Source organism: Vanellus vanellus, assembly GCF_965231255.1.
Source record: "Vanellus vanellus genome assembly, chromosome: 1".
NCBI classification, from domain to species: Eukaryota; Metazoa; Chordata; class Aves; order Charadriiformes; family Charadriidae; genus Vanellus; species Vanellus vanellus.
The window spans coordinates 190,281,349-190,353,437 of NC_138905.1; the positions used below are offsets into that span (position 1 = coordinate 190,281,349).

Here is a 72,089-nt window from a genome sequence, read left to right on the forward strand (position 1 = left end):
GGGAGGGGGGGGGAGAGGGAGGGAACTGAGACTGTGTCAACGGGATTGCATTAAGGCAAAATTCCCTCCTTCTGCATTTCACCACAGTAAAATCCATGTAAAGGCCAAAACAGTAAATGACTCAAGCCAAGGAAGAGATTCAGTGCAAATATATCCCACTGACTACCCGCAGACAGGGCTCGGTCCTCGACTGAGGCGAATTGACAGTTAGCCGCAAAGCTATGCTGATTTAGCTCTGTTGAGGATCCCAGCCTGGGCTCAGGGGAGCATTTTGGTATGTGTTTCATATGCAAGCACACATTCAAATACTCTCCTGAATCAGGGCCACAGCCCTTTGAGTGCAAGTCTGTGAAGTTAACAGTTTAGTTTTTCTTCACTACATAAATATGTCATTCTGCGTCCCTTTGGTTCACTTCTTATCTTATTGCTACTGAGTGAATCCCCTCAGTTTCTGTAACATGGTTTTCGTTTCTATCATGCTTTGCAATCTGCTTATGTTTTAGGTGTATTATGGCATAAAAATGAATTATCCTTTGGAAAGCATTTCTTGCAAAGGTTCCAGAGTTTGGGTGTTCTTGGAGGACCAGGTTACGGTATGTTTTTTTCAGTGAGTAGTAATGTACTCTGTGAGTAATGCCACTGATGGCAGAGCCATAACTTGCAGGGGAAAGTACCGCTCAGTTCATATACCAGCAACACATAGCAGACTCCGAACGCTTCTCTCTTTCCACAAGAATTTCCTAAGAGGATCCTACCGTTTCAAAAATATAGTCACTAACACTTGCATTGGCTTGGGGAAACCCCTTTTGTTATCCCAGGTGCAAACTGAAGGAAAGTAAGGCAGAAATGCTACCAGAAGCATGAAGACATTTTCAGGCAGAAGCAGTATATAACATTTCATAATCCTGTCTGTACCTCCCAAGACAAAGACCTCCAGGTGACATCTGACAGAAAATTATTATCCATTAATAAAAGGATATGTGTAGGCCTCGTTACGGAAAACTTACTCGGGAATATGAAATGGTTATATCTAGCAAATTGGAAAATAAAGCAAAGAAATCAAGCACATATTACTGTTCAAAACAAAACATTTCCTGGATACATGTGGATACACAACTTTTGTATGATCTGGAACCGTGTATAACATTCATGCCTTAAAAGCATGAGCACCTTGCATATTTCCTTGATACGGAGAAAAGCATCCAGTTTGAGGGAATCAGAAGGGTGAATACCAGGCATCAATACAAGTCTTTTGTGCTTTAAACTTTCTTCATGCCTTTTCCCATAAGGCAAGCAAACACTGTCATGACCATTTTGGGTTTTACCTCAACCAGGTCTTCCGGAAGGGCATAGACTCTTGCTCCAATTTTTCTCGCCATAGAGATGGCATATCTGCATTGCAAAGGTGGGAAAACAAAAACAAAAACAAAAACAAAAACAAAAACAAAACAAAGGAATAAATTAGTGCAGTAGCATTCATTTTCTCCCTGTTAAGAAGTTTTTTACATGATCAGTACCAGAGTGGGTTGGGAACTTTCTTACTGATTTGACAAAATTAAACTTTTCTATAGAAATGTATGACACAGGTTCATAAAGAACTAATTTCTAGTAAAAGGTAGAGTGTATTCCCTGATGGTTAGAGCATTCATTACCTGCAGCATGGGAGACTGCAGGTCAAAGTCTGGTATGAAACATTTAGTCTCCCATCCCCTGAAAGATTACCCTAACAAGCAACCATTCTGGTCTTGCCCCCCCTCAATCTCTGCTGCTCAGTTTTCGCACATAAACAAATTAATGAGGATGGAAAGCAGAAGGCTGATGTTGGTGGAGATCAGTGTTGTTGGAAAATCAACATTCAGGGACTTCTAGTCTGCTTGATTTGTACCCAGAATCTACAAGCTGACCTACCCATCTCCCTCCTCAGAGTGCGCTGTTGGATGGCTACTGGCTGTTCTCCAGTGGATATGTCTCTTCTCTATTTTTTCATGAAAAAAGCTAGAAAATCCCACATTCTTCCCACTGCATATCACATACATTTGTGAAATTCTCCCCCAAAGGCAGAGCAATGTGTTGGGGGGGGAGGGGGAAAGAAAGGGAGGGGGAAAGAGGAAAACATCAGCAGAGGGATAAGGAAATTAAGTATGGAGAGAAGCACACGTAGGATTGCAAGGAAGGAAAGAGAACAGATGGTAGGAAACAGAAGGGAAAAAGAACAGTGGGAAAAGTCTTTATAAAAACGATGGCAGCTCTGACTGTCTTACAGTCATTCTTTTCTCTTTTGTAGTTGCCACACAGCAAAGGAGAAACTGAACTGCTGTTTTGACTGGGAGGTGATTTGTATAACTGAAAGGAAAGGGAAATGCCCCCAGGATTTGGCTCTCTGCTAGGAAATGGTTTCATGCAGGAAAAAAAATAATCAATATCCACATCCATAAAACCATTTTTTTTAGGCATGAATCCTGTCCTCCCCCTTTTCTCTTAAATATGCCCTTGTTCCACCTGTATGTGACTAAAGAGGTATCATGACCTCTAATCACTGGCTTCCATGGCTCAGTATTGCTGGCGTTGTTCCCTGATCTCGGAAAGATTTTTAAATTTAATAGGAGAAAATAGGAGCTTGTGAAGCCAAGTGATTTTGCTACCTTTAAGGGAATTTTAAAGCAGAAATTGTAACATTACACACTTCATTTCCATTGATAGTCTTTTTTACTGCCTAACTCCTAGCCTTCATGCTTCTAACTCTGGAGGTATTGCTCAGCTGAGGTTACGCCAGATGAGAATAATAGCAGAGCAGTTTTCAAAGACAGAGTCAGGCAAGCTTGAGCAGGTAACTCGTGTTCAGTGTCAGTTGGCACAAACGTACTTAGCATTATTTAGTTTCTCCTCATCATTCAGGTCCTCTGTTTTCAAGAGGTCATATTTGATTGATCCTGGTTGAATGGCATCAATGAGATCCAGCACTGGCATGCTGGTGCTGATTTTGCTATCCTGCATAGATGAAAAATACAATTAGATGCGAGAACAGGGTGACAGATCTCCCACAAAGCCAGAGTCTAGGCTCAAGAGTAATGGACAGCTCACTCAAATACCATTTAGATCTTCACAAAGGGCTGCTTAGCATCATTTTTCACCTAAGGCAGACTAAGAACCCTTTCAAGTTTCGTGGGTTTGTTTGTTTTTTTTTCCCCCAATGGGTGAAACATCATTAAATCAAAAGATGGAGTGCTGGACTAGTGAATTTGCTTGCTGTGGGGAGATGACATTGATACAGGTCTACTGATGGGAGGTGTGAGGGGGACCAGCTGGGTGACTTCTGAGCTCATTACATGCAGTCTGATGGATCTGTCCTCGCCTGGTGCAAACTGCTGATTTACATCCACGTAATGTTCCCCAGCTTGGAAAGCATCTCAGATGTGTTAGCAAAATTGGAAGCTCTCTGGAACTGGACTGTCTCTGTGTTTATAAGGTGCATTGCAAAATTAGGCAGCACCCCTGTATGGTACTATCATATTATAAAAGTATTGCTATTGTTCTTTTTAATACTGTAATTTGTAATTGCTGTCATTTAATAATCAACAGCACAGCAGTTCTTGCTTAACTGCAGTTATCATTCCTGGCTCCATACTTTGATTTCCTATGTCAAACTGGCATTCAAGCTGTTTCCTGTTATGTTCTTATCATGTTTCTGTTACCTATTCATAATAAAGCCCCTTGAATAAAATCTCTGTATCTGAACATGCCTTTAAAAAGGAATGAAAAATAATAAAACTATATAGTTAATTATATCATAAAATATTGTGTGCTCATGTGTGTGCATATATATCTATATACAGGCAATGTATATAACTTTAACAAAAAAACACTGAATAAGAGATTCCTAAGCAGAGACTTCCAACAAAAAACTGTACCTTGAAACTGGAGATGGTTGAATCCTTCCCCGCTGCAGTCAGTGTTTCATTGACCCAGCTGACAATGATTTCATCATTGACCTTCTCTCCACCACCAATGTCTTCAAGGATATTCAGGGTGTACCTTAAGAGGGAAGCCAGGATACCTGCATTTGCTCAAAGTCTACCGTAACCTCAGAACCATCCTGTACGTGTGCAGCTTGACTGGGACCACTCCAACAGTCCTCTTAGACCCGATATTGCCCTGTGTCCCACACACTCACAGTATATATAAGTTATACAACATGCTAATTCATCTATTGGGTCTAATTCACCCCCAGTTCCCTAATCGCTATTTTGGGAGTGTCAAAAGTTGTTCATACTTAAAATTCCTACAAGTCATTCTTAGTGGATCTCAGTGTAAATGACTCATTTACACAGTGCTTGAAAATAATCACTGACTTCAAGGCCAGAAGGGAAATCTGGCTCATCTAAGACTGACCTTCTGCATAAACACAAGGCTGTAATATTCCGCTTATATGTCAGCGCACACCTTGGAAAGACATCCCAAATTGATGGCGAGTAATTACCACATCCCTAGATTAATTGCCTGCCTGATAAACCTATACCTTGCTTATAGACTGAATTTAGTCTGTATTCAGTTCCTAACCACTGGGTCTCCTTACACCCAATTATGGAGGTCTTAAACCCACACACAAACACACACACACACACAGAGAGAATTACATTAGAGTGGGGAGAGCTACTGAGTTGCATCCACTTCAGGTAGCAGATGACAAAACTTCCGCGTTTCCAGGACATTCTCCCCATTCCCCGATACAGACACCTTTCAACTTCTTTTTCTCTCTTCCATGCGATGAACATTTATTCACGCTATACAGATAGTGTCAATAATAATCTTCTGCATGAGCTGATGGCAATGGCCTTGCCCACAAGATAATGTGCTTCCTGATCACATCTCTAACTAGGAGTGAGCAAAAGGTTACTCTATCTTTGCAAGTAAGTGCAAACAGATCAGTGAGACAGCTGTAGCCTGTAGAGCCTTCCAGTGGTAGCATCAGGAAACTATTACAATGCAAACCGAGTATACGAAAACACTCTGAAGTTTGTGTCTGTCTGCCATACCTTCTCATCAACTGCCAGATTAAGGCCAATGTGAGCGTACGGTTTCCTTCATTCAGATCTTGGCCAGCGATGCCAACAAGCGAAAATTTGGCTTGATTCTTTCCCAGTTCCACTGCATAGTTGCAGTTTTCAAGCTGTTAATGACAGGGTCAATTAGTGTGGTTCAAAAATAGGGAAAAAAAGATGACAAGACACTGTTACTTTAACTTCTTTGGATTGCTTAGCCCAATTCCTCCTGGGCAAATGGGAGCTTTGGGGCTCTGTGTTAATACAGCTGTTTGACTACCAGTAGCCAGTTCCATCCCAAAAATACCATGGTAAACAGTTAACATAGAAGGAAATGTTATACTTCATCATCAGGGCCCGAAAAACAGATTACCCTGGAATATATGAATCGATGGCTCATGGGTACCTCCAGTGTCATGGCATTGCTCTGAGACAAAGGATTATTGTTCCAGTCAATATTTTAGGTCAGTTAATCACTCTGGCCTAACTGGATGGAATTACTCATCCAGATAGCTGGGAGAAAGCTTTGTATTTAGCAGCAACTCTGTGATCGGTTCTTGAAGCATCTGGTCAAGAATGCTTATCATCACTGTCTTCATTTGATGTGGAGGGCAGTGATCCAGACAGCTGCAATTAAGTTGGTGCCATATGACTCATGGTAAAGTTGCATTATAATTGGTGACTAAGACAGTAGCAATAGTCTGCAAATACAGTTTTAAAATATTGACACAAAAGTTGTCAAGTTTTTTGCTTTACAAATATTGTTCACCTGTCAACAGAGCCAGCGAGTTAAATATATGTTTCTTTTTCAGGATGAAAAATCATTCACTGACTAGACAAAAAATCATTTAATGTGCTGTACTTGGGACTCGAGAGCAACATGAGTGCCCACATTGCTGTTTGAAATGATATAAACATCCTTTGAGGATAAGGCATTGCTACTGGAGCTATTCCAGCTTTTTGTACCTTCTTCATGTTGCCACCCAGTTTAGGATATGGTGGTTTGTTCACCCTGTTCCAGTCTACTGGCACTTTAATCTTTTCATAGAGCTGGAAGATAACCAAGGCATCTGACAGGTCACTGAAAACAATAGAAAAGATATATCATTGTCCAAAGAACAGAGGAAAGGAACCCAACTAAACTATTAGTAGAGGTAAACTTAGTTTCCTCAAAAAAAAAAATAAAATAAAAATCATAGCTTCTTATAGGGTCCAAAAGTTTTTATGTTTTTGTAAACAATTTGCTGGCTGTATTTATCATCCAAAGGAAGTGTAATATCTCCTCTTACCTATATAAGTGATTTACACGTGGATTAACACCCAGGGAGTTCATCCAGTTCCTGAATGTCCTCTCTTCCCTTGTCTCACCTAAAACAACAGATACATCAATCAACAGGCCTGCAAAACACAGCACTCCAGTAAAATAAATGTCTTGTGATGAAGCCGTAACTCAGAATTTACAGTGCACTGAACCATAAACAGAAGGAGACACTGGTTGACATGCAAAATAAGAGAGCACGCTGCAGCATGTAATATTTCTCCATGCCCTATATATTATAGTATTTAGGCAGATTGGCCTTGAAATGCCTTCAAGAATTCAAGAACAGCCTGTGCCCTGGAATGAGGAGTTTCACTATGAGGCTGAGAAAGAAGAACCCGAAGATCAGCAAATGATCCATACAACGGTGGTACTGACCCCAATGCAGAGCAAGCACACAGCAGGTTTATGCAAGATCTGATTTTTAAATTATATTTTTAATTAAGGGAATGCCAAATCAACTCTAATTTCAACTAGCAAGCACGCTTAATAGTCTGTACTGGTTCAGACATCCCACAAACATTTTTGTCTTTTAACATGTGCTATCCACAGAACAGACCCCCGAAATACCAGAAGCTACATGCAGGTAAAGAAGGGCCTCCCTTTCTCAAGGCTGCCCGCGCTAACGGTGCAGTGAAAATATGTCTGAAGGACATAAGGTTATGTTAACGTATCATCAACTCAGAGCTGGGGATACTGTGCCACAGATGGCCATAAACATCCTTTATTTGCATTTTCCTTACCTTCAATAGAGCTCCAGTCGATGTCCTGGTTCTCTGGCTTATGCAGGGCAGGGTATTTGTTGAACAAGTTGGCGATGAAGGCCAAGTTTAGCTTTGGGTTCCCTCGGACGACGTCGGTGGCCGTGACGAACTGCCGGCAGCCCAGCCGCTCCGCCTGCTGCAGCATGCACTCCGCTCGCTGGACATCGTCCTTCTCCTGCGCCGGCAAAAAATGGGGCCATCAGCCTCACCCCACCGCCTGGCGCTGCATGCAAGACCCACTCGGGGTCTCCATGTGTGGAGGTAGGTGTGGGGCTGCTGAAGCAGGTCCTTGTCGGATTTATAGCTATTTCCTTTCCCACTTTTGCTAACGGCAGGTCTGTGTTTTCAAATGGACTTTACCTACAATCCAGCCATCTCACCATATTGCTTTTACAGTTATATTCCATATAAAAGGGAATGGTTTGGTGAAATTCCCAAATAAATGTGTTTGAATGGACTTGTTACACGTTAGTAGTTTATCAGTGTGGTTCAATGGTTGTTAAAGTTTCAGCCATAATATCTAACGAAAGGCAAAACCATATCATTTAATTCTTTGAAAGCTTTGATTTCTGAAATACAAGATCGTGTTGCAATGCTAAAAAGCATTGTTCTGGCATCCTGGTACCACTTTTTGTTGGCCAACAATGCAAGTAACAGACAGAAAATATCGGCATTTACTCTAAACTTAGCTCATCTTACCCTTAATCCTGACATGTCAATAGTAATAGCCGGAATGCCTTCTTCGTCTCCCTTGGGGGCTACTTGGTTCAGCAAATGGTAATAAGCTCTTGAGTCCTGTGACAGACAAAGAAATTAAAGGGAGGAAAAATTACATCTAAAGCTCAAGTTTTGCATGCCAGTGCTCCCTGAACAATGTGCCTGCACGCTTCATTTTTATTACATCAATCATTGGGCTGCATAATTAAATTAATTAAGCTGGAAGCACTTAGCAATTCCTACTTTATGCTGTATTTGCCAGATCTATTTCTTCCCTAAGCCTGTATATGTATGCTGCAGAACGCTCAACGCACAAGACAAAAATGCTACGTGTTGCACTTACAAAAAGGACAGCAACAACAAAGAGATATCAGAATTGACTTAATCTGAACATTAAATTAGAGATAAGAGAATTCATACCTTTATAATGCTGTAGAAGTCAGGCTGCTGAGCATTTAATAAAAGAAAATGCAGAAGGAGAAAGCAGATGTTTAAAGCGGATTTCAAAGCAACGCTGGAACAGTTATGGAAGAGAAAGCATAGTTTTCAAGGACAAAAGTTAAAACTGACAACAGTATCAGCATTTTTCAGGCAAAAGGGCAGCAACAAGACAAGGATTTAACAAGTTGTGTCTTTAATCACTTGTGAAATGTAAAGTTGCTTCCAGGTGTGGAAAATACTAATCTTACTTCAGAAATAACTCAAAGAACTGAAAATAAAGCTACATATTAGTGTCTAGGGACTTGATTAACTAACCCAACTAATACTCTTCAAAATATAAAGCAAAATACCTGAATTATTTTAAATCTTATACATCTGTATTACTACCCACCATACCTAGAAAGCAGTTATTTATAACAGAAGTGAGGTGGGGAGACACACTTAATTAGAGAATGGCTGTAAGGGCTGAAGTCTTGGTCTCTGAAAGGTAAATGTGCATCTTATTTTCTAGCTGTAAATACAGTAAGTGTGATTTATCTTTCAATTTCAGACAGGATTTAATCAGTTGCATTGTAATTCTCTCAGCCAGCCTTTCTACGGAAAGATGGGAAAGACTCCATTCCCTCCCTTTTCCATGGATATTCTCCAGTCACCTCCACCCAGTGGAACAAAAATCTGTTACAATAAAAATTGTGTTGTCAAATGTGACTCTCAGACTCTCCTGTTGCCTTCCCGGGTGTTTTTCTCTGTATGCCAAGTCATGGTAAATGACTCCTCATGCTTCAGTCCCTGGTGAAGCTTACAGCCAGGCATCTCTGGCACAGGGCTTTTCTCATGCTATGCTGGGAGTGGGCAGGTTGGGTCGTGGCTGGCAAGGTCGGTGTGCCGGCCAGCCCCTGGATTGCCTGGAATTAAGCTCATACACCCTCCCTGATATACCCGCTACAGCCCTGGGATGCTGGCTGGGCCTCACACTGTAGCTTTAGTGTCTGAAACCCATCAGTGTGCACCACTGAGATTCAAATACATCTGTCTAGAAAGAATGAAGGTCCTACAGAGAAAGCTCTGCTGAAATCTGCACTCACAAGCCCGTGAAGTCCCATGGACTAGAGACCCATCCTTGCAAGTGCCTCCCCATCTAGCTATATTATTTTGGATAGTCCCACTGAATTAAAACTTGCAGGTAAGTGCATGCAGGGTTATAGCAAAGTTGGGGCAGAGGAGCACATAACCCAGCTGCTGTACTGAAGGAAAGATCAAGTGGTGGAATTGGAAGAGTCCCATCCTCTTCCCCTACACCTAGTTAGATGTCTGGGTGAGGTCCAGCCTTTTCCAAACCAAAGCCAGGTCAAGAGGCATTTAAGGACATTTAGGAAGGGGGACAGCAATAGAGGCAGGGAACTGAAAATACAATGGGTAGAGTCCGTATGCCCTGTCCAGAGCCAGCAGCCATTCCTTTCCCAGGCATTTGGTGTGCTGGGGCTGGCAGTGATGACTGGGAGGTCGAGAGGAGGAGGAATACTACTGAGCGGAAAGGTAAACCTTGATTTTATGTACCCAGCTGCATGTGTTCAGCAAAGCAGTCTCAGCTGCTTGGATTGTTTCAGTGCACAGTCCCTGTTTGGAGGACAGGGACTTGGGTGCGGAGCTGCTGTTTTGCTGCTGTTGGTCAGTGTTTCTCATACCTTGATGTCAGAGCTGAAGTTGTTGACTTTGTTGCATCCTGCATTCTCCAGGTGATAGTTTGCCCACCTCAGCAGCAGTTCCTCTGGAGACAGCTTCATCAGATCCTCCAGGCTCTCTCCTTCTCTCAGAAGAGCGATCAAGGCTAAGCAGGGAAAAAAGAAAAAAAAAAAAAATGGTGTTGTGAATACTTGTAGAGGAGAATGTATAACTATTTTCTTTCTTACACTTTTTTCCACCCTAGTATCTAAAAGTGAGTGACCAAAGTGTTGTCAAAATTCAAGCTGGGTTAGCAGGACAAAGGACATAAACAGAAAAAAGGGTCTCATCAGTCAAATGAGGACAAGGCTGTTAGTTGTGGATCTAGTAGTGGATCATATAGAAATGCAAGACAATTTCAGTGCGGTCTAAGAACTACCCACTTTCCTCGCCTCAGATCTTAATGAAAAGATGATGATGTTGAGCACGGGGCCAAGATGGGAATGAAAAAATGGACACAGACTTTCTGCAGCTTAGATGAAAGAAATCTCAGTGACCTTCACAATGAAACTGGATCCCCAGAGCTATTCTGAAGAACTTGCCTGTGACCTCATGAGCTCATGGGCCAGTAGGGTTAACTCATCTGTCAATTGGAGAAGATACCCTATTTATATAGAAAAATTACCATGGTAGTTATGTTCATAAAAGGAGGAAGAGGCAGGAGGGAAGGATTGACCCTTGCAACTGTAGGATGTTCATCTGATCTCTGAAGCATGAAAGGCTTTAGAACAAGTGTTGAAAAGAACAACTAATAACATGTGAACTAATTGTTAATGTGATAAAAAGGGAGAACGTGTCACACTACTCTGATCTCCTTCCGATATCTTTTGTCATTCCTTGAAAGAAGTATGGATTTGCTGCATAAAGGAAGTAGTGGAGACCTACTATATCTGGAGTTCCATAGGTAATTTGATATAGGGTGCTATGGGGTTAAACTGAACTAGAAGGAGATAATAGAAGCATTTGAAAATAGACAGTGGATTTTATTAAAAGAACACTGTTAACACTGAGAGAAGTAGGCTGGAAGAAGGATTCTTGTGGAGTTGATCATGGATTGATTTTTGGACTAATGTTTTCATTTTTTTGGCATCAATTATCTTGGCACAAATACTAGCAATGCGCTAAAAATTTGATGATGGTATTCACTAGGTGGCATAGTCAATACAGAGGACGATCAGGAAATCAGACAGAAATAACTAGCCGACAGTAATAAAAATGGAATGTAATTTAATAGTGCTATGTTCAAAGACATTCACTAGGGAATTAATATGAATAACTGCTCTTAGCCAAAAGCTTATACGAACAGAGGATGAGAACAACTTGAGTGTATTATATGTTTTTTGAGCTACTCTGAGCCACTCTGAGCCACCATGCAATATGACCAGGAGAAAACCAAACATGAAATTAGTGCATCCCAGGTATTGCCCGTAGAGGTTGGGATGTATTACTGCCATGATACCATGTGCTCATGAGAGCTCATTGGAAATACAGTGTCCCATATTCAAGAAAGGGGGATTTCACCTGAAACAGCTGCAGAGAAGGGCTATCAGGCAAAGAGAGAACCTGAAAAGAAATCACAATGATCTTGGCTTGTCTATCCTGACAAACCGAAGTTTGAGATGAGAAGTGAAGGAGAAAATACCAGAAAGGGAAAAATAGCTATTAAGCAGGGTAAGGCTACTTACAAAAGAATGGGAATGGGGAACTCTGGAAACCACTGGCTCTGGCTATGAAAGGGATAGAAATGTGAAAGCGGTGAAGCAATGAAAGTAATACCTGCATGGTAACTGGAGGAAAGAAGTGTCACTGTTGGTGTCCTGGTTTGAGGTAAAATAGAACCAATTTTATTCAGTAACTTCGCTTCTTAGCTGGGCCCCTTCTAACTACTGAAATTAACAGCGTATTGTGCAGACAATGTTCACTCTCAGAGTGATAAGACCCATGTTTATAGCTGATGCCCAGGCATGGTATGCAGAGAGGCTCCTGCTTATACTTATTGCTATACCACCCAAGGCCAACCAACTTTGATATTTGCCCCATTGGAGGGTCGGAAGCGGGAAAGCATAGTGGGGTCCCACCTGCGGGGAGGAGCGGACAGGACAGGTGACCCAAAACTGACCAACAGGGTATTCCATCCCATCTGCCTCATGTTCAGTATAAAAGCTGAGGGATCAAAGGGTCAGCGCTCTTCCTTCAATGGCCGATGTCTGAGGAGGACTCTGTTCGTCTGCCTGTTATCCCAATCCTGACTCCAGATCCGGAATCCAGTTCCCATCCATCACTGAGTCCAGCCTGGGACTGCTCCAGTGCCAGCTGGTGTTGTGATTGTCACCTTAGCAGCTTGATACGGTTTGGTATATATTTCATTATTTCTTTTTATTTTATTATTAATACTTCATTAAAGTAGTTTAGTTTCTTCTAAACTCATAAGTCTCTTTTTCCTCCTCTGCCTCTCTCTTTGAAGAGGGGTAGAGGGGAGCATCTGTCGGTCCCATCTGGGGTCCCCCAGGTCCCCAGTAGCCGATTTGGCCTAAACCATGACAATTGGTTAAGAGGACTATCCAGAGGTTCAGGGAAAAAAATAGCAAGATGAGGTACCATGTGGTCTGCATGTACACAGACTCACGCTGAAGCTATTTCACAGAGAATTTTGGCATTGGTGAGACACACCTGGAGTGCTGTGCCCAGTTTGGGGCTTCTCAGTACAAGAGAGGCATTGACAAACTGCAGTGAGTTTGGTGGAGGGAGACCAAGATGGTTGGCTGGAGTACGTGATACATGAGAAGAGGATGAGAAAACTGGGTTTCTTTAGTCTGGAAAGAGGTCTGAGAGGGGAAAAAATATTGTGTTCAACAATTACAGAGGGGCCAGAGCTGTATTTTCCCAGTATGCACAGCAAAAAGATGAGAAGTTACAGTCTCAATGTGCAGAAAAGGAAATTTCAACTAAATATAAGAAAAAAAACTTCGCAGCAAGAGTGGTTGGGCTCTGGAACAGGCTGCCCAGAGAGTACTGGAAAAGGCCCTGAGCAACCTCATATAAGCTTGAGACTGGTATGACTGTAAATGGGTAGTCGGATAGCTGAACCAGAGGACCTCCAGAGGTTCCTTCCAGCCTAAATTATTCTGCAATTCTGTAATTCTGATTTCACAAAGAAAGAGGAGATGTTTGGTAATCAAAAGCAAGAAAAGAGTAAAGCTTCCTGAATGCAGTTTTGCATTTCCTTATCCCAGATTTAGTGCCAAAATACCTGGGTGCCATCATTCCAGAACCAAGAAGCATGAAGTTGACTTTGCACATACAAGGCTACACACAGCCTTGGACTTCGGAGTGCTGGAACTTGTGAAGAGCAAGGGAAATTAGAGCAGTCAAGAAGACAGGTAACAAATACTTAAAGAAAAAAATGAATTAAGGATTTTTTTTAAAGATCTTTATCCTAAAGATGGTTCAGTGGTAGCAGTAGAGCACCGAAATGAAGAGCCATACATACCTTCATTCCTGCTGATCTCTATGTCGGCAAAGAGTCCAATTTTGATGACTTGCCATAAAAGACCCAAAACCAGGTAAGGCTTCCCTTCTTTTAAGTCTTCAGCTCCAATGTTAACAACATGGCACCCAATGGCTGAAGCAGAGTTCAGGGCCAGGTTCAGATTTTCCTAGGGAAAGAAGAGAATGAATGATGCAGTTAACCTGGAGAGTTGAGAATACAAGAAGGGAGCACAGACAAAACTAGTGAAATCTGTGAGCAGCTTCACTGTGAATGCATTTCTGTACATGTCTGATCACAGGGAGCAGGGGAACGCAGAATATCCTGTTATTACAGGTAAGTTTTGGGTCCCAATATGAAGACGGAAAGGACCTCTTTCGCAAAGGTGAAAGACACCATGTCACGAGGCATTGGAGCTGAGAGCATATGTCTGCATTCACAGTGATGTCCTGGCTCAATCCTGGTTATCAAAGCCAGGCTTCCCCTCTAGCTAATGCACAAACCCATGTTCAAGTGCAGAATTAGCTTCAGCATGGGGCAAGCTTTCCTCCGCTCAGTCTTGCCTACGTGGAGTAACAAGGGATCTACAACCAAGTCAACCAGCAGATACTCCAGGCTCGTCTCTCCCTAAGCCTGAACTATACAAAAGCCTGAACACCTAAGATACGACTAAGTTGCTATCTGGCAATGTATAAAAAAAGCACACGGACATAGGAATCAGTATGAATGAACCTGCTGAGTTTTTAACTTTTCAGTTCGGCCAAGGTCAGAACTGGTCAAGCCTGGATATTTTCTTTTTGAACTTTGGAGTATGGAGTCCTGGTTTGGAAGTGTTCAGTGGAAGCAGAGGGATTCGGTGATTCACAGTGACAGGCAGAACAAAAGTGATGTTTCAGGAATGTTCTGTTCCTTCACCACTTCATTCCCATTTGAAACAAAGGGTAAAAGAAAATATGACCCACAGGTCTGCACTATTCAAAAACATGGCTTGATAAGCAGAAGACAAGTAAAGCAGGCAAAAAAGTCTGGAAAATACAATTTATCGCACAGATTTGCAATTTTTCACATGAATTTCATCACTGCTGGCATGGCAGATTTGATTACATACAAAATGCAGAGAGACACGTAGTGTAAATTCTCATAAGCTAGAAAAACTGGAGCATTTCAAATTAATTACCTTTTCTCACCAGACAGCTGTAAAAGGGTTAAGTTAAAGTGGAAGCTATATTGATCAAATCATGTCTACGTGTGACAGGGATTGATCTGAGATGCATTGCTAAGCTATGCTGCTGACCAAAATGATTAGAACTGAAAAATGTGGTATACAGCATAAAAATCCAATTTAATGGCTTCTGAGCTTACTTGAGCCTGGCTAATGTTCCATCAAATCAGAGTAGCTGAGGGCTAAACTGAGTTAGGTTTATATCTATTCCATATATCTATTTATATTCTGTACCCACATTCATAGATGGTGTTCATATAAAAATATCTGTCTACATACCGCTGTGTGAGAAACACTATAAACTTCAAATAGGTGAAAATTTGCTTATTTTGTCCAATTTTTAAATCATATACACGTGGACCTAATAGAAATAAAGAAGGGATTCGGTATTCAAGGTGGAAAAAGTAGAGATTGTACCAGGCAGGCAAAGGCCATGGTCCCATCTCGGGCACATTACGTATCAAGGTACTTCCTGCATCACAGTGAATACTTTGGTGAGGACGTCAGACTGAAACACAGCAGTTGTGAATGCAAGTCCATGGCCATGCCTGTGTACTTTGGAAGGGTAGTTCAGCCTTCTGAGAGCTACTGCAACTGGAATTGGTCACCATATTATCTAATTGCTCTTGCATTCATGTGGCATCTGCCACAAAGGTGTATAAAGCTTTGAACTGGTAAACGTTGTACGTTGGGTCAAGTGCAAATACAAACACTCTTTAGTCAGATTGCTCATATGTTTGGAAAGAAACAGAAATATAAGTCTTTATTTTTTTTATGATGTGGACCTGAGCATCTCACTTTGCCACAAACAACTTTGCCTGATTGTGTTGGGCAGAACCATGGTATCTCCAGCCTTTACTCTAAGTGATTATATCAAAGCATCCAAAGAGGAAAACCGAAAAATCCCATTACATTTTAGTACCTGTATTGTGAAGGGTGTGAGTTTCTTTTTGTTGATTGTTCTCTCATCAATGGTATCTGGCACTGAAAAGTTGATCATCTTACTGGAAACAAAAGAAAAAACCAAGAAATACGCTACTAGCTATGTGTGCACAAAATACGGATACAGCTTTTGTCACTACGCTGTAGGAGAAGTCAGAGAGCTGTGGAGTTACTGAACAAATATAGATAGTCAGCCTCCTTTTCTACGTGTACACACGCAGACACGCACATGCAATACTCGAGCAATTCTCTGGGGACACGTGGAGATTGTACTATAGGTCTGAGGCCAAGAATGCCACAAGGTGAAGTTATGCGAGGAGTTTATTCTGCAGAAACTCCTGTGAAAGCATTCTTCTGTACAGTCTTGCACTGCTCTGTGTGAACCCCCAAAAGTCCTTGGATAAAAATAAAACCAAGTAACTCCTCAAATTTCACTGACTTCATCTTATTGCAAGGACCCAGAGGCAAAGAAAACCTCTCATTTAACATGAAAGAAGCTTTGTATTTTTAAACAGAAAAGGAGCAAAAAATCTATTATTATTAAGGCCCTGAATCTGCAAAGATTCATGAGCTTAATGTAGAGTCAGCAGCTTCCATTTACTGCTGACTCACGGTTCTCATTTATGAGAAAAACAGGTATTATTTACCAAAGCACTATGCCATCACCGACTGCCTGGAAGAGGTCATCTGTTTCTGGATTCATTGGGACCACGTGTTTACAGTCAGGGTCCTTCTCAAGGGCTTTATTAATCCAGTTGACAAAGGCATACTTTTCTTCCTCTGTGGACACAACATCAAATCCATCAGTTTGCTGTGCAATACGTCCACCATCATTTTACTTACAAAGGCAGAACTCCTGAGGGAGAAGACTCTCCCATCAGTGTGACTGATCAACGAACCCCTACAAGGGAAGAAGGCTCTGAGGAGGCAGGCAGATGAGCTGAAGACAGCAATGGGCTTGAGCTGGTTAATAATCCTTACATAGTCCTTCCCACTGACCCATGACACTGGCCCAGTGTCATGAAGGCGGACATATTATAGAGACTGGTAATGAAGTTCACGTGATTCAACTGTAGGTTGCAGTTGCTGTGCTCTGCTGAGCGTAATGTGTACTTGCACCATAATCTGAATGCATTGGTGTATCACTCTGCTAAATCGAAATCCCACATAACCTCCAATAAGTTGAAATAACTGAATTCTCTATTGTACATTACACGCTCCACGTGTGGAATATCTAGAAGAGCCTGGCCGGGTTGTATCGGACTCTGACAAGGAGCATTCAGGGGGTAATGTACAAATGTTACCTGTAGCCCAACAGGGCTGTAATGTAGCTATCCTGTACCAGCAGCAGCTCACACCACCCCCTCAGAAGAAGGTGTCCTCTGTGCTCAGGTGGGTGGAGACCTCGGAAGCATCCTCCACTCTTGCTTCCCTGGAGACAGTTCCCCACCCCTGCCTCTGGAGATGACAGCCAAGGGTGGGACCCCCTCCCTGTGGAGCTGCTTCAGAGTGGGCTGTGCCCATGGCTGCCCCAAACCTTCAGCTTGAAGAAACCGGCTGGGAGAAGAGCATGCAGGGAACCCGTGCCTTGCCTGGCCAGTGAGCAGGGACAACAGTGGGCCCGTCTTTGTGCTGCTGCAGCCATGCTGGGAGGCTTTTCTCCAGAAAAGCTGCAATGCCTTTATGGTAAGGGAAGCTAAACTGGCTGGAGTTTCCTCCCGTAGCCACAGTTCTGTCCACCCCAGTAAACCAGCTCACGCTATTTTTGACAAAGACCCTGCTCCAGTGCTTTGTCACCTTCACAACTCTTTGCCTTGCACCAGCCTCGCCTGAATGGCCACCAAAGCTCGCCGAGGCCAGAGCGCCTGGGTTTGCACTGAGATCAGGTGCAGATAATCTCCAAGGGCACACTTGTTCCTAGTTGCTATCAGTATAGGACAGCTGTACCTACCTGAGTAAGAGTGTTGCGTGCCGGCACTGGACTGCTCTGACATCCCACCGATAGCACAAATCCCCTCTTTTTTGTTGATTTGTTTTCGGAACGACTTAGCAACGTCATCACTCTTCAGGTTTTGGAAAATCTTTCAAGCACAATAGACAATTTTAAAATTTCAGAGAATTATCCCAAGCTAAACCAGTGAGCTCTTGAGCCAGGAAACACGTCCTCTCTGCTACATGCATAAGGAAGCACAGCTTGAGTATAATTCAGTGGGTTTCTGTGTAAAATCTGTGTATTTGCTGTGGTAGAACAGGATCATACACCGCTTTTGTGTTTTCAAAGCAGTGAACGAAGATCAGCTAAGTAACAGAAATGTGTATGGTATGAAACCACGGGGCTAAAATGTGCAGGAGGAGGGCCTTTAACAGTTTTGGTTTGAAGAAAGGAGAAGTAAAAATCTGTTTGTCCATCTCAAGGGAAATTCCACTATTTTAGCATTTGCTTTTGTCCCAGTTCATACCAGAAAAAGAAGAAGCTTTTTCAATAGAAAAAATGCCCCCATAAAGTTTTCGGTTTCAATCTGCTGAAATTTTTCTTAACCGTCTAGCCAGAACATAATATTTTCACAGCTTATAGCTGAAAAAACTTCATCCTGCTGCATCAACCAAACTGAAAGATATTAAGTCTATTCAATACACACCTGCATTCACGTCCCAGTTAATTGCAGGATTACTAGTTCGGTTACCTCCTGCTCTTATCTTTTCCAGCGAGGGGACTCCTTGGATTAACTAGGTGCCTGTGAGACCCTGTGGTGTGCCTCTGCTGTGCCCTGGGGACCACCTTGAGTGTCCCACCTGGAACCTTACTAAATAAATAACATCTTACTTACTGAAATAAATTCATCAAAACTGATCCTGCCATCCCCCGTGGTTGTCAAATTCTGAATGAGTTCTCTGGCTTTATATCCTGGGAGAGGGAGATTGGCTGCCTTCAACACATCCGTTAAATCGTTGGCGTGGATAAAGCCATTTCCACTGATATCTGCAAAGATTAAAGCAAACTTTTAGATTCTACGTCAGCCTAATGAAATTTTATGCACACAAAGGCTGTTGCTTTTATTTTACCTGGGGAAGTGTACATTATATCCAAAGATTTGTTATCCTGATATCCAATATTTTCAACCACTGCAGTGTCATTCACACCAAAAAAAAAATACAATCACCATTTAACAAAAGAAAACTCACAGTGATGAATTTATATGTTTTAGACATACAGTAATATCTTAACAAAACTGGGTTTAGATGGATATAATTGACTTTCCAAGGTTTGCATATAGACAAACATGTCAGTGATTTATAGAGGGAGTATCCTGTCTACAGAACAGCTAAAGAAAATGGAGTTGACACGATATGGAGTTACACCTTACACATACATATAATCATAGATATAACTTGTGATTTTGGCCTGTTTTCTGCATCTAATATCATCAGAAGTCATGAGTTTAGAGGCCTGGAAGTGCTTATGGTCATGCTTAAAATAAAAACTTGTGTGTTGCTCTGCAATGGCGCTAACACGGATAGTCCTGCTGAGGCTGTTACAAGATCCAGGGCCAGATTTTATGAGAAGATCACCAATACAGGTTGAATAGTCCTTTCTTTTGTATCAGCTTGTGAAAATCTCCACAAACAAAAAAGGAAAATGAATCTATTGCTTGGAGAGTTTCTGTTAAAACACTATGGTTATGTACGTATTTTTATATATATATAGTTATATATGGTTATATATTTATATTTGTTTTTTATATATCTGTGTGTTTCTTGTTCTGCAGGCTCTTTTTCCCCAGCCCAGAGACCGAGGTGTTTTCAAAGAAGCCCGTGGCGATTTCCTGCGCGGTAAGTTGCAAACTGAGTCACTTATTGCATGCAACAAAAAGGCACTCGGCTCTCAGCATCGGTAGCCACGGGGTAACACACACTGCGAAGAGCCACCTAGCCATTTCTGAAGTCATTCAACAAAAGGATCTGGACTTGAGGAGGGAAATGTCTGGGAGGGGAATGAGAGCTTCCTTCCAGCATTCGCCTTGTCTGTGCGTCGGGTGCACTGGGCACACGCAGTGCTCAGATGTTCAAGATTGCCAGCCTGGACTGCTCTGTGCTCAGAAATCAGCCAACCGTCACCCGAAGCAGTAAGGACAACTGATTAACACATAACCCAGCGAGGCTGACAGACCTGCTAATAAATGTTAAGTGAGCTGTGAGAAGCACAAGGACATTTTCATAGAATTTGGGTAGACAGTGATGGGTCTGCGTGACTTTAAGGAGATAAATCAGATGAGAGCTTTGAAGGCTTGGAAAGGAAACGCACACTTTAAAAATATATGTGGCTTAAAAGGTTGTAGTAAAGGGATTACAGGTGTTGTAGTCATTTGCACATTCGTCCTCTCCAGACTCTTCCACCCCAGAGGGAGTACTCAATTTACATTAAAATAACTTCTTGCCTTCCAAAAAATTTGCCAGCAATAAACAATATTCTTAGGAAAACACTTGAGAGTATTTCCAACATAGTTTTCTATACAGCTTTTGAGGTTGTTTCACAAACCCTGCTGGTCATTGCCCTGCCGTCTCTCTCCAGTAAGAGGCCATGGCTCTGCAGCCTGCTGATGTGGTTTCATCTAGGAGGCCTTCAGTGGCAGGAAAAGGACTTTGTGTGGTTTCTGTGACCCAGCAGATCAGCGCTGGAGTAAGCTCTGTCTCCTCACGTCTGGTCGGAACATGAGAAAAGAGCTTGCTACAGCTTCACACTTCTGCAGCGCCTTTCCTGTTCGTTGTACTCACCGACTTTGCCAAAAGCCTCTCGTAGCTCTGCCATCTCCTCCTCTGAGAAGTGTGCTGTCGACGCCATTTCTTATTTCTCCGAGCGGCAGGTCTGCAAAAGGAAAGCGCTTGTTTTTATTTGGTGCCTTTGTGGGTTTGTAATCGTGATGAAAAAGAGGGGTTTTCGTTGGGGATTGACAGCACGACTCAAAGTCTCAGAGCAGTTGTCCGTCGCTGAAAACTCAGTTCCTCTCTGCATCCCGAAATCAAGTGAAGGGGTAAAATCCTGTGTACGTGAGATACAAATCCATGTCCCTCCTGCTGTTTTGCCAGGCCCTGCTCAAAATCCCAACAGTTTTACTTACCCTAACTTAACTGGAATTAAATCCTGCCTTTGCTAACTTTTGTTTCTCGTGGAGAAAGCGGACGAAATGGTGCTGGTTCTTGTTATTCCCCTTTTGGAAACACAATTCACCATGTGCTCCGTCAGCAGCGCTGGCAGAGAAACGGCAGCCCTGTCTGCTCCCGGGGCTCTGGGTTGGAGTCGGAGCACCAGGGGATATTTGCACCGCCTCCCTTTGGGTACCTAATGAGGAGGCTGGTCACGCTTACGGGGTGGATGGATGGAGAGAAGCTCCTTCACAAGGTGTTCAGAGCACCAGGTGGGGCTTCCCAGAGGGCTACTTCTCTTCCTGGCTGTGGGGAGAGTTTAGGGACTTTCCCCCCAAGGTACCTAAGTTAGTGCCTGAGGTTGGGTGGCACTTCAGGAATGAGTGGCTGAAAGGAGTTTTCCTGCCTTTCTTCTCATGAAAGCAGGAGGAAGGATTAGACTTTCCCTTAGAGTTTCCCTTTGTAGCACCTTTCTTAATAATCAGAAAGGGGAAGTTTACTTCTGTTTGTCACATCATTTAATACACTCCCAGAAGATGCACATTGCACCCCTCTGCTTTTTCATGCAACTACTGTTCCTTGCATCTATTCATGAGGAAACTGTTCAGGAGACAGACTATCTATTATTCTATATTTGCGAGAATGACTCTAGTGTCCTATGTCTCTTTAAGTATTAATTAACTGAGCAACTATTTAAATAGACTAGAATGGAAACCTGAGTTGATCCTGGAAAGTGGTTGCTGTGGCAGTGTGCGCAGTGTTCAAATGAGGAAAAAAAAATATCAGAAATACCTCATTCCTAGAACAAAACCAACATTGCATCCATGCAACATGCAACATTTGGATTCCAAACTTTATAGAGAGATAGACAGGGATAATTTTTAAAATTACAGGTTTGCTATAGCCCTCTACAAAGACACAGAGTTGTGTACAGCCAATCTGGCCTTCAGATTTAATGCTATGCTGAACTCATGCATTGATTCCTTGTATCAGTGAGAACCACTACGGACGTGGCTTTGACATAGCCCAAAGGCAATCTCATGTGGTTGGCTTTTTGTCTGCTGTCTCCCTGTAGTATCGTGCACCCTTTCTCTGCCTCATCACTGTGATTTTAGGGTGAGGATAGCTTCCAGAGAAAAATCTGTTCACTCCCTCCAACCTTTATAAGTAGAGAAATGCAGGATAATCCATAATGTGGTCGCCCTTAGGGCACAAGAATGCGAGTGCAGTTTTCAGCATAATGGAGTTGGTGATTGCTACTGAAATACTAATATAATATTAAAAGTGGTTCTAAGCACCACACTTTCAAGGATTACCTGTAAAAATTCCTGTGATTCACTAGCAATGTGGGTTACGTATGCTAGCGTAAAATTAGATCTATAGTCTTCCTCCTTCATCCTGGTATCTTTCCTGCCTCTGGTTCCTCACTACTAATCTTTTTCTGTTGTGTGCTGTGTGTTCTTTGCTACAGGTGGATTACCTAAAATGCACCCGGACACATGAAAATCTTACACTATCAGCAAGAAAATCCATATTCCACTGCAAGATTTTCCCTTCTAGTCCAGTCCCTTGATCAATTTACAATATAACTTTTAATAGCATTAAGACTGTTCTAGAGCTTAACAGATAAGGAACACCACAGGTTGTTGCCTATAACATTACAAAGAGTTTTATAACCTTGAGGAAAAGTTATCACCAACATAAAATAGACTACAACTACCTGAAAGGAGGTTGTAGCGAGGTGGGGGTCAGTCTCTTCTCCCATGTAACAAGTGATAGGACAAGAGGAATCAGCCTCAAGTTGCATCAGGGGAGGTTTAGATTAGATATTAGAAAAATTGTCTTCACTGAAAGGGTTGTTAAGTATTGGAACAGGCTGCCCAGGGAAGCGTTTGAATCCTTGGAGATATTTAAAAGACATGTAGATGTGGTGCTTAGGGACATGGTTTTGTGGTAACTTGGCAGTGTTAGGTTAGTGGTTGGACCTCATGATCTTAAAGGTCTTTTCCAACGTAAATGGTTCTATGATTCTATGAGTTTTCTTCATTACATAAGAAGTTGTGGCCTCTGATCAGGAACTAACCAATCTGTTAAATACAGAGAATCCTATTAATAGTACCTATGTTTACATGTGGGGGCATTAATACTAATAATACATAACAGAATGAAAGTTTTTGTTGTAACGAAGCCTTCTGACATATTTTTAGGTTAATATTATCCACTCTGTTGTAAAGGTGGCTACACTTAGCTGAGAAATCAGGTGAATCTCTGCACCAAGCGCGAGAACTGGTCCTCAATCACCAGAGGAGCAGCTGTACTCGGGCAATGGAAGTATCGCCACTGACCGCTCCAGCACACACCTGAATTTCTTCTGCATTTTCATCCCCTTAGTGTATCTAGATTTCAGCCTGTCAGCTCCGGCATCTAACATCACCTGGTATTGCTGGCTAAAAACCCGCTCTCTGTTTACACAGCGGTGAGCTTTGGACACGCACCCTCTATGAGCCAGCCCTATGCTGCCATCGGCACAGCTCTTTTGGCAGGTTAGTGCATCGTAACCCATCATCTCTCCGAGGGTTTGACACTGGTGCCCATCACAGTACATCTGCCACGTAAAATCCATACCAGCAAGAAAATCCCTTTATAGCCACCACCTCTACATGGTGTCAGGGTTACCTCTAGTCCCAGTTTTGGCAAGGGACTGCAATAAAGGCAAGGAAAGAGTAGAAAGTCTTTGCTGCCGGTCTTCTAGGCTCACCTTCAGCCAGAAGACCTCTGCAAAGTGCATGAAAACCCTCAAATTTACACTCACCTAATAAAACCCAGAATTTTACAATTAAAGTTTTCAGTTATTCACAATTAAAAATCGCTGTAATTTTTAAATTGTTCAAGTCATAAATACAAGACACAGGGAAATCAAGAGAGCAAAAGTTCAAAGCTTTAGCAACACATATAAAAAAGGAGCAAATCCACCTTCCAAAAGTTACTTTTCAGCATATAAACTGCTTATTTTGCTTAGAACATTAAAAGTAAATGATGTCATTTAGGCACACAGAAATGTAAAATGCTTCTGGATAGTGGTGGGGAAGGTCAGGCCCAATATTTCCCTTCTGATTTTATCTGCCAAGAACAGAGGTGGGGGCCTAACGCTTCCAGTACTTCACCATCCTCAATGCAAACTGAAAGCATCTTCGACATTCCATCAAAAAGGCATCCAACAACCCTGGGTGAATAATCCAATTACTGATAATCCACAAGGCATTGTAAGCATGCGGCGCACTGCTCTGCTCCAAACCATTTGCAAAATCAGTACGACGAGACAAACGCAAAGAAAAAAATGCAAAGGATGGTATAACAGCAAAGGAGAATATGTGGAGATGATGGGCAATATGAACAAGTTGAAACAGCTTCTTTGAAGGGAATAGCTGTTGAGGAGCTGAGGGAGGAGCAAGGGGAAAATCAATTGATGAAAATCAGGCGATGGCTTTGAGCACAAAAGTGTATGGCATGAAGCAAAGAAAAAGCTGGGCAGGGGGAGGCACAGCAAAAGGGGGGGAGTTTGAGAAGGAATGAATGCAAACAGCTTAGCTCTCAGCACAAATGAGATTTTGAAGGTCAGCAGCAGCTGAGAGGAAGGCTCTTGAACTTGGCGTGATCGAAGATCAGTGAAAGAATTGAAGTTCCTTAGAGAGAACAAGATGAAAGTCAGCACATGCTCGGATGGGGAGGCAGAACGCTGAGGAGGGGAAGACACTTCTACAGGTCAGAGCAAGAAAGACAGTGGAACTGCCAACAAGAAAGAAATGGAAGGTAATAAAAATTCAGAAGGAAAATAAAACGCTCCTTGAGACAGACTGAGCTTCAGATGGTATCAGGACATCCGGATTACACGCTGCCTGGAAGTGACACTTCGTTCTTGTTTGCCAAACAGCATAAATCCGCTATTGCAAAAGCAAAAATAAAGTTGTGCAAATACACTCCTTCCTCAGCAGAAGACTGGTGAGTTACAGCTTAATGTAAAAAAAGGGAAAATGGTCTCACCTAAGCTGCTCAGAATCATAACAAAATGATACCAAAAGAGCCTCTGTGAAGCGCTCCCTTTCCTGCCGTCATTTCCAAAACTACATTACAGCCATGCCTTAAAGCCTACTTTTATTTGACCTTATCCTCAGAAGAACCTGCTATCACGCTGATGTTTTAAGACATCTAATAACAAGCTATTTTCCGTCTGGAATATAAAAGAAGAACTAAAATAATCTCGAACCTGAACATTACTGCTAAATTGAAACACAGCGATAATGATGTTTTTTCATCTCTTTTGATTTTGAAGCCACAGTCTGAGAAGCTGCCTGGTTATGTATTGCTTGGCAAAGTGTGCACCCACCATGCAGGATAAATAATAAATGGCAAAGCCAATAAAACCTAAAGGTTGCCAAGACTCCTATTAAATGCCTACCTTTTTTCATTGTTTCCTCCACTTCTCTGGTGTTTAAGCTTTATTGCAAGCAAGGCAATGAAAACCTTCAAGATGTGAAACCCCACTTTACAGCTAGACATAAAGCTCTACCTGTCCCCAAAGCAAAAAAGCAAATTTCATGGAGCAACATAACATTTCACAAACACATATTTAAGTTGTTAGGAATGACTTAACTATGAATTTGGTGCTGAGAAAGTTGAATAAATTACTAATATTTACTCACTTTTTACCATCAGAGCTTTATTTTGTCAAAGCACTAGTACTGTGTCAATAATACGATCACCCCTCTCTCTAGTTGTTGCAGAGTGATCAGATAAAGGATTGCTTGTTTGTTGACTGTCATATATGAATTTCCCTATTTCCTTTGCTATCTTCTCTTCAAACTTGTTTATTTTTTCTGAAAGTGATGAAACGAGAGGCGCTTGCTGTTGCAAAACGTATCTGTTAGTGTTGCACGGAGCAGTGTAAGACTGTGTCCCTCTCCCCACACAAAACTCTGCCTTTTACGTTATCAGAGCTCACAGCTCCAGTTCCTTTTCTTTTCTCTTTCTTGTCTCATCCACAAATTCAATTTCCAAATGACCGCCTTTCCGTAAGGGTTGGGGAATACTCTTTTCTGCATTAGCCTTTCATTCCTAGCTGATATCAAAGAGGCGCCACCAGCAATCCTCCCCCAGCGCACAGCCCGCCCCGGACAATGCCACCAGCAGGCAGGAACAAGAAAAGCGGCCTCAGATTTGTGCAGAAACTCCTGTGATAGATCTGAAGCGTCTTACAGGCAGGAAAAAATATAAGGGAAAAGGGAGTATCTTGAGCATATTTGATCTTTGTCCCATACTTCTTGCACGTTTGGGGCCCTCCTCATTCCTGGTCACTCATCAGAATATCCCTGATAGGATATTCCTCCCCAGAAATATTTCTCTCTACCTTTCTCTCATAAGGTCCCACACGTTAAGTCCACATATCTGTATGCATTTCTTTTCAAATTGTGTGTCTCAGTCAGCTGTTTTTCTACAGTATGGAAGGGTTGAGGAGGAGACAAGAAAAGACAAGATTTATGACTTAGGCTCTGATAAATATTTTCCTTCTGGAGTGAAGTTTTTGTCATTTTTGTTCTCACTAAGGGGTGAGAAAAAGAGAAATTATTCAGAGGATCTCATGTTGAAAGAAGAATCAATGCTATAACCACAACAGTGTGGCCTAGAAGTTCCTCAATTTTAAAGTTTCAGCTTGTGCTTATCAGCAAAAAAATTAAACTAAAATGCAACGGGCAAAACCATGTTCTTGGCAGTCAGCCAAACACATTCTTTTGCATAATCCAGAATAATTTATCTCCCAATTAAAATTCATATTTTCAGCACACTTGCTATTATCATGTTTCTCTCGTGCGTATTTATCGCTATCTCTTGTTATTCTTACAGTTCTGATCAAAATAACGCGCTCTTATTCCTGCTCTACCGGGGTGATCCACAGAGCGCCCACAGTGAAGCAGGAGAGCAGCATTAACGCTAAATTTCCCCACCCTTACTGCCAGTTTGGAGCAGTGACAATTTGCAGCGATGGCTCTGGGGTATCCAGCCATCTCAGACAAGCCAACAATCCCATCCACGCCCCCTGTTCTTGTTTGGCATCACAGCTTCCAGGCAGATTACGGGCTCATTTTGTGATAGTTTCTTTTTCCTGCTGAATGATGCAAGGTAAAAACTAGAATCCATATGTCTCTTCCTTGCTGGTGAGTTACTCAGCTAGCCAGCGACTCACCCTGACTGACAGCATCGGCAAATACCATCAGGTTTTAAAACATTTGTCAATTAGATGCATCTCTTGCACAACTTTGAAAAGCATTGAAGAAGCATGAAGAATTGCAGCATCTTTGAACAGGTGAGGAGGTTCATAAAAAAAAAAGTTAATTTTTCAAGCTGTGCACTTGGAGGTATTAAATAGCTATAGATACACACATGGATAAGAGCTTTTTCTCATTTCCTCAGAGGTGCTGAGTTAAATTTTAAATCCTAAAGTAGACAGGAACATACTTGGCTCTATTAGCAACGTGAACTTGGATATTACGGTACCTTCAGTCTGGGTGGGATCTTGCTGTCTACATCGGCATACAAAATACAGAGAGGAGCCTTTCTGAAGTTAATGCAAATGGTTCCTCCCTTGTACGTGATGAAGACTCACAGTTTAGCCCGCAATAAGTGACACTGTCTACCTCAAAGGCATTTTAAAAGAGGGGTGCCTGCAACAGCAAAATCTCATGGTATGTGCAGGCACTGAAATTGTCAAGCTGTTGCACTTCACATATTTTATTTTGTATACAATTTGGAGAAACACAGAGAAAAGACATTTATTGCTGTTCAGAAAGCAACACGGTGATGCCCATGAGTTATTTTCTTAATGTTCCATTTTATAAAGGACCTTATTTGTCAATGCGTTGCCTGAGTCCTAAATCAAATACAAGTCAACGGGGCTCAGGAAGGGAAAATCCACAAAGTATGCAGAGAAATGGAGATCTCTTTCCAATATACCACTCAGTGACAGGGAGTGCTAATCCTTCAAGGAAATTAAGACATTGAAGAAGCAGACCTGTGAACCCATAAATACTTTCCTTATGTGTCTTTTGTGTGTCAGATACATCCTACCAGGGAGACAGTATATATGCGTATATTATTTTTCAATCAAAGTCTGTAGCATTTTTTTAAAAAAAGAAAAAACAGATCCAGTATACTACGTTTTTGTTGGATCACTTATGTTTTCCATCCCTTTACCGACAAAACCTAGTTAGCTTTTAAGTGAAAATATTTTCCCATAGGAAATGCTCTCAAATGCTTCCCAGTGATTTTTTTTTCTTCTTTTTTCATTTTTTTTTTTTTCTGAAGGTGGTTTTCAAATCAAGCCAAATTGACAAACATCTTTAGTCATTCAGCAGATGTCCTATTTGGCAAGGAAAGCTCTGCCCCACCCAGTTCCACCTTTGCTAAATAGCGTGGGGGAAGAGGAGAGCATCTACAGGGGCTGCCTTGGATACAGGTACGAGGAGTTACCCAACTCCCGTCCCATCATGACCGGGGTGACAGATGGGACACAAAACCCTGGGGCAGACAGATAGAAGCCTCTGTTCCTATTCCTGTGAGGTAGTCATCGTACTGCAGCCCCATGGCAGAAGGTCAGGTCACGAAGTACTGACTCAATCCCAAATGTCCTGCGGAAGCCCAATATCTGATATAGGAAAAGGAGAACATAGCCTGTGTTTCCAGCTTATTAGCAGGAAAACAGTTCCTCTGTGCATGGAAAATATTAAAAACATGTACCAGCTGTAAAAAGGAGGTGGATATATTATTTTTAGATACAAATGTGTATTTGCATTTGACTGATTCCACCTGGATTTTTTAATATGCTGCTGTTGCTCCCATGCTGTGAGCCGTATTCTGTCCTCCGTTTTGCAGGACTCCTCACCGAGTTCAGCAGGCATTCACAGGGGCTTAGCAAGCCCCTGAGTGATCAGGCCCTTCCATCCACCAAACCAGACCAGTGAATGGAGAGCACATCTCAACGTAGCCCTCCTTATGGGCTGTCCTGCTGCTTGGGACCCCCTCTTCCAGTGGTGCCACGCTGGGAGCTGTAGAGTCTGAGCGTGCAACAGGGAACCAAAGCAGGGACTGGAGCAGCAGGAGGCACATTCCTCTCATGACCCTTTCTTCTGAAGAGTAATTTGGCCTTATGGTGTGGTCCCTGAGCCCCCACTGCTGGGTATCCCCCTCCGTGGGCGCTGCCTCCATGTCTGGGACACCCCTCTCGTCTCACCCCAGGGGCGGCGATTTATTTCCCATCCTACAGCTTTCCCCTTTGATAACTGCAAAGATGCACAGAGCGACCAATGCAGAGCCCCTTACTCCCTCTTGCAGCACAGCTGGTTTCAGTATCCTAAATGCTGTTTCAGGTTTTTTTCATAAATATTTTTCATTTTGATAAATATTTTATGTCTTGTATCAGCATTTCACTGGAGTCTGCTGTTTTGCATGAAAGGGCTAAGAGTATGAAAATCAGTTACATTTCTGAATGCACTGTACTCTCCTGATCTCCCCCATCTCCTTCCTTCCCCTCTACTCAACCTCTTTCTAAAGTTCTTTCACACTTTAGAAAAGAGCGTATGGTGATGACTTTTACTGTAGGATTTCTATCAAGACAGCTCTGCTCCATGCTGCACAGCTGAGTTTTAAGCTGCTCATGACTGAAATCAGAAGGAAACAGGATCAAAAAAAGCCTTGGTAGCATAACACAGCATGATGGAGTGCACGGTATATTCTGTGAGCAGGGAGATAGAAGCAACACCACTACGCTGCTTTAAGTATAATGAGTTTCATATAAGATCCCAAACATTTTAAATCATAACAGTATTCAGTCCAAACCTTTACTTGATTTCAATTGAGGAAGCAGATTCAAAACCAGTAACAGAATAGCTTCTTTTGATGTATTGTGTGAGCACTGTCCCAGGCTTCTGAGCAGAGTAAATCCAGACCTTGTTGGTCAAGACTGAAGCAGAAATCCCCACTCTCATTACCAGCAGTCAGGCACGTAGTTCCCAGTCCCTCCTGGCTCTAGCATCCTTCCTGCATGGAGTTTCCCACCACAGAGGGGGTTTCCACATCTCCCATCCCCTCAGAAGAGTTTGTCCAGCCCCATCCCTAAGTCCCTGCAGACCCTCTGGCCCCATCTCGGGAGGGCAAACTGCTCCCGTGTGACGAGCAAGAGGGGAGGAAGGTGATACATGCTGGAGTTTCTCAACACGAGAGGTTTCAGGGCATGATCTACTGTTATCAAGACAATCAAACAGCCATCTGCTGAGCACCCATCTGCGCTTCTGATGGCACAATCTCGTCTGCCATTTGCTAGAGATCATCTTCACTTGATATCTGCAGCAGCGAGGGGTCAGCCAGACAATGCTGTCTGTGGCTTTGGCTACACTAACAAAGACCTAACAAAGGTCCCATTTGTTTGGAAAGTCAAGTTACTCACAGGCTTAAGGGTCAGTTGTACAGTGTTCAAACCAAGTGCACATGCTGAGGAAATCACTGTCTGACAAAACCAGCAATTTACTGCTCCTACAGAGCAAAAAGCTAAGCCCAAAGGCTCCTGTTCACAATACTACTGCTTAAAATGTCTGTAGACCTTTGCAAGTCATAGCTCATCTACAGCCTGAGCTGAAATCCTAAAGAAGACAAGGGACAATCCTGACCAGCTTCAACAGTCAAGATCTTAAAAGGCAAATACAATGTTAGGACCACCACATATCACCGTTTTGAAAGCAGAAGTCGCCACTACAATCAGGCTCCTTCATGAATCAGTTTGATTTATTCTCTGGAGAGTAAAATTACATTTATAAAAGCCTAGTATGAATGTCCTAACAGGCAGCAGAGTGTATTGTAAACAATACGGGCCAAAATACATCCGCTTTATGAATCAGTGTTTTTCATCACGGGAATTAGAATTACCCTCTTAACAGGGATTCACTCTGCAATCTAAATAATGGCTTCTTATTTTATCGCTCCCTGCCAAACTAATGAAATGCCAGCAAATGCAAATTCAAAGACTACCGCTCTACTCAGTCCGAGACCACCACTCTACTCAGTCCAAGACCACTCTGCCCAATTAAATCCATCAAACACTTCCCTGAAGGTCAGTAGAAGCGCCATGCACAAGACAATTGGAAAACGTTTCACGCTAATACAGAACCTGCACTGCTTTTTCATGGTGACCACAATTTCCTGTGCAGTTAAACTGCTGGTACGCGCAATGAGGGCGGCTTGCTAAAAAAAAAAAAAAAACAGCAGGTGCTGTGATCTTACCTCCCGGACTCAAGCAGTGGGTCCAAACTGCCGGAACAACTGCTCGACAGCTGCAAATCCAATAGAAAGGGAGAAGTTCTTTTTTTAAAAAAAAAAAGAATAATAAAACTTTTTGTAGGCTGGGGAGCTGTGAAGTAGTATGTCGAAACAGGCTGCTGCGTGACTATGAAAATCTTCCTTTTCTGCAGAGCAACTAGTCAAGCCCAAGACTGCAAGCCCAAGACTGAGCCCAGAGAGGGAAGTGACTGGTGACAAAACGTCATAGTGAAATAGATTTTGTCTTTATAAGGAAATCTACCCTTCTCTGGTCTCCCTTTGCACCTCGTTACTCCTACAATAGGGCCACTGGTGTGTACCACTTCCTCTCAGTTTTACCCCTCTTCGGTTCCGTTCTCTCTCACTAAGCACATGCACGCACGCACACACGCACAAAACACCTTCTCTCTTTGGCAATTAAAAGCAGCCACATTTTAGACTTGCAGAATAACACAGTCTGCAGTACTACCCCACGCTCAACGCAGGGCTGGCTGCAAAGTCCGTCTGGGGCACTCGGTGCGGTGTCTTTAGGGACAGAAACTCCTCAGCATCTCTGAGCAACCTCTGCCAACGTTTGACTGTCCTCACTGTGAAAACTTTTTTCCCTTGCGTGTGGTTGGAATTCCCCTTCATGCAACTTGTGATCTTTTTATTCTCAGTGCGCACCTCTGACAAAAGGCTGGCTCCATCTTCTCTCTAAGCTCTGATTAGGTAAGTGTAGACACCAAGAAGATCCCTCACAGCACTCTCCTCCCCAGGCTGAACAAGTCCAGCCCTCTCCGCCTCGTGTGCTCCAGCCCGCGACCATCCTGGTGGCTCTCTAGAGTTTGTCAGAGCCCTTCTTGTACAGGGGAGCCTCAAACAGGACAACGTGCTCCTCATGTGGCCTCACAACTGACACCAATTTCAAGGACATGTTTTCCAGGTACACTGAGGGTCAAGTGTAAAAGTGCTTGATGGATGCAAATTTTAGCCGTCTTTCAATCCTGATGACGCAGTGTTGCAGAAGCCTGAACAGAACTGAAAACACAGCATCAATAGATAAAAGTGATTCATCAGTCCCATGGGGATTTTAAGAAATGTCCTGCCTTAACAGCAAAATTCCCTCCACTTTCCACCGGCATAGAATCATACTTCAGCTTTTTTAACAACTTGTGTTCTTTTACCTCTGAAAACAAGCAGATGAAAAAATTACCAAACTGGATTACTTTGATGAATCATAGAATCATAGAATCAGTGAGGTTGGAAGGGACCTTTAAGATCATCAAGTCCAACCATTAACCTACCCTGATAAAAACACCACCACTCCTAAACCATGTCCCTAAGCACCTCATCTACCCTTTTCTTAAACACCTCCAGGGATGGTGAATCCACCACCTCTCTGGGCAGCTTATTCCAATGTTTAATAACCCTTTCAGTGAAAAAATGCTTCCTAATATCCAATCTAAACCTGCCCTGACATAACTTGAACCCGTTTCCTCTCGTCCTATCACTTGTCGCCAGGGAGAAGAGGTCAGCTCCCATCTCTCTAAAACCTCCTTTCAGGTAGTTGTAGAGGGTGAAAAAGCTGTCATTCACAATTAATCAGACCAGCTGGACCATCAGCTACATGCTGATGTACAGACGTTCAGGAAAACCTTCTTATGAACAAATCCCCATAGTTAAGAGCCATCCTTGAAGCACGTGTACATTCGCTGTATTCAGAGTTACATTGAAACATGTTCCAGGCATTTTTGATGACTTCCTTCTATTAGAGAAATACCGCCCCTATGATATTTTGTTATTTGATAGCCTGTGCCGCGGCTCCTCTTCTTGTTTTTCCAGGATATTTACCATCAGCCTGATGGTTTGCCCCAACTTTTTTTCTTACAGACCTTTTACCTTTTCCAAATCCTTAATTATTTCTATTGCTCTCCACGAGATATCCTTGAATGCTGCAATACCTTTTCTGAGATAGAGAAGAGGGCACCAAATGGATGCATGCCTTAAATCTAACATTTTACTTGCACAGGAAAACTAGGGGTGAGTGTTTCCTTATCAGAGATGTTTGCTAAGCACTCTTAATATCTCTCTTGAGTTATTATAGCTTACGCAGAAGGTAGGTGAAGGACTCAGATTTTCCATCCTAGCATATGATATTTTATATTCGTCTCACTTAGACTGAGCTTAATACTGTGTCCTTAAGTACTTAACTACTTAAGTAGTCTTTATACGTAACCCCAGCTGAAGTCCTGTCATGACAACGCACTATTTAACTTCTGCACTGTGCATCCTTGAAGCATCACACAAATAACAATTGTATTGGGCAGCATTGAAATACATTTAACTGCTATGGTGCAATAGTTAACTCCTGCCTGTAGCTGGTTACCTTCTACCTGTGTGATACTCGCTTGTGGTATTGCTGACAAAGTACGATTATATGACCGTGATCTCCTAATGTAATTTCTTACACGGGGCAGGATACTGCAGGCAATAATTATAGTATCAATTCCCTAGAAGTGTGTTGAATCGTAACTCTTCAATATAAATAGCTTTGTATTTTGCAATAAAGTATGCTTACAGTTAGCAACAGACTAGCTGCTGGGATGATAGGAGGTACTGTGACACTGAGTTAAATGTCCATTACTGTCTCGCATTGGAAAAATAATACACTTGACCTACAGCTTCAGTCTTAGGGCCAAAATCCCAACGCAGCTACTTTGAGTTTTACTCGCACGGAAGGCAGAAGAGTTAGAGAGGGGTGTTCCTCCACTTACAAGCAAAGACGTTAGGAAACAGCTAAGATGATTGTCTACAAATTAAGTACCATAAATTAACATGCACGGTGTCTAATCACTCACAGAGGGAGGACTATAATTACAACCAGACCATGCCCCTGAGCCACAGCTGAACAGGTCAGAAACAATCCTTTCCCCCTCTGTTGTCACCACTTCAGAAGCCTTGCCCCTTATCGTCCCTGTGCCTGAAGGACCCATCTTTCCACGCACCTTTTGCAACGCCGACACGCTCATCCTGCTGCCCGCGCAACGCAGCCACACTTCGCTGCAGGTCAGCCAGACCGTGTCACCGCAGGCTTCAAACCCGTCCTCGGCTTTTCTCCTCCTCTCCCTCAGCCTCAGCTCTCTTCTGCCTCTGCGTCAGCCCCGCAGCTCTGAGCGGCAGCGCAGGTTCACTCCCGCCTCTTCGCTTGCCGAGGGGCTCTCACCTTCCTCCCCATCACCCCCGGCTGCCTCAGGGAGACTTAGGAAGGGCAGTGACCGCCCGCTTTCTCCTGTCATCAAACTCGGATATATCTCAGCAAGGTAAGCGGTAACCCAAAAAGCCTGCAGGAAACTTTGATCCCATTTCCATCAACGAATGGGAATTATATTCGGAGGAACTGGGGCATCTGCCTAGGAAGAGGTAGAGCAGCTTCATCTTACTTGGCAGCATTGTGTTCTGGCAGCCCGGAGGGGGTGTGCAGGGGTCCCCAAACAACGAGGGAGTTGGGGTCTCCTATAGGTCACCAGCTTCCTCGCGGGGAAAGGGTACCTAGGGAAGGGTATTCCCGTGGTGGCTTTTCGGGCACAACTACCTCTTGGCTTTTGCGTTTGTAACTTCCCACTGCCATCTCCCAAGATCTTTGCCTTCCTGCAGGCTGCTTTTGCTTCAGGGAACGAGTTTCTCCAAAAGCTATTATTTTGCAAAATCACATTCCTATAATTCAATGCCTTCCTTGCCACTGCTGATACAGTCACGGGTCGTGGACATGTCCTCCACCCAAGAACATACACGAGATGGGAAGGCCGTGGTGGGGAGCAGAGCGGGGACGGCAGCACAGATCTTCCAAGCTGACAGCAGAAGCTTCCTGCGGACCTTGCAAAGTATCTCTGTTTTAATGACAGCACAATTTTAAATGAACCCTTTGAGGGGAACCTCCTGGCCCATGAAAAACTAGGGCAAAGCAAAATTAATGACAATTATTTAAAAGTGATCTCATTTAAACAAATAATATCTTGCTCTTATATAAGTACGGAGGACCCGATCTAATTCCCACTACAGTTTGATGCGATCTGAATCACAGCTGTTTTCCGTGTGACCCTGTTCTTGTTCCTATTAAAGTCAGTGACGCTTCCTGCAGCCGCTCGTGATTTAGGCACTGAAATGACTGCCTCGTTTCTGAAAATGGACCCTGAGAACTTAAATGCTGTTGAAAGGTAAATGAGTCCTTGTAAAGCAGGAGTCATTTACTCTGATGGCTTGTGCTCAGGTGGGGGGAGGTAATCTGACCCACTGCTGGGACTGTCTATGTTAGCGATGTATTCCGAAATACCACGTGTGATCTCTGCAGGAGAGAGATTAATAAAGACTGGGGGCTTTGCAGAATGCATGTGAAAATAATACCTTTCAAGCTGTAGTACTCCTGCCTTACATCTGCAAGAAAAAGCCTTGAGAATGCAAAGCAACAGTGGGTGATCCCGTTGAACCTGTCACAACCTGGATACAGGGGTCTTTTCGTGTGGAATCATGATACAACAAGATCATCTCACCCAGGGTCTCAATCTGTTCATGCAGGAAGGATTGCGGCAGACCTACCCCTGCAGGGCTTCACCTCCAGCTGGAGTCTGCCACCGTGCTCTCCCTCCCTGAGACATGGGATCTCCGACCCCCGTACAACCACCACCCTCCACACCAGGACCCACCGACCCCCCATGGACCTCTTGTGTCGGCATTCCCAGCGGTGCCCTGGGAGCCAGAGGAAGAGGGAGAAGGTAGCGTGGAGGGTGACAGCCCATGCCTACACAGGCATGAAGAAAATGAAGGGAAACCTCTGTCGCACAGTAGAGCTGGTAACCTCCAGTGCCAATCAGCAAAAAGGCATTGACACTTGGGCAGGGAGGGGACATCTAGGTTTGTATACTGGCAAGTCTAGAGACAGAGACATGTAAAAAGAAGTACTCTTATACTGAAAAGTGTGGTTTTGGTGGGGTAATTCTGAGAAGCTGTGGCTCTCCAAACCTCACCCTTTCCCCTGGAGCTGGGCACAGGAATGGCCAAGAGGATAACGTCCCGTTACACCTAAGCTGGGAGACTGGTGTATGATTTTACTTGCTTGTGCAGCTTTTGGTTTCCAAACCCTTAACTCTGAAAACCTGTCTTTGAGTCTTCTAAGGAAATCTTTATTTTGGTTCCATTGGCATGCTGTCTTATTTAGGAATCAAGATGAGCCACAAAGATCAAATAATCTATGAGTAGACTGTTTCCACAAAGCAAAGCAAAAGATCACTCCTAAGCAAGGGCTACAAACTACAACCAACCTAGAAAGATTTACACTCCCCAAAACGTATGTGCAGGGGCCTAGGACAGAACAGTGCCTGCTGGCAGAGGAGGACATGGGGCAACGGTCAGTCTCTGATCTTGGAGCAGGTTGTTGCCTCAGCAGAAGGAGCCACAAACAAAAAGCAGATAGCTCTGAGGCCGTGGATGAACTTCAGGCTGTCAGACTTGGTACCAAAGTCCCACAGTCATTTGCTTCAAAGAGTTCTCCTGCACTGAAGTGACCGAGTGTGTCTGAACGTTTTCCTGATGGCCCAGTCCCAGGCCCTCGCAGTAAGAGCTTAGCCTTACTTAAAAGGCCTACGGAACAAGATTAATTTCCTGCAAGCAGGCTGAACTTTGAAGGAGAGGCATTTAAGCAAGTGAAAAATGAAATAGCAGGGGAAAAAAAACCCCAAACAACCAACCTGTAAAATGAAAGCAATGATAAATAAATAACATGAAAGTGTACACCCCACTACAAATTTAATAGGCTACACCCAGCCGTGAATTATTGAGCAGAACCATCCATTTGCTGCAATGGGGAGTATTAGTGAAATATTAATAACGGTGCATGAGCTAACCTTAGTTTTCACTTGGGGTGGGGGAGCAAAGAAGAGGTTGGGAAAGCCTGGCCACTGTTAACTGACCAAGTGGCCATGGCCGGTAGCCTCCTCCCAGGGCCAACTGCCACAGGAGGGGGGCACATGCTCTTGGCTCTCCCAGGAAAGCCCCCAACTCCTACCTCTCAAGCAGCAGCTTTGCCAGCTGATAAACCCATTTCCAGAAGGATACAGGTCTAGAAGTGTCATTCACAGGGGCTGTTGCAACAATACTGGCTCTCACGTTTTGGGGTGGTTTTTTTCACTACTACGAAGACTGGAGTCTTGGTTAGACCCTGACTCGGCCCAAAATTTGTTTTCTAGCTGTTCTGTTTTTCTTTCAGGAAATATTTAACCTTTGTGATGGGGGGATATATATGAAAACATGACTTCCGTGGCTCTGCTGGCCAGAGGCTTACAGGAGTAAAAAGCTTGGAGAAACAGATGGGAAAAATGTTTTATTTTTAATTATAATAATTATGGCAGGGATTTTTTTATTGCAAAGCTGGGAGGAAACAAAGTCATGATTTTTGAGAATGTGGATCTGGTGAAAGCTGTCACATAGTTAACCAACCGTCTCATTTATCTGTTATGCTTACAGCCTCAATCTCACTCAATTTTTGGTGAGAAAACTGTAGGTGTCTTTGGCACGGTAGCAAAATGGGCATCCCCAGCCCCCTCCCCTGACCACTACATGGGTGCAGGGCTCCGCCATGTGCCCAGGGTGGCTGTCACACCAAAGATAAAGCACTTCTGCTGGGAAACCCGGGCACTGCCATCCCACCACCAGAATTTCAAGTACCTGCCTTCTGCTGCAAACTGGGGTGATGCCAGGAAAAAAAACAAAAACCAAAAACCAAAAAAACCCCAAACCCAAACACAATTAAAAATGAAGCTGCTCTCCTGAACAAATTCTCCACAGGGGGCTTTTTGCCAAGCAAAGAATAACTCAATTTGCTTTGCATCCAGACAGAAATCTCCGCACAGACACCTGTAGGACTGAACAAAATGTCATGTGCGTGCAGGCACGCTCGCATACGTACCTTCTTGTATACGCTATCATTATGTGCTGATTTATATGTTTTTAAATGTTGGAAATTTTAACCTTCTAGTCTGTTTGCTTTGCTTTTAGCTTACTTCCCCTCCCCCCCGCCCCAGCTTCTTTAAAAGCTGTATTCCTGCATCTCTTCCTCTCTTTTTGGCATGTCTCCCTTTATTCTCTCATTTTCCCTTGGCACATTTTTGATATTTTTTCCCTTTCTCCCTCTACTTCTTGCCATTTCCTCACTCCCCGACTCCTGCCTTAGCAGTTTCTGCTCGCTCATGCTGATGTGGTGCTCTTCCGCCGGCATTCTTCATAATATTTCAAAGGGTATTCAGCTCAGAAGCCCCACTTCTTTTTGCAGCCTTTCACCTGCATTTTCCAAGCCTGGGGGTCAACGGATTGAAATTCTGCACAGAAACTGCTGCTCAGAAACCCGTACAAGCAGTTATTAGTTCCTTGTTGGGAGGGGAAGTTTGCTTCTCCTAGGAGGAACTTGCTGTCTTTCTACAGCACATCCAAAAAAATAATTTAAAAAAAAAATCTCAGTACAGAATGTGGAGCGCAAATGCCTGAACTGAGGGGGTTTCGTTTCCAGCCTCGCTGGGGCTGTGTTTGCAGAGCCGGCTCTGCTTCTGGCTCGGCATTGGGGGACTCATCACCCTCCTGCAGATGAAGGATGAAAGCCAGCGGTAAGGCTGATGGTGTGCTGCGCTGGGTGATGGCCTTTAACTCAGAAGGAACATGTCCTGCATTGACTGAAGCTGCAGAAAGACAAAAAAAGATTGGGTGGGGTTTTCTTCGTGGAGGCATTAGTACAGATATTAAACACAGGAGGTATCTGAGGTCAGGCTTGCTGCGAAGGTCCTGAATCCAACACACTCTTACCTGGTGCATCTCTATTTTTGGAAAAGGAACATGTACAAGGCCACCCTCTTTGCTGACTAACATAGTCCCAGTAACGTTTTTACACGGTGATTAAGAAAACCTCTGAGTCAGAGCTTGTATCTTGGATGAATCCTTTCCATGACATAAGTAAACTGACAAACATGAGGGGAAAAGGCTTGGGAAGGGGGAGACATTTCTGCCCCTCTCTGCATGCTAGCAATAGTGAACACCGACTACAGCTGGTCTTAGCTGTAATTCTGCATCAGCCCAAATCCCATAAAAACCCAGTTATGATTCCTTCATGTTTCCAGTATCAGCTTTACTTGTCTCAAATAAGCACAAGCAAGCTTTGCTTTGCATGTTTTTTTCATCTTGCTGGTCAGACGCCTTCCTGTCCTAGTGGTTGGCACTGGTACCTCTTGGAAGCTCAGCTGAGATAAGGTTGAAGAGATGTGGATATTCTCTGCGAGACAATTGAAGGCTATTCATCCAAAGAGACGTTCCTATTCTGGAAGTCTATATAGAGCAGTAGCCGGACTTTGGCAGTAACAGTGGCCAAGATTGAGAGGCTTGCACATCTGCACAAAAGTTTGAGGCAGCCCGGACAAGTTTTAGAAAACAATGTATTTAGCACCTGACTAAAACATGGTCAGGAAGACCCTCTATATTGGAATAGTTAAGTTAGCAAACATACGGAAAAAAGCAAAAAAGAAAACTAGACATTAATTTTGCTGACTGATTAAAGTGAAAAACCTTTGAGGGAACACAGAGAGACGGAAGATCCACCACTAGAAAGCAAACGCCAAGAGTGAAGTGTCAGATGCATATCAGGTGGCATGAGTTTGCTCACACAGATGCTGCTTGGGTTGTTACCAGTGGGTACCGCACAGGAGCTGCCTGCACTGCTAGAAAACGGGCAGACCACATCCTCAGGCAAGCAGAGAAGCTTCTCATCTCCTCAGCCTCACTTAGCTGATCCATTTTCTGTGCTGCTGTGGCCAATGCACACTGAAAGCTAACGAGGCAAAGTCATCAGGTGCGTTTTCAAATTTCAGAAGGCTCAAAAGAGCCCCTAAACAGCTCTTCTTGAAAAGGAGCGTGAAATTTCAGCTCTTGAGTGTTATCTAAAGGACAGATAAACTTGAAACATTAATTGCTCTTTTGACACAGTATTCAAGAGGCACGGGGGAAACTGAAATGTTAAACAATTCAGTAGCAAATGAAAATTCTGCTATTGTATTGATCTTGTGCATGTGTTTGTCAGTGGTGTCAGGAATTTAGAAACGGAGGCCTTCTGCAGGGCAGAGCCAGGAGACAAGCCCTGAGCTATCCGAGTGATGCACACCAGTAACCCCAGCAAGTGCCCTCTTTGCTCTCAACAGATCATGGGAAAAGAACTCTTCCAGGCAGCTGTATCCCCCGCATAAACAGCCCAAGGAGCAATAGTGTTCAGCCATATTCAGCTCTGCATCCCACTAAGTAAACTTACAGACCACGGCATCCACGCAGGCCACCTGCACATCAACAGTGAGGTCCGTTTTCGCAGGCACCTACTGACCTGTAAGGAGCAAGAACATACAGCCTGTCCCCTAAACTGAAACCCCCTAAAGGAACAGTGTCACTACTCCTGCTCCTGGCTGGCTTTGCTGCCCAGTTTCCTTCCCTCACTGTATAGCTGAGCCAATGAGCAGGACAGCTTTGGAGATGGTCTCAAGCAGATGCCTTTAGCCCCTTCTTGGATATTTATCAGTGCCTCATACAATGAATGGCGAACTCCATCACCTCCGAGCTCAGGTGTTGCCAAGCAGCAAGGGGCATAGACCCCTGAACACATTCAAGATGAAGGAAACCTCTGCAGATGATACCACAGGCCAGCTTACGTTTTGACTGGAAGTGGGCAACCGGCCGGTATGGACAACTGAGGCATGGCCAGCAGCCCCTCCGTCACTCCCCCTGGCCAGACAGCTGAAGCTGTGCCAAGGACATGCCACAGGCGCACAGGGAGCCTGGGGCTGGGATTGCCCCGGTGAGCTGGTACCTGTCCTACAGCAGCAGGAGGGAAAGGGGAAAGCAGGTGGTCCAGGGACTGGAGGAGGATGGAGCCACAGTGGCTTCCCAAACAGCTGCAAACCATTCGTGGAAGCTTATTCTCTGCCTCAGTCTCCCCTACACCCCCCACATGGGCTAACTGAGGGTGCACAAAGGAGGGATGGGCACCAGGAATATCACCTGAGCAGTAGGATTTCTTGGTGCACCATCAGTATGAGATGATTTTGTCCCACAGCTCTAACGTCCCACGGTGCTGGCAGCATTTTGCATGCTCCGTAGGCTCAAGGACTGAGCCAAAGAGGCTGCAAAGTCAGTCCTCTGCAGATCTCCACAGGCAGCAGTATCAAAACATCCACCCTGGGGTTGCCAATCCTGTTCTCCTGGGCAGGTTCCCACTGAAGCTGGCAGCAAATAGGTGGCTGGCAAGCACTGCCATGGGCAGTTTGTACAGACTGGCCATGGAGTCCATGCCAAAACTCAGGACCAGGTACCATAAGCCATGTTACTGTCCAGGGATGAAAATGGCCTCAGTCACTGTGAATGCTGGCCAGAAACCATCTTCTTCAGCACCTCAAGTTTGCATAGAGAGATGGGTAACACAGCCAGGAAATTTTCTTCCAGAATGCCCCTGAGTGCCCAGCTATTTTTCCCTTCGCATCTTTGTGTCTTCTTTGTTCCTAGGGCTGGTTTCTACAAGAGCTTCTGGAGCCCCCAGGCACTGTGGTTCCAGGAGTGAAAAAAGACAAAGGATAAGAAAGAAAGCGTGCTCAAAGGGCTTGCACTATCCCGGGTGAGACAGAGAGAAACATATCACAGACAGACAGAAGGATGTTTTGCTCTACCACCATCATTCAGAGAGCTGCAAAGGGTCGAAGGAGAAGAAAGCAGGAGCATCTCCAGTTTTTATTTCAATCCCCTTTGCGAGCCAGGGCTGAAGGACAGGCACACAGGAGAGGTGGAATGAGACAGAGATAAAAGATTAGCACAAACCACCAAATAGCTCAAGGGAAAGAGGGTTCAGTGTTAAGAGTGGCAGGAGCAGTCCACCCGCTGGTTAAACTTGCTTTGGCTGGTTTAATGCTCCTTCAGGCAGTTCTTTGTCTTTTTCCACAGAGTGAGTTATGAGCTTCACATGAGCAGCAATGAGTTTCCTACGTGACAGTAACTCTAAATCATTTTGTAAGCATCGGTGTGGAAAGTATCTAAGTTTTAGGCATAACAAAATATGTTCTTCAGCTCTTCACAGCACTGCGTATTACCTGAGTAGCGCGTAATGAAATACCCGTTTTAGCTGTCAGAAACACTGGACAGCCAAATTATAGCAGAGCCAGGCAAAGATCTCCCACTGAAGAAAATCCCACCAGTTTGCCTGGTCCTTCTCCCTCCTCTGCACGTGAGCTGTTCCTGCAACTGCAAGAGGAAGAAAAACTGGGGGGTCCTTCTGATGGCCTGCAACCATCCCCTACAAACCAACCTACTCCTGACTCATTTCACAGAGAAGTAAGACCCACCGTGCTCCTGTGCAGCACACTGATATCGTAAGTGCATCCTCAACTGGACGCCGCAGGTTCTGACTTGCAAATCCTATTTAAACAAGAGGGTTCTCAGGTGCCTTTGCAAAGATGAGGTTTAGTTCAGCCTGTTTACATTTCCTCAGTAGTTGCAGCCGTATGTTGTAATCTCTGTTTCCTCCATGGAAACCTTGCTTTTTAAAAATATGCGTATTTCCACACCCCAGTGAGATTTCGGTACTGTGGGCTTGTTCGACTTAAAGCTCAGGGACACCTGCATTTCTGGCCAAGGCTGCGTGAATGAGGCACCGGGAGGAGAGCTGGCATGTGAACTACTACCATGCTCCAGCTACTCTATGCCCAAGGGTATGTTCCAGCAATGAATGCAAGAGGTGTCGACTCATGAATGAGAGAAAATACTGTACATTTAGTAAAATCCTGTGTACCAGCTGCTCTGCAGCCTCCTCACAAAGCTTTGTGGTCTCCGTTCCTTCCCAGCACACAGGTATCTGCAGCCACAAACCACAGCTTTTACTAAGAGCCATCTTTTCAGCAGGTCTTCCTACCTGCCCTGGCAAAATAAATGAGCATTTACAGAAAGGCTGTGTGCTTCTGTCCAAAATTTCTGCGACAAACCACCCACCTGGGCCAATGCAGGAGAGTACTCAAATCCCACCCCAAGAAAGCCTCTGAGAGGAAGGATGAGAGGATAAATACACAGCAGATACATGGCGGTCACAGCCTAAGAGGATACCTCTCTTGCAGCTGTTAGGATTTCTGGTTACCATTGGTTGCACAAACCCATTTAACTAAGGGTGTGTAGACACTGAAGGCAGAGTAGTGCAGAAATACCTGAGTTTGCTTAAAGAAGCTAGCTCAAATGTTGGTAGCAACCAAGCTGCCACTGACCAACGTATTCGACATCTCTTATTTAAAAAAAAGATGTTTTTTTAATATATATATCTGAGGGAGATCTCCCATGGTTTGAAATAGTGGTCTAACCATTGGACAGTCCTTCCTCTTCTGACTTTCTGCTTGTCTATGAGGGGCATGTAATTGTGAAAGTAGATGTTGATGAAGTCTGGACATTGGGATGCAAATGAGAACAAAGGCGAATGCATGGGCACTCCCAGCTTTGCAGCAGGGGTTATGTGAAAATCCGTGTAAAATGCCAGTCCTCACCTGAGGGCTGCTTTTGAATTGGCTTGAAAAACTGTTTTCTCACCTATGTGTGTAGCATCCGCACAAAAGTACTGGGGCTCACTGGTATATCACAGCATTAAGACTGCATTGCTTTTTTAACTGAATGAACACTCCAAATGAAAAGAAGACAGGGGAAGGGTGGTATTTCTTAAAAAAAAAAAAAAAGTTATTAATATTAACAAGTATTTTGATTTTGATTCCTTCTGATACTAGAAATCAGATGTAAAATGTGTCAGTTATCCTGTTGGTGGTGGGTCTAAAGGATCTTTCATTTTCCTTCTCTGATTGACTATTAGTCCCTTTCTCATTTTCTCGGAAGTCCGTCTCCTTTTGTATCTCTTTTTAGAGCTACCAGCAATCTCTCTGAGGCAAACAGACAACATAACAACTCTGTTTGCAATATAGAAATAAAGAAAGTGATTACTCCTTCATCCTCTACAGCATTCACCATCGTCAAAACGCAAAATGTGCAAAACGTTATTTCCTCTTTGCAAGACTTTTTGAAAATTCTTTGTCCCAAATGCTCTGTGTATATTGACAACCCCAGTACTACCTAAAGCCCAACAACTTTTGCAAATATCAGGCTTCCTACTGACGTGCATATTCAAAGGCAGTTTCTTTTTTAAGAGTTTATGGTTGGTGTCAGTTCTGAGAAACACACTCTCATGAGCATGGGAGACCTTCGGCGGCCGATGACCCCACCTCATCAGGAAAGGAGTAGCACAGTGTCACTTCCTCAGCCCCAGTGTCCCTTCGCGCCATCTCTCCATGTGATGTCTATGTTATTACTGCACCACTTCACAGACAGCAGATGCCCACAGGCTTAGCACTTGATGGCACCACAGGTCTCTCCCACCAGGTTCGGGAGAGCCTGTTCCCACACTTAGAGGTGGCTTCTTTACGGGGACAACCGCACCAGACAGCTTGGCAAGGCATTTATTTGGCTTTGGGTACCTGGTGAGGAGGATGTTTTCCTCTGATTCTTGGTCTTTTTAGCAAGGGGAGCTTGTCCAAGCTAGGAGTTACTCTGCCAAGCTTTACAGCGGAGCAGTTGGTGAGGAACCCCCTGATGAGCGGGGTCCAAGCAGATGGGAAAGCACGCTCATGGAGAAATGGCAAGGTGGATATTTTAAAACAGAGTTGTCAGAGAAACTAAGGGTGTTGTGTTTTGTTTTTTTTTTTTAAAGAACGCATAAACTACTTCATTTTAATTCACGGGCAAAACCAAATGTTCTGACATTGTTGCTCATTGTGTGTCCCTGCTCACACTTCCTGTGCTCATCACAGTTCTGATTAACTTCACTCATTAAAGCTAAGCTGATGAAGCTTACATGCAAAAGACCTCACTGTGCCTGCAAAATGTAATTCAAGCTATTTCCACTTATGTTGTCTGGTCTTTGCTGTTTTCTCTGACCCTGAGTGGAACTGGGTGACCTTTGAGATCCAGAACCTGAGGACTTCCACAAACTTCTAGTCTGCAGGTCTTTCAGAAAGCCTGGATGCATCCTCTTCCCTGGGACCTTAAGGAGTACAGTACAGCTTTCTGACGGTAGCTGCTCAGCACTTTCCAGAGACTGCTCTATTTTTTTTTCATGTCTTAAACTGGGTAATCTGGAACCTAAGTTTTATTTTGAAAACTCTGACCTGGATACACAGGTGAAAAAACTGAGGAGCAAAGTCATGACACCTGCCTGTATATCAAGACAGCAAACCTATGGGGAGGGCAAGAAGAGAAAAATAGTCTGCCAAAGCTAACTAATTGGAGCCAGTTACATTCTCAAGACTTTATAACCAATACTTCATGATGAAAATCTCACAAACTGAATTTCGTATTTCTCTTTACAGAATGTCAGGCAAGCAAGGCAAGCAAGGACTGTGTACAAAACAACAGGGCATAAACGCTAGAAAAGTTTGCTGACACTTAGGAGTACAGATGCTTTTGAATTTAAAAGCCGGGTAAAAGTTCTATAGATTGTAAAGAGACTTTTATACACAGCATAAATTGTTTATTTTCTTGTAAATGCAAAGAAGCATTTGTCTGTAAGGCACACTGAAATCTCATCTTTTGAGTTCTTCCCATAAGCAACAGAATAAAAATTATATTGACAACTTCCTAGAGTCAATCATTCAGAAGATTGTTTATATAAAAATTAGAGAATGTTCTTATGTATCTTTACATAATCATGAAACAAAGTTGTTTCTAAAGACATTATTTTTAGGTATGAGTGTGATTCAGTGATTTAGTTTGAGACTTCAGCTTAAACGCAGACACTGAAGTTTGCATTTTTCCTTGTCATTTAATATGATGACCATATAAAACTATTATCAATCAAACAAACAAACAGCTGTAACTCTGTCTTTTTTTCAGATTTTTTTTTTCCACTCAATTCCACTCTTACCCGGCACACTGGCTCCCTTTTACCAGTACACACAAGAAAATTATACTTTTTCTATATTTTTTTTTCTGCCCTGAGAGAGACAGGCAATTCAGTCCCAACATGGCAACAAGCATTTGTAAGAAGTTAACAAAACTGCTTTTATTTCAGGGTTAGGCAACATATCAGCACGGTGACAGGAACTGTAATGAGGAAAGAAATTTCACTTTGATGAGAAACGCGGCTATTTCTGCTTACAGGAACAAAAACATTTTGTAAAATACTCAGGTCTCTGAAACAAATATTTCTTTGCTGCAGTTTCACGGTGCCTTTTCTTTGGGGAAATCAGTTCCAGAAATGACAGTGACCTCCTTTTCCAAAAACTTTTGGACTCGCTGATTTAAGTGTGATGTGAAAGACATGGGCTGCCTCTCTGCTGTCCCAGATACTTCCACACTACAGTTTTAACCATGCTTTTGCATCCCAGTTTGTACCCAGTTTACATGGGCTGAGAAGAAAGGACCGTGGGTATGTTGGCTGGAAGGGACCTCCAGAGTTCATCTACCCAAATCTCATGCTCAGTGGGTTACATTAAAATGCAGTGCTGCAAGGAAGGAAACTTTTCTGATGTAAAAGCATACGTGCTTACTTAGCTCATATGTATGGGTTTCCCCAGCTAAACCGGTCCACTTTCTGCAGGATGAGGGCTTGCAAGAACAAAATGAAATGTGTTGACCTTCTTTCGAGATTTTCTTTTAAGAAGAAAACCCTACAAAACAACTTCAGTGGCTTCCTGAAACAGTAGTAGTCAAGGGCGTACCTTCACAGTCTAATAAAGGTCTATTAGCACTAAAGCATCACAACAGGAGAGTAAACATTGAAGGTTCAACAATGAAAACCAACACAGATAAATAAATTTTAAACTAGGGAAATATGTTAAATGTTGATTCAGAATAAAACTCTAAAAAAAAAAAAAAAGTATAAGGAAGATCACAATAGAAACAGATTAACTATGACTAAAGCAGATTATAAAATAAATTAGGTTTATTCAAAACGCTGATTAAATGGACTAGCTATCTTCCCATAAGAGAAAAGGAAATTGGACTAGCTGTCTTCCCCTAAGTGAAAAGGAAATGAATGCACTGTAAATATTAAAGGTCACCAGGTCACTAGGTAGGGTAGGAAGGAAAAGAGGAAGCCTACAGACTGCAGACATTTACACGGGGAGTATTCCCCTCCCCTGAGCATCCGACTCAGGCTCCTAAGCCTGCACGCAGCAGGACCAACTTCAGGGCTCCTGAGAGCCGGCTGGGTCGGGGGCTCTGCTCGAGCACTCTCCAGAGGGTCTCTGCCCACAGGCAGCACAGGGAGAGCCTGAAAAAAGCAAAATACCAAGACAAAAGAAGCAGATGTTTTCTTTGCAGAGCCCACCATCAATTTAGAAATCCATCCCTCAGGTCCACCTTGTAATGCTATTACCAATTTGTGAATTTTCCTGTTGTGAGCTCCCTATGACGCCAATACTAAAAAGGTCAGTAGGAGGACTAACAGCATGGTCCTAGCCTCTTCTTGATGAAAATCGTTCCATTTTTGGTAACCCACACTGTTACAATTGGTACGTATTTCATCCAGCCCTCAAAACTGAATTGTGGATTCTCTAATAACAAGGAAGACACTATAATTTCTAATGAATTACTGTATTTTCATGAGAAAAACCTGCAGGTTATCTGTAAAATAAATAAATACATAAATAAATAAGTCTGGTTATTTAGCAATAGTACAGGTTACATATGTACATGCAGAGGAGCAGAAGACGTTTATCTCCATCCCTGGAGGTGTTTAAGGCCAGGCTGGATGGGGCTTTGAGCAACCTGGTCTAGTGGGAGGTGTCCCTGCCCATGGCAGGGGGGTTGGAATATGATGATCTTCAAGGTCCCTTCCAACCCAAACCATTCTATGATTCTATGATCTCCAAGTTCCTCCTCATGATCTCCCAGTATGTGTTTCCAACACAATCCTGCCTATGGTTCCTCGCTGTTCCTTTCTTTGATTTTGCACGGATGATTGGAAGTACATGAGTTTTCCGAGGACTTACTTTTTTAACAAGGGCTACCTGAAGTGTGCGTTGCACATGGAAAAATTCAAGAATTGCAGGTCTGTCATAGAGATGGTGATGGGATGCGAGAGAGAAAGCATTAAGGGTGAGGAAGCACCACGTGATGTGGTGGCGTGGGAAAGGGACTTTCATCTGAGTTTCATCTTGTTTTCTAACTCAGGAACAACACGAATAGCGTATTCTGTTTCTAGACTGCCACTGTTGCTGGCCTTCTCACTCACAATTAGTATGTCTTAACAATTGTTAAAGGAATAGAGAGGGCAATTTTGCAAGCAGCTGTTGAAAGCACCATCCAACCAGTCACCCAAGACAGATCACCAACGGAGACCAGTGCCAGACACTGCTGGGGATCTGGGTCATAGTCCCTCCCATGTGTCTTGTCACACCAGACACCCGCTCAGATGGCTGTGCCACCACCCAACTGCTGTCACGGCCCCTGCCACTGCCACGGGAAGGGCCTGGAACAGAAAACGGAAAAAGGCTCTTTCCCCAAAGGCTCTTTTCCCACTAGGGAAATCTCACACAAGCCTTTCAGTGAGATGGAGTTTTAAGCACAGCTCTTGTAACCGTCTTTTATACTGAAACAAAAAAAGATAGGCCTTGACCTTGCAAACACAAAGGCCACCTTATTCCTCTCATCTGAAAGGAGGAAAAACCCCAATCCCACTGAAGCCTGGAGAAGTTTTTCCAGGAGCCCCGATGAGAGCAAAATTTCATGCCACTCACAGAATCCAGGATGCGAAACCTCCTTGGGAGAGGAAGCCTAAATCACACTCTGGTTTTCGAAAAGTAGGATTTTCAGCCTGGGGTCCACATACTACCTAGCACTGGCCCATACAGACATACAGACACCACAGCAGAGCCAGGAGACAGCCCTGCAGGAAAGGCTTCCCCTGCCACCCCCACCAGCGGGTACCTGGCAGAAGGACCTGGCCAAGCCCAAGCGCAGTACCATCACCTGCTGTACCTGGGCCAACCTGATGTCCCACCTGACAAACACTTTGGCTTCATGCATGTTGGCGAAACTACTAACCCTGTGGAAATCAGTGCTCCAGTGAAGAAAAATTTAAAATTTTGGCAAAGGTTTGTTGGATTACCCCTATTATCAGTCATAAAATTCCACATTTACCTCCAAGGGAAGACTGCAACACAGTATTTTGTTGTCAATGGCATGAACATATGCAAAATATTTCAGCAGGAGGATTTTGGTATCCTGTGGGTATCTTTCTAGCCTTCCTCAGGGTGTCATCTTCAGTGCACTTTTCTACATCTGATCAGGGAACTCGGAGTGTGTCTGGGCTCCCAGGTCTGGATGCTCACCCTGGTCACACCCTAACTCCAACACCAAAGGCAGGCATGAACACCCCAATTCTGCCTCCCACGGAAAGGGGTGCCTGGGTGGCAAGTCAGGTGTCCCACGGGCCCTGAGCACCACGCAGCAGGTGGCCGCACCACGGTAGAGGTGCAACCGTCTCTACCATGCAAGGACGGTGACACCAGAGGTCCTGCCCAAACAAGCTCACAGCCTAATGAGGGAGAGCTCACGATTTCGCATGGCGTGCATGTAATGTGTATTCCTTCCTTGTGACGTTTTACTTTGAATCTCGCACCGCTAAGCACAAAAGCCAATGATAAAATAAATCACTCGGGCACAGTATTGATTCTTGAATGACCATTACATAAAAAAATGTAAATGGTTTGGCATGTTACATAAGTAATTCCCCTCCAGCATCTATAATGCACGTTGCAGCCATACCTTTAATTACATTTACGTGGTTTCTTTTGAGGAAAGACATCCCAATTTTTCCCCTCAGCCTATTCCACTCACTTTACGCAGTGGAGTATGTGCAAAAGAAGAGCAGAAGCAGAGGCAAGAGAGGGAAATTGATTGCTGCCAGCCTGGGAGGGAAACGGTAACCTTGCAGGCAGGGGACAAACAGCAGAGTCATCTGCAACATGCAAACCAGCTTCTTCATTTCCATAGTGAGGCAAAGGAAATGCCCTTCAGAAATTCTCAAAACTATTACCGCTATAAAGAAGTTGCCTTTAGCGGGACCCTGTGGACAAAAAGGAATTTCAAAAATAAATACTACGATTAAACGTATCAGCTAAGCAGTTTTTGACACAGAAAACGGTGCTGGGTGGTCAGCGTTCACGTAGCCCAGACACAGACTCCTCATCGGTCCCTAAATGCAACCTAATGAGACCATTTTCAGCTAACGGAGATGCTAAAACTGCCTCCACGCGGGTGTCCCACCCCTCCCTGTCCTGCCCAGTCCCCCTCTCTGCCCCGTTCCACATTCCTAAATCGGCTCACAGCAGACTTCACACCCAGTCGAGATCAACCGGGCTTTGCTTGAACCGGGACTGCAGTGCCGGCTCTATTTCTGAAATTAATTCCATTTCCCAGACTAATTTGCAGCGGTTTGGCTCCGCTCGACCCAGTCTGCGTTAAGAAGCACCGGGTTTCCACCCGCCAGCCCCGTCCCGCCAGCGGCCCCGCAGCCGAGTCGGCCGGAGCGTGAAACCAAAAGCAGCCGAGCCCCGTTTCCAGCTCCCCCCCCCCCGGCCGAGGATGCACGTTTACCCGTGCACGGCCCCGCACCGGCACACACTCTCCCAGCCCGACCCCCGTGCTGAGCCCCGCCGCCGGGGCTCCCGCACCGCTCCCCGCAGCCTCACCGCCCGCTCTCCCCGGCCCCCTTTGAACTTTTTTGCACGGGGGTGGTGTGTGTGTCTGGGGGAAATAATAACGATAATGAATAATAGAGAGCAGTTACCAGCGAGGAGCGGCGCTGCAACAGGCGCTGCCGGGCGGGCGGGATGCCGCAGACCCCCCCCCTCCGCCGCCGCGCCGGACTCTGCCGCGCCGGGCGGCACCGCCTGGGCCACGCCTCCCTGTCATGTGGGCACGCCCTCTCTCCGTATGACCACGCCCCCGCCCTATGACCATCCTCGCCGTATGGTCACGCCCCCCCGCCCTATGGCCACGCCTCCTACCGTATGGTTGCGCCCCCATCCTCTGGCCACGCCCTCCGCGTGGTCACGCCCCCTTTCGCCTGGCTCCGCGCGCCGCAGTAACGGCGGGGCTGTGAGGCGTCGCTTTCAACGGCTGCCGCTGCGGCGGGAGAGCCCCAGTGCGGCCGGGGAGGGTGAGAGGGGCGCCCCTGGTTGCCCCAAACCCTCCTCGGGGCTGCGGTGGCCTTACACCAGGGCGGGGGACTCCTGGCCGCTACCCGGCAAGGCTCGGCTCCCGGCGGCCTGTGACTGAGGGGGGCCGGCGCCGCCCCCGGGGAGGGAGGATGGTGGATTTCCTGGGGGTCTTGGCCCAGAGAGCGCCTCAGCTCCCAGCCTGAAGGCCAACAGCTGGGTGCCCGCAGCAGCCTGTCAGGGATGGGCAGGAATGGATGATTCAAAGCTGGAAAGCTGCCCAGCAGAAAAGGACCTGGGGGTATTGGCCAACAGCCGGCTGAATGTGAGCCAGCAGTGTGCCCAGGTGGCCAAGAATACCAACAGCTTCCTAGCCTGTACCAGGAATAGTGTGGCCAGCAGGACTAGGGAAGTGAAGGAAGCCTGTACTCGGCGCTGGTGAGGCCCCACCTCAAACACCGTGTTCAGTTTTGGGCCCCTCACTACAAGAAAGACATTGAGGTGCTGGAGCATGTCCAGAGAAGGGCAATGAAGCTGGTGAGGGGTCTTATGAGGAGCAGCTGAGGGAACTGGAGTTGTTTAGTCTGGAGAAAAGGAGTTACACACCTTATCACTCTCTACAACTACCTGAAAGGAGGTTGTAGCGAGGTGGGTGTTGGTCTCTTCTCCCAGGTAACAAGTGAAAGGACAAGAGGAAATGGCCTCAAGTTATGCCAGGGAAGGTTTAGGATGGATATTTGGAAAAATTTCTTCACTGAAAGGGTTATCAAACATTGGAACAGGCTGCCCAGGGAAGTGGTTGAGTCACCATCCATGGAAATATTTAAAAGACTGGAAGACATGATGCTTAGGGGCGTGGTTTAGTAGGGAATTTGGCACTGTTAGGTTAATGTTTGGACTCAATGATCTTAAAGGTCACTTCCAAAGTAGACGATTCTATGATTCTATGAAAGTGAGAAGTCCTGAGATTGTGTATGGTGTTTGGAGACGTTTGCGTGGTGAGGCTGAGCTGCCGCTTCTTAGATCAGAGGCAGGAGCTAACTCTGGTCAAAGGATGGTCTGTTCTGTGTGTCGGACAGTGCTGTGCAAGGCACCTTTTAAACAAAGATGTAAAAACCAAGATAAGGAGAAAGGAGAATTTCAGCTTAAAGGTAGGAAAGATTCAAGGTGAAGAACAAAACCAAGCACAATGTTGTATCTTCTTGTGTATTGTATCTGTACAGTTACTATATTGCTCAAGAAAATACATTTTTAAAAGGGTACCTCTGTAAAGAGTTTTGCTCTAAGCTGATACACAGAACAGATGATTTTACCTGATCAATGTTAACCTGGTTTTGATACTGTGCAGCACAAAGTTCCTGGTACTTGGCCATGGTATGAGCAGAATACAACTGTATCAAGGTTTCTTTTGAAAAGAAAGTCTGCGCCACTCTCCCGCTTTATGATGTGTGCTGCAAATTGTTCCCCCCTGCTGTAAATTGTTCTTCCACCCCTGACTTTGCTCTTTTCCCATAGCAAGGTCTGCCTGGCAGATGCTTCCTTCCTTTGCTGCTGTATCCTCTGCTCTGCTTCTGCATATTCACCAGGCTGAATTTCCCTACTAATAATTTTCTTCCCTTCTTCAGCATTGATGAGTCTTCTTGGCTCAACTGTCTGGTGTTTTGAGCTAAATTACACCTACAGTAGTGACCCCAGCCAAGTTTTATGTCTCCACAGCCTTTATACTTTTTGGTTCTGCTTTCTTCTTGATTTTTACCTAGAATCTCACGAACTATAATGGTCAATTTTGTCTCACGAGAATATCATGTTCCCTCTCCCTTTGGCTTACTTTTATCCTTCCTGTCTCTAGCAGCTTGAACAACTCTATCTATCCTCCCTGCCAGAAATACGAGGGTTTCTTGTCTGTGCTGCATTTGCTCCACTGCCCCCACCCAGTCTCTTGCTCTCCTTCTTATCCACCCTGTTCATCTCCATAACTTCAGGTTTTCTCTGGCGCTTTCACCGCCTTCCCTGACTCTGCACCAATTGCATGTGCTGCGTACACTCACTGTCAGGAGTTCTTTCACTTCACTTTCATCCTAGGCCTTCATTTCTTTCCAGTCTGTTCTGCCCCTGGGTAATTTGCAGGCAGAGCTTCTCAAGGCACTTAGCCAAATCTGTGAATGTTTCTCACTATCCTTGATCTGTCAGCCAGTTTCAACACAGGTTATCTATAAATGAGAGAAAACAAGAACATTTATTGTTAGATGTGTCCCCTAACCATGTGTGCGCTCTATGTCTTTATTTTTATCAGTGTTGGAAGGAGACCCAGACGTTCCCCAGAGGGGTTGTGGGGTCTCCATCCTTGGGTAAAGCTCTAAGTAATCTGCTCAGACCTCATAGTTAACCCTGCTGTGAGCAGGAGGTTGGCCTAGAGACCTCCTGAGATTCCTTCCAAGCTGAATTATTCCCTGTGCTATGATCCATGTGTGAGGTGCCAGAACCCTTATTCTGAAGAGTGAAAGACTGGAATGATAGGGTGCAGTGTATCACCTCGGAAGTCCAGATATAGCTTTAGAGTGTTTTGTTCCTGTTCTTGAAACTCAACTTCTTTGGCTTTTTAAGAAGTCCTGCCTTGTGGGTTTTTGTTGTTGTTGTTGTGTTGTTTGGTTGGGTTTTTTAATATTATATTCTTCCTCCTGTGCCTCCAGTTTATTGCAAGGATGCTGTCCCCAGCCTCCAGTTAACATCATGCACCATGCCAGATTCCAGCTATTTTTGACTAGTGGTAGCTCATCTTGTTGCAATGTTTGACCATTTATTCAAACTCAGCATGACTATAACAGAACTCCAGGCTTCCTTTTCAAACTTCCCCTGTGTCTTCCTTTCTCCATCCCCTTGTTTAACTCTCATTCAAGTTCGTTAGCTAAGTGTCAAATCTGAACTCGGTCCTGCTTATATGCTTCAGGACTGTGTTGGTTCTTTTCATCACAGTTTTATATAATGCTACACTTCATTTAAATTTATCTTGTCCACATGCAACATTGCACTGAAGTCTTAAGTTTAACTACTTTCAAATTAAATTATTGAAATATTTTTTGCCCAGAAATGTCCTTGCTGTATTGGACAATTTTCTTAATATTCATAAATCTTCCTGTGAGCCATTAGTTTCCTGATGACACTTTTCAGTTTTTCTTCAAAGTCACCTTCATCGGTGCTTTCGCTTCTGTGTTTTCCTTCTGATTTCCAGTTCTTTAGGACTGAGTCTTTATACTGTGTGATGTCATATGTTTTTAGCCCTACACCAAAACAAACCCCCAAACTTTGCAATTTAGGATGTAGATAATCTTGAAAATTATTGTGAATCAGAGACTTGCTAAACTTGGCTACTAATAACAGGATTTCTGAAACCAAATCAGGGGTTCTTTGATTGAAATCAATATCATTGTATGCATTCATAAACTAGTAGGAAGCCAGAAAGAAGCATAAAATTGCTACTTGCAGAATCTGCCTTTTACCAGCGTTGACTGTTGCTTTTATTAAATTTATTTATCCCGCAGAAAGCTGTTTCCAGGAGCTTTCAGAATGCTTGACATAAGGTGTTTCTCTATTTTACTGTTCCTCCTTTAAGCTCAGAGATTAAATACTCAATTGCCTCACCATTTGTGACAGAGGTGCTGAAAAACATTCTTTAATGCAAATATTCCAAAGTTAATAGAATAGCTCTTTTACTTTTTTTTAAATAATATCACTGCTTTATTCCCTGAAACACTAACAATAACTAGAAAAACTGTTGAATCGGTCACTGAGAGAACAAATGCTCTTTTTGACAACTTCTCCTGTTTTATGGCTCTTTTGTCACCTACTTTATCTGAGCTGACATTCATAGTTCAGCACCTTAAACTAGAGATGACTATTTCTTTTGTTTTGCTTGTCAGATTTTTCTGAATTTTTGAAATATCTTCAGTCATCCAGCAGGAACAAAGGCAAAACAGAAAATGGTTGGGCAGCCAAAACTGCTTCGTAGACCTCTGCCTCCTAAGCTGCCATCTAGACTGTCTACACCAAGGGAGAATGTTGTTAAAGGTAAATTGTACAAAGACAGTTCCTGTAGTGCATAGTTTCAAATTCCATGTGTTCTCTAAAATTAACATAGAAGAAGATAGACTGGAAGTTAAGCTATTAGTGCAAAGCAGCGTGAGAAAGACACCAGTATGACCCCTATGACCTGCATCTCTTTGCGAGGCTCTTCATGTATATAGTAGAAGAGTCATCGGGGCAGGTCCTGGAACTAGGGTCTTCTACCAGTCAGACTTGAACACTACCCACCGGATAATAGAGGCATTCCCACCTAGCTTTTCCAAAAATATGAGAGATAACATGAAAAACTGCTGGAGTTTGAAAAATTAAATTAGATCACATAGAGTCAGACCACAGGGGAAGTGGGATGCAACTTTGATTCAGACAAAATGAAAAGATGAGGTTTTGGGAGGTGGTCCTGCTCTTCTCAAAATATACATCCATGTAAACAGACATATCTTGGCTTATATTACTTTAAAGGCACCAGGGATTTCTAATTAAAACAAAGGACTTGCAGTGCAGTATGGTTCAGAAATAACTTGACATTTTGTGTGCCTGTATATGTGAATGAAAAGCTCTTTCCAGTTTATATAAAGTAGCTACTGATTAAATATTTAAGGATTAACCTTCAAAAAAAAAAGTGAAAAACAATAAAAAATGTCCTTTTTATAATCAAAACATTTTTAACCTAAGTAATAAAAAAAAATTAAGCTGGAAACTAGGCACCGATCCTGAAAACGGATATGTAGAGAAGGACCATAGCAGCTGGACAGGTTCGCCGACTTCTATCAAAAATGTCAGGCCACAGGATCTGCTGTACAAGTATAGCAGACAGAAATCTTACAATGTTGTTTTCACTGATCAACACAGAAGAATAAAGTGGTAGCATGAAAAAACAATGCTGTCCCTACAAAGTGGGTTAAAGAGACCAAAGCAAGGTTTTGGTTTTTTTTTTCCCATCTAGCTTCTGTAATTCTGTAGGAGTATCTAAATAGCGAAAACTCCTCAATCTTCAAATAGTCAGTAAAGCAGGTGAACAGAAAGAAAATAAATGAAAATAATTTTTATGATGTTTGAAATAAATGGTAAGTAATTTGATTTTTGTTTTGTTAGAATACTGTCATAATATATTTGTTATTATCATTATGTAATATTAATTTAAAAGGAACAACAGTAATACATTAAAAGTAATACCTTTGTAACAGTATTAAAAATAGTAAAGAAAATTCAGTTAGAAGAGTAAGGTTGAAAAGTCAGATGATATAATTATTGGCCCCTTGATATTATTAAGCCCTTCAGAATATTATTTTGAAAGGCTGGTAAAATCTATTTCTGTACAATGCATTTCCAGTCTGGCGCTGCCCAAACAGATGTAAATATTTCTGGCTCACTACCAGAGCTGTGCTTCTATGATTTAAACCATTTTAAAAATGATAGATAAACCTTTTATCCTGAAACAAAGTTCTGTTGTGATGGCTCTCCTTGTAGTAGTATATATTAGTGATGGATGCTATTTATAGATTATGTATTTATATTCTAAACCTGACAAGAATCTAAGAGCTGTGCAGTAAAGTCTGTTCAAGGATCATTTCTCCAAATGTAACCATTACACCTGAAAGATATTTATACAGCAGCATGCCCATTGATCAGCGAGCAACTCTTCAGCAATGGTAATTCGATCATCTTGGTGGATGGAATTGTTTTGTGCTTCATCAAATGTGACACAGACCTGAGAGCGGGAGCCCTGGGCTAGGGAAAAAAGATAATGTAGTGTGGCATAAGTGTCTTTTTCCCCTGCAGGGGAGTATAGAAAGCGAGGATGTAACACAATGAAGCAGTTGACTGAAAAGGCAGCAGAAATGTCAAGGGGTGGACTGTGCGCAGCAGAGGGCTGGAAGCTGTCAGCCACTGTGGTGGAGCGCAAGAAAGCCAGGGAGATAAGCCAATGGTCCCAGCTCACTTTGAGAGCTGAGTTGTAGCACAGAGGTATAAAGAGTCATTTCTCCCTCAGCAGGTCCCTGGAAATGAGTCTCCTTAGCCAAGGGAACAGAGCGTCAAGCTTATGGAACTACGCAGGCTGAATTAATTTACTAAGTATTTATTTGGTGATAAAAATGTTCAGGACTAAGTGTCCATTGGGTGCAGTACTGTTTGGAAATTGGGGACTAGCTAAGGAACCAATGGACCTCCAGAATGAGGTCTTTGGGGATAGTCCTGGCCACAAAGTCACATGAAATGAATCTCTGCCTCAGTGGTGTGGGACACTAGGGCTCAGTGCCATCCCACCACACATTTATCGTTGAACAGAGGTGAGTAAACTAAGAAACAGAAGTTCTGAGCCTCTCGGTAGACTGTGAAGAGAGGTAAGTGATTTCAGTGAGTTTTTCAGCTGGCTGAAGATATGGTTCACCCTCTGAAAAGTCTTTCCCCTCTTATGAAGAGAGGAATTGTATATCCTATTGTATTACTAAAAGGATCCAGCCCAGGAGTAGACAGACTTCTGACTGTGGTGCTTCAGTTGGGTGCCTAACAGTAGAAGGATGAATCCAGACTTCAGGGGCTGACAGCAGTGCTCCTGCACAGGCATGATCAATTCTGTGAAGCTGCTACTTGGAAAAGGTCCTGCAGTCACTTTTGAGACAGTTTCCAGAAGCAGATTCACCTGTTTTTTTTCACAGCTTAGCCACAACTGACCTCACTTGCATAATCAAACTTAAAACTAGTCTACTCCATGGTGCTTTTTTGATATGAAAGGAATGGTTGGTTTTTGATATGAAAGGAGTGCTTGTCCTTTTCCTATTCAGTAGGGTTAGCCTGAGATTTAGGTGATATAGGGAGCGCTATGGAGCATGCAGAGGAACAATCACCAAAGGAGACGCATCTAATTCTCAGGTGAAAGATCTCATTGCATTGTGACGTGGCACTTAGCTGAACGGATTCAGGGTCCCTAAATAGGGACTGTCAGCAATACAAATGGCCATATTTCACATGCAGTGGAACATTGCTTGTGCATTCTTCAAATTGTGTAACTCATGAGATACCTCAGAAAACCTGCTCTTTCTATCTTGCTTGTTATCTAACTCTTCTATTGCATGCTACCCATCATTCAATATAGTGTGTAGGTGAATTCCATTTGTGTTGAAAAAACAAATTTAACGTATTTTGTGATTGGCAGTGCTGAGATGCATAGTCTTAATTGTTTGTGCATTTTCTCTGAACAAGAATGACCCACATGGGGCATAGAGAATTTGTCACACAAACTTTTCCTCAAAAAGCATGCCACAGTATGCCTCATTATAAGCATTTGGGGTTTTTTTCTGTTGTCTTTAGCGGGCAGGATTTTTGGACAATACCTAACTAGAGTGATAAAGAGTACAAATTATGAAAATGGAAAACCATGGGCAAACACAGTTCCAGCCCAAAACTGCAGGTTTCCGTGACCTGAGGAGATGTTTGATTCTCTCTGAAGTAAGTTTCCTGACAGAGGAAGTGGAGCAAAAACGTGATAGATATTCTCCAGGTCTAGCTCATTAGAATAATGACCCTGCATGTTGGTCTTTACTAGGCATCACTGCAAGCAGAATTGATCAATAAGGAATTATTCTTATCTACTCAAGCAGCCAAATGCCAAAACAAAGCAAAGAGAAAAACATTTTTTCTGTCCAAACTCCTAAGAGAGCTTTTGTTACTACTAAAAATCCTACTGGGCCTGATAGCTTCCCATCTCACAAAAATCAGATTCTCTCGTATGAAGCACTGAGAATTACAGAGCAGCACTGGCCCTGCTGCTTTCACTCCTATATTTACACTGTACAGTCTAGCTGCAGGTTCATATTCTCACCCTCTGCCTCTGAAGATAACACTCGAAGAGCCACTTGTTTCCCACTACAGCTGTGAAGTCCTAAGTAGCCATTTAATGGCTGAAAAGAGGAGCTCTCAGACTGAAGTTAACCCAATGTTCTTGTCTGATCTGCAACTACTTTAGGTCCTATAAAATCTTTACTTCACTGATACTTATGCAAATAGGTGATTCTACAGGCTCTTACCATGAAGGTAATGCTTTATGTGTCCCAGCCCAGTACTGTAAGTCATCCTGCGTATTTCTTTTTTCCTTCAAGGAAAGTGCCTTGCAGTCAAGTTCCTGAGCTCTCAGGCACACAAACACCACTGAATCATATTTTCCCCTATTTTTTTTTTAATTAGGTATGTTAATGTGTGTTGGTAGAAATGTGACCCAGCAGATAGGACCACGTTCTGTGTTTCAATTCTGATAGGAACTTCTGTTTACCAAAAATAAAGTGAAATGGCAAAAGTTTAAACATAGAATATAATACTTAATTTTTGGTAATGTTCCATAAAAAATGTATCCATACAGATAAAATAATGACAGTCCTTTAAAAAACCAAAACAAAACAGAAACAAACCCCAAACCCATGTCCTTGTCCTCTTGCCCCCTCATTAGATCATTGTGTATCTTTTTCCCTGTTTGTAGGAAATTAGAATAGGCTGAGACCAGTCTTTTGGCCACACTGGGCTCCTAACATGATTCCTAGACAGTAGATCGGTAGTATTTGCTCCATAGAGTAATGTAACTGTTCAGTAGCAGAAGGCTTTTAGTGCCAAGGCAAACTTGCTTGCATTTTGTTTTCATGGCAAAAAAATATGTTCAGAGAGGATGAGCTTATGTCAAGTTTCTGTAAGCCTGGGCTTCCCAAGCAAACTGTGTGTGGCTGGTGCATGATGCTGCTTCTCCTGTCATGCTCTCGTGTTGTGCAGGTTTAAAAACACTGCTGACATCTTGTTCCTTCCCCTGCACAACACTATACCATCTACCTCTTCAGCTGTGCTGAAGCAAGTGCTTGTGTGGCCATGCTGCAGACTAGATCAAGAAATTTATCGAGCTTAACAAACAAACAAACAAACAAAAGCTGTATTTATTAAACTCATGGGGGGAAGCGTTTAGGAATACAGTTGGTATGACGCCAGGGGCTAGAAGGCAGTTTTTGAGAAAGTGGACACGTGGAAGTTTCATCCTACTGAAAAAGTGTTTTGTTAGAGGGGTACTGTGATGTGTTTCTTTTCAGGATCATTAAATGAAGAAAAATGTAATACATCCCAAGCATTTTCTAAGGCCTTGTCTCCTGTCTCTTTCTGGGAGGCCATCAGAATTTGGAATAGCTGATGCTGTAGTGTCCCCTTTCCCCTCTCTTTCTCAGGCAGGTGCATCCTTTCTTATTCCTAACTCTGGGTGTTGCCCAAACTGGTTTTTAAAAATTCTGTAAAGTTGGTAAACCAATGATTCCTTCCACGGCAGTGAGACAGACTCCATCACATCTAATTGAAACCATAAGGAGGGAGTTCATCTCACCTAACTTTCCCTAAAGTTAATCACTTAGTCACAACTAGTAATACATGCTTCTTCCTTAACTCACAGAGGGGGAGAGAAACTTCCAGAAGGCAATTTTACTACCTCACAATAAATATCTAAGATGGGTGAAATTAATCAACCACAAAATAAGTATCTGGTTTTTGACCATTTATAGTAAAATATAATTTTGCAGTGTCACTTGCTGGCTGACGCTTGATGATATACCTATGGTCAACTGCAAAACTGCATAAAAAGCCGCAAACCGTAGTAGTTGTATTTTAAGCAAGAAACTCATAGCTGTTCACTGTAGCCACTGTACTGGTTGCTTACACTGCAGATGCAGGGACAGTGATTGCGGTGGGTTGACCCAGCCGCTCTCTCACCCCCCTCCTCAACAGGACAAACTTCTTAACCACAAATGACATCCCCTGGGGGATGGGGAATGGGGGTCAGGGTCAGTCCATATCACTTTGTTTCTGCTACTCTTTCCTCACACTTTCCCCTGCATGGGGTCCCTCCCACAGGATGCAGTTCTTCAAGAACTTCTCCAGCATGGGTCCTTTCCACAGGGTACAGTCCTTTCAGGAACAGATTGCTTCAGCGTGGGTCCCCCACGGGCCACAGGTCCCACCAGAAAACCTGTTGCTGTGTTGACTCTCCACAGGCTGCAGGATGGATATCTGCTTCAACATGGTCTTCCATGGGCTGCAGGGTGACAACCTGCGTCACTGAGGTCTTCACCATGGACTGCAGGGGAATCTCTCTCTGGCACCTGGAGCACCTCCTGCCCCTCCTTCTTTACTGACCCTGGTGTCTGCAGAGTTGTTTTTCTCACATTTTTCTCATTCCTCTCTGTCACAGCTGCTGTGCAACGTTTTGCCCTTTTTTAAATACATTTTCCCTGAGGTGCCACCATCTTGTCTGACAGTCTCAGCTGTGCCCTGCAGTGGGTCTCTTGGAGCCATCTGGAACCAGTTGTGTACAACATGAGAGCACCCCCCCACTACCAAACCTTGCCACCTACACCCAGTACAATGATAAACTCCAAATACTTAAGCCCAGATTTCCTGGGACATAATTACCCCCCAGGCACCCATACAGGCTGGGGCCAACTGTCTGGAAAGTGGCTTTGTAAAAAAGGACCAGAAGTCCTGGTGGATAAGTTGAACTTGAGCCAGTATGGTAAAGAAGGAGCCTTGTGGTGAAGAAGGTCAACCACATGCCGGCTGTATTAACAACAGCATCGCCAGCAGATCAAGGGAAGTGATTATAACCCCAGAGTCAGAACTTGTAAAACCACATCTGGAGTACTGTGTCCCCAGTTTGGGGCTTCCCAGTAGAAAACAGATATTGGCGAACTCCAGCAGAGGCCCATGAACATGGTCAGGGGGCAGCAAGTTCGCTGATGATACCAAACTGGGTGGGGTGGCTGACACCCCAGAGGGCTGTGCTGCCATCCAGCGTGACCTGGACAGGCTGGAGAGCTGGGTAGAGAAGAACCTAATGAGGTTCAACAAATGCAAGTGCAAGGTCCTGCACCTGGGGAGGAAGAATGCAAAGCACCAGTATAGGTTAGGGGCGGACCTGCTGGGAAGTAGTTCTGAGGAGAAGGATCTGGGGGTCCTAGTAGACAGTAAATTATCCATGGCCCAGCAACGTGCCCTTGTTGCCAAAAAGGCCAATGGAATCCTGGGCTGCATAGGGAAGAGTGTGGCCAGTAGGTCGAGGGAGGTCATTCTCCCCCTCTACTCTGCACTGGTGAGGCCACAACTGGAATACTGTGTCCAGTTTTGGGGTCCCCAGTTCAAGAGGGACAAGGAACTGCTGGAGCGAGTCCAGCGAAGGGCAACTAAGATGATTAGGGGCTTGAAGCATCTGCCTTATGAGGAAAGGCTGAGAGAGCTGGGACTCTTTAGCCTGGAGAAGAGAAGGCTGAGGGGAGACCTTATTATGGCATACAAGTATCTAAAGGGTGGGTTGAAGGAGGATGGAGCCAGGCTCTTTTCAATGGTTCCCAGTGACAGGACGAGGGGTAATGGGCAATAGTTAGAACACAGGAAGTTCCGTTCAAATACACGGAAACAGTTCTTTACGGTGAGGGTGACAGAGCACTGGCACAGGCTGCCCATGGAGGTTGTGGAGTCCCCTTCTCTGGAGATTTTCAAGACCCACCTGGATGCAGTCCTGAGTAATGTGCTCTAGGCAATCCTGCTTTAGCAGGGGAGTTGGACTAGATGATCTCTAGAGTTCCCTTCCAACTCTGAAAACTCTGTGATTCCGTGAACCCCTACCTCCTGTTGCACTACCAAAATAGTGGAATTATAATGTAACAAAATAGTCTTCAGTCTTGATTTGGCATTGAAGTGACAGTAAGGTTGAAGGTACAAGACCTAAAGCACTCAGGTGGCCACTTCTGAACTGTTTCAGGTTGTGGACACAACAGCACAATGAGAGGCCTGTAGTCTCTGTAACTGGAAATGGTAGCTATGGAAGAAGGAAAACTACTGCCATTACTGTAGGCCATAATCCAATTCTACTCGCAGCCCCCTTTTTTCTGTATGTGAAGACTTATTCTTCTCCCATCAAAGGGAAAAAAACGGAAGTGTTTGTAAAGAACCTGCAATCTTTTTATCTTTATGAAGGTATTAATGAGTTAATTGATTACTGTATGAGAGCTTTGTCTGAGTATGGTCACAGAGGATCTCAAGGAGTAGATACAGGAGGTTTGCAGAACACTTCTCATTCTGTTTTTATTTTCTAATGTTTGCTTTTGCCTGAGAAGTTCTGTGATGCCTGACGTCCTTTCTATATATCATAGAATCTGATGATGCTTCTGATGGTAATAGTATGGAGGATGTTTGGGAAACTAATTTCCATTTTATAGCAAGCAAGCAAGATGAAGAAGAAAAACTGATGTCCAGGTCCCAGGTGGAAGTATTTTGTTGTTTCTTGTACCAGAAGATCGCTCTTAGCCTTCAGGCGTATCCTTTGAAGATGCATTACTCAAGTTGCTGTGTTTAATAGTCAATAGCAGCTCTCATTCAAAATATCTTTTGGCTTTGTAACCTCGTCCACAGAAAAATGATCTTAAATTTCTTACTCTACCACAGCATGAAAAAGAAGCACTTAGAATGATTTAAAACTCTTTTGTTAACATTAGAGTAGCTGTAGGGATAACTGATGTACGGGCTTTTCTTCTATAATTCCCTCGCCTTCAATTCTCCATCGTTTATTTCTTCTTTTTCTTTTGTCTCATCTTCTTTTGCCATTTCCTTTGTACTTTTACTGTGTCTTATTTTCTTTCTGATGCATCCTGCATAATTTTCATGGCACTTACTCAGCACTGTACCTATTGCCAAAGTGTAATTCAACCCAAGTTATGTCAGCACCATACAAAATAGTTGTCAGGTGTGGAAAATGAGAGATGGTGCCTCGTGTTTTTGGTAAGGAACCAGAGATTTAATATTTCATGGTTTCTGGGAATTTGCCTGCTGATCTAAACTTTGTCCATTGGAGGGTCTGAACCAGCAGTTTAGTCTCCTAGCTAAACATGCCAGAAGAAGCTTCACCCAAACTCCCACATGGGATCCTCTGCCAGAATTTGTGTTCCTGCAGTTGGCATGAGGAAATGGTTTTCTAAGCCACCTTTATATAAATGGTTTGTAGGCTTCACCCAACTGTCTGCTGCAGGCTTCCGTTGGAATAGGAGTTGCTGTCTGGATAAGCAAGTTCCTCCTTGGAGGTAGATAGTGGATTTCAGGCACGGACTTTAATATCTCAGACTAAATATATCTAGTGAGAGGATGGATCAGGAGTAATGGGTTAGAGATTTGGAAATAATTCTAGCTGGATACATTCTGCTTTAAATGAACCTCAATCTTAAGCGAATGCTTTGTATAAATTAACCATAGATATTCCATTCCTTTTTTCCATGACCTTGAAACAATTGGTATTATTGTTCCCTTTCCGTTTCTATCATCTAGAAAACCTGTTGAAATATCAGTATTCACAGTGAACTTGCTTGGTACCTGAAAATGTTATGTTGTGATAGGCCTGTGTTTAGAAGATGTGATAAGAAGTATCCTGTGTTATTGTAGCAATACGGTACAAGTTTTGTCTGATACCTATTTGTTTTGAGTTTCTTTGGTACCACATGCATAAGAAGTTTAATTATCAAATCAGACACATTCTGTCACTTTATTAGCCATTTCTGCAAGTGAGACCAAAATGGGAACTGTCAATGACATAGATGGAAATACCGGAACCATCATCACAAGCAAACAGTGCTGGGAGTTCTCTTTCTTGGTACTATAAAAAACAATAATTGATTTTTCACATTCTTGCCACCAATACCCTTACGTAGGTGTAGAGAAAAGTATTTATAGATCTTTTTTTCTCTTTGCTGAAAAGTGTACAGTATATAAATTCCTCAGTTGTATAAATCATCTCCAAAGCATCCAAATCAATAGAGCTATTCCCCACTTCACCAGCTGAGGGTGAGATCCTCAAATAACACCCCCTTATTCTATTCAATTTATCTACACTTTGCCTGGGGTTTATTAAGGGAACTATTTGCTCACACTATTATAGTTTTGCTGACTTTTTGAGACAGGAAAGTCTTGTCAGGTTATTTTTAGTGAACAATCAGGCCTTGCCATGTACTAAAAAGATTCTTGATTCATGGTCATCACTGGTGAAATCTTCTTTGCTGTGCTGCATCTGTTCTTCTTTTGAGGCGAGCTACTTAAATTATTTTGAATTACTTCAAAGTACTTAAATACCACAGCATTGTCCCAACCTTATGAGGGCCTATTCACCTTTTGCATGTTGCCGAGAGCTCCAGGCTAGCCTTGGGTGGGCTGACACATCCCCGCAGGAAGATGCAGCTCCGTGCAGGGACACAGGCCGGGTCTGCCGGACAGCTGAGTCAGCGCAGCCCTGCCTCTCAGCTCATGCACAGCAATGCACTGCCACGGTTGTGCTGCTTCTTTTCTGGAGCAGGCTGACTTCAGTTCTTCCTAGAGTCTCCCCACCGCTGCCTGAGGTCTGAAACACCTTGTTACACAGCATACATGTCTTATAAGTTTATGCAGCATCTAAACACAATGATCTCTGCAGCTTTGCTGAGACTTCCAATAAGGGAAATAAAGATTTGTAATATTGCTTTTTTTTTTTTTTTTTTTGGTCCGTGGGAGAACTGAGAGACCTGATGCTTTGCTGAGGTTGGGGTTCTGTTCCTGAAAATCCACCCTGTTCAGAAACTCCAGAATTCTGGGTTGCTGTGTGCTGGTCTGCTGTACAGCAGTGAAGATCTGAGTGTAAATAAATTGCAAGATCAATATGCAGACTCATGCCAAGCATTAATAACAAAATAAAAACCACGGAGGGGCCTCATTTCAGAGTAAGTATTCTGGTTTTCCAGATATTTCTTGGCCACCATTAAAAATTAGTCTAAAATTTTCCAATAAAATTGAATTACAGAAGTGGTCAACAGTTTCACTTTTCATTTAAATGTCTTAGTTTATGTTTTGCAAAACAGATTTTTTATTTGTCTAAGGCACATTTCCTTAGCCTATTTCAGTCTGTTTCTTAAAGCAGATTCATAAAAGAATTAAATTATAATATCTTTCTAAGTTATCAAAAAGTTTCCATTTGCTCAATACAAAACAAACCTAAATGTTATCGACATTGCTTTCTTTTGGGAACAGGAAATATTTTTCAGCATCTTAGAAACATGTAAGATATGAAAAGAGGTTTTCATGCAACTCTACAGTGTCTGGCTTTTGTGCTTAAACATGTAATTACAAACTCCAGCAAATGCAGTACTTCAACTAAGTGATATATAGAATCATAGAATCATCTAGGTTGAAAGGAACATTTAAGATCATTGAGTCCAAACGTAAACTAATGAGGAACAGATACCTGAGAGCTCTTATCTGTTGTTCATGAATTACACAGTTTGAAACAATTCATTGGCATAACAAATTTGAACTCCATGACAAAATCCTTCAAGTATCTCAGACCGTCTTGTTCATACTATATCTCTTGAATGTGTCACAACTACCAACAAGAACATCTGCAATGAATTTTCATTTTTGCTGGAAACATTTTTCATCTTTATAACTGCGTTTTGTAGATTTTTGTTTACATCCAAATGAATTTTCATTTTGGTTTTTAATTTTAGTGAAATATAGATGATGCTCTTTGACTGCAGTCATTTACTACTACCCTGGAAAATATTCAGCACTGAAGTGTTGTTTTTCTTGCAAAAACGTTTGCAGGAATCTAAGAAAATTCTGAACTCTGATGCAGTAAATAAATCCTGTTTCATTATAATAATTTTCATTATTTACATTCATGTACCTATTTATTATAACTTAGATTTTATCATATTGTATTGTAACCCTTAGATTTAAATTTTATATGACTGCAGGCAATTTAATGGGTAGTGTATGTTATGTAGATATACTTTACTGTGTATTTGTCATAAGACAAGTCTGTCATACAAGGAACTAGATGCTAGATTATATAGATTATTGTGTATTTGAGATTATATGTGACACTAGTAAAATATTATTTCAGCATCTATGTAGTTTGAGGCAGTGTGTGTAAAAATAACGGTATACTTTCTAGAGGAATCATAATAATGCAGAAGCAGTATTCTCCTAGCAAAGTTTGTATAAAATCTCCTAGCTTAGAAATGAAAGAGTTTAATAAACAAGAAACAAAATGAAAAAGAGTTTCACCACCTGGGCTCTGGAGGTGTTTTGGATTGCATGTTTGGATGATTTGGATTCTCTCTAGAGGATAAGGATAGTCGAGAACTTGATTAGACTGCCTGGGCTAATATATCCAGTATGCCTTAGGAAGGTTACAAAGGGAAGTCTAATACAGTTTAAACAACCTGGGAGAGTGGGATAAAAAGAAAATGCAAGCCAAAAATGACAGAGCTTAGAGGCAGTCACAGAACTGTGCCACTTACTTAATCGCACAATTAGGAAAGCAGCCTGAACCAGAGCACTGATAAGAGAGACCTTCTTGCTCTCAGTGATTGCAAGTGTAGAGATTGTATGTCAGTGTCTGTGCTCTATTACAGGTTGTTTCCCTGATCATCAAATTGTTAAAATATTCATTCATCCGGGGTTTTCTTGGTATAAGCAAACAACTTTCTCTACAACAAAACTTTTGCATAGTGCTGTGGGTGGTTTATTGCAGGGGTCCAACCTAGTAAGCAGTATGGACAAAACTGCATGTGATTTGACCCCCTTTCCCATATTAAATGAATGCTTTAGGGCTTGTCACCCTCTACCCAAATGCTTTAGGGCTTGTCACCTTCTACCCTCCTGTATACTATTGTGTACAGTATAAAGACATCAGTATGGTAGGCTTCAGGAAGTGTCCTCACTTTATTTCAGACTCTGCAATGTGAAAAAGAACCCATACCTTGCAAAATAATAATTATGCATGAAAACCTAGAGGATACCATGGCCCAGTGCTACGCAGTATGGGTGCAGTCTGCTGGTCAGCAGTCAGCGTGTACATATGCCACTCTGTACCTGATGACCTGTGGTCAGGGATTGCTCCTTAAGTGGATAAATTTAGCAAAAAGTCCAATTCTGGACTGTGACCGCCTTGAAAAAGAGAACAGGTTATTTGGATTTGATGGAAGGGAGTAGGAATGACAGGGAAGGATTTTGTGGCAAGGGGCAAGGTGGGATGGGCTTTGAGATGCTAATATGGCCTTCAGGTATATCTTTGCTGCTGCCTACGCTGACTCCGTCCACAGGGGAATCAAACTGTGTATTTCCGGCTTTCTTTCATGATAAATCTGTGAGCCCTGAGGAATTGTTCTTAAGCATGTTACTTTTTTGCATTTAAATGAAAAGCTTGAGAGGTTTCTTTATACAGCTGACCCATTTTTTATATATCTTTTAGGCCTACTTTTTGTTTCACCTTCCAGACCTGATCCCTTTAATGGATACTTTGGTCTACTTTAACTTGTCATTCAATAATTTACTTTTCTTTCCTACAAAGAAAGGTATGTGCTGCCTATTTTCCGTGGCTTCACTGAAACGACATAAGGCTGAAATTTTACAGTTTAGATATAAAAAAAAACTTTCAAAGACTCACGATTTAATTGGTGAGGCAAATGGCACAGCACAGATACTTAAACCAAATGAAAAATAGTAATTTACAATATTCAACTTCTAGACCTTTTTGGTTATTTGGAATTTAGTAAGAATCATGGGAAGAATCAGAGAAATCCTCATGGCTGCCCTCCCAGGTTCCTGTCTGCTTGTACAGGTCTTCCTGTCCCTTATCCACCATCTTCCCCCAGGACTGAACAACTTGTAGCTACAATTCCCAGTGGTCTCAGTCTGCCTGACTCACTTAAGGTATACAGACATGATCTGCAGCAGCTAAAAACCTGCAGTCACTGGGAAAATCTAAATTAGAGCAGGCTTATTGTGAACAGAATCACTAGGAATGAGTAGCTACTAAAATCTAGAAGAGCTTTAGTGAAGACATGTAGACTATACACATTGCAAACACTTGCACTTCTGAGCAAATTCCAACAGATATGTTCATCTCAGGGCACTGCGGACATTTCCCTGCTCCTTGTTTTGAGAAGCACTGCCCGCAGAAGGGTGCACACTGCCATGCTACGTGATACAGTGGCAGCTCTATGATTACATGGTCTCTCCCCTGTTCAGGCCCAGGGCTGCGTCTGTACCTTGGCAAAGACTGTCTTTGGACAACTTACAGTTGTAGATGGAGGCTGGAAGGGAGTTCTGGAGGTCGTCTAGTCCAAACCCTCACTCAGCACCAGTTTAGACCTTCAGGTGTCTCCCTCAGGAGCACAAGGCTCTTGAGCTAAGGAGCTAAACCAGTATTTTTCAAACTTTTCTAAAATGTTATTCTCCCCCTCCCGGCCTTTCTGACTTACCATTTGTATGCAGCCAACTATATAAGACCTTAAAAAATCAGATGGGTAACTTAAGTGATGGTGCTTCTGATAGCCAAACCTCTCCTCTGAAAACTTTCACTACTCCTTTTGGGGTTTTGATCCATGATTTGAAAAACACTGCCCTTTCTAAAGCAGGAAATATTATCAGGTTGTTTTTTCAGGTCTTTTTTAAATGCTGACCAAACAAAATATTTTTCTGATTTCCTTTCATATGGTTTTAGCAAAAACCTTCTTCAAGCAGACATTATAGAAATGGAGAATTTAATCTCAAAAAGTTAGGATGCAACACCAGGAACAAAACCAAGGCTTATGAAGGGAAATGCTGGACAGTCTTTCCACCCAGCTGCACTACCAGCTCTGCTTTGCAATTCCCAATCACAGTGTTGTAAGTGATACAAAAGTGATTGGCAGTTGTATCTCATACTGTATTTGCACTAATACTTACAGTCGTAAGCTATACCTGTGTATACAGTACTTGCACTAGCTAATCTTACAATAGTTATTTCCCAGTTCTTCCAGCATAGTTTACTGATATGAGAAAAACAGAATACTTATAATAGAACTGTGACATGCTTTGTGATGGACAAACATTGTTTTTTCCACTCACTGTCCCCTTCCCTCCTCAGGTGTTTAATATTAAAATCTTACAAGTCCTGGTGCTCTGGAACAACCCCGTCAGAGAAATCCCTAACGACATTCACACACTGAAGTCACTGAAGAAATTTACAGTTTCCTTCAATTTCCTATCACATCTTCCATCTGGGTAAAATATTTTTTATTAACTGAGAGGACTGCAGCATGTATGAGCGCAAACAGGGATTTCTATCTTGACCTACATTATAATCATTCACTAATTTCCATTCTAGCCATGCAATTAACCCAAACAAAAGACTCTCACAGTAGTAGAAGACAGAAGTTCTGAAAGTTAATTGCAATGCTTGCTAAAATACCTTGCCATATTTAATCTTCACTACATAAATGTATTAGTCAGCTGTGGCTCATTTTCAGTAAATAGACACTCTAGCTGAAAACATTTTGAGAAAGAATGGTCTTGTGGCTTCCAATCTTACCTCTACTGTCTGCCTTTGTGTAGCAGTAAAAATTGGTAGCATTTTAAAACTTAGTCAATACATTGCTCTGAAATGTGCTGACTACTCTGCGGCACACTTGAAGTCTAATGGAGATGAGTGCCTGAGGTAACAGGAGTCAAGAGGGTAACACCAGTGAAATTGCCCAGAGGAATTAAGGGGTGTTCCTCTAAGATGACATGGCCAACAGCCCAGCTGAAGAGGCTCTACATGAATGCACACAGCATGGGCAGCAAACAGGAGGAACTGGAAGCCACTGTGATGCTAGAAAGCATCATGGGACAAATCCCATGACTGGAGTGTGGCTATCGATGTCTACCACCTGTTCGGAAGGGACAGGTAAGGAAGGAGGGGTGGACATGTTGCCCACTACATCAAGACATGGATAGAGTGTGAAGAGCTGTCTCTGAAGAATAGCCACGAGCAGGTTGAAAGCCTATGGGTAAGAATTAGAGACCGAGGCAACAAAAGGAACCTTGTGGTTGGTGTCTACTACAGGCTGCCTGATCAAAGGGAGCCTATTGACAAAGCCTTCTCGCTCCAGCTACAGGAGGCATTGTGCTCTCAGGCTCTCATCCTGCTGGGGGACTTCATTCAGCCTGACATCTGCTGGAAAAGTAGCATTGTGAGCTGTATGCAATCCAGGAGACTCCTGGAGTGCATCAAAGATGCACTGTTAAGCCAGGTAGTAGATGGCTTCATCAGAGGGGAGGTGATACTGGACCTCTTGGTCACCAATGCAAGTGAGGTAAACAGTGACATCAAGATTGGAGGCAGCCTGGGCTGCAGTGGTCATGCACCTGTGGAGTTCACAGTCCTGAGGGATATGGGGCAGGCGAAGAGTAAAGTGAGGACCCTGAATTTTAGGAAAGCAAACTTCTAGCTGTTCTAGGAGTTAGTCAATAGGACCCCCTGGGAAACTGCCCTCAGGGACAAGGGAGCAGAACAGAGCTGGTAGGTCTTTAAGGATGCTTTCCATAGAGTGCAAGAGCTCTTGCTCCCCAGGTGTAAGAAATCAGGAAAGGAAGGCAAGAGACCAGCATGGCTGAGTCAAGACCTGCTGGTCAAACTAAAGAGCAAGAAAGAGATGCACAGGCAGTGGAGGCAGGGATGGGTATCCTGGGTACAGTATAGGGACGCTGCCTGGTTGTGTGGGGATAGGGTCAGGAAGGCCAAGGTATGTCTGGCACTGAACTTGGCAAGGGACACAAAGAATAATAAG

At 43.4% G+C, this 72,089-nt stretch overlaps 1 protein-coding gene across 1 annotated transcript; it reads right to left on the reverse strand.

Moving 5' to 3' along the window:
• Positions 1 to 1,070: 1,070 nt before the first annotated feature.
• Positions 1,071 to 31,241, reverse strand: LCP1 (lymphocyte cytosolic protein 1). The gene is made up of 16 exons (XM_082498319.1): positions 31,118 to 31,241; positions 20,426 to 20,516; positions 18,481 to 18,632; positions 17,604 to 17,733; positions 16,300 to 16,432; positions 15,633 to 15,714; positions 13,492 to 13,657; positions 9,965 to 10,107; positions 7,821 to 7,916; positions 7,101 to 7,296; positions 6,329 to 6,407; positions 6,006 to 6,120; positions 5,034 to 5,167; positions 3,909 to 4,032; positions 2,864 to 2,988; positions 1,071 to 1,392 (listed from the first exon to the last, which is right to left on the reverse strand). Exons 2-16 carry the CDS (start codon positions 20,490 to 20,492, stop codon positions 1,260 to 1,262), a joined length of 1,875 nt encoding a protein of 624 aa, XP_082354445.1. The 5' UTR covers positions 20,493 to 20,516; positions 31,118 to 31,241; the 3' UTR covers positions 1,071 to 1,259.
• Positions 31,242 to 72,089: the final 40,848 nt, after the last annotated feature.

Bases quoted from the DNA above. Each gene is read 5' to 3' on its own strand.
- LCP1 (XM_082498319.1), bottom strand. From the start codon at position 20,492: ATGGCGTCGACAGCACACTTCTCAGAGGAGGAGATGGCAGAGCTACGA. The intron at 7,297-7,820 runs GTAAGATGAGCT...TTGCCGGCGCAG, and splicing joins TTGACATGTCAGGATTAAGG to GAGAAGGACGATGTCCAGCG. The intron at 4,033-5,033 runs GTATGGCAGACA...TTCCCTCTTAAG, and splicing joins ATCTGGCAGTTGATGAGAAG to GTACACCCTGAATATCCTTG.